This window comes from Lethenteron reissneri, chromosome 20, assembly GCF_015708825.2.
Source record: "Lethenteron reissneri isolate LAM-NWPU_2019-01 chromosome 20, ASM1570882v1, whole genome shotgun sequence".
Lineage (NCBI taxonomy): Eukaryota > Metazoa > Chordata > Hyperoartia > Petromyzontiformes > Petromyzontidae > Lethenteron > Lethenteron reissneri.
Genome location: NC_083798.1, coordinates 11480289 through 11552377, shown reverse-complemented (window position 1 = coordinate 11552377; position 72089 = coordinate 11480289). Strand labels below are relative to the sequence as shown.

Genomic DNA, 72089 nt, shown 5'->3' with positions numbered 1-72089 from the left:
TGCGTGGTGAAGTATGGGTCTAACAACTTCATAAGCAACGTGGCACAGGGTGGCAGTCATCCAGCAGAGTTCTAATGTACGGCACGACGTGGTGTGTGTGTGTGCAATGTAAGTGTGCTGGTGCTCTTGTAACGCAATGCGTAGCTGCCATTCACGGAACCGCCACATTATATATTTTGAGCGATGGCATTTCAATTACTGCGCTGAACTTTTGAATAGAGTCTAATCCCCTTCTACAGACGAGGCACTCCCTTGCCTTCCCATGACATCACCTGCTCAGAAAAGCTATGGCCCAAAATGTAATAACAGTCATTTAGCATTCGTAAAATGTGTAATGTTTTCCCAGAAGGATCAATACGTGTATTTTGTACGTTTTATTTTCGAATCGAAATTGTGTTTCGCAGTCCTGCTACGACTATGTTTACATTACCAGATAAGGCCCACTGAGCTCCTTTTTCAGAAGTGACTCGGCCTCAAATGATGGTTCAACAAAGTGGCTTATCACGTGGAAAGGTCTTGCAGCCAAATACTTTAAACGCATGTTTATAAAATCCACGCGACCGGGGCTGCTGTATGGACAGAACATACAACAGACGTCAGGGTCGGGATTGAAGGCACGACCTCCTGTAAGCCAGCCGAGTAGTTAACAAGTCGCCACCGCGGCGGCGAGATGTGTGTATATATATAGTATATGCAAACACCATGTTTTGTAGATTCCATCAAAACAAACACGAATGTTAAAGCTCACACAAAGGCGAGCCAAGATGCGAAGCCCTAATTGTCTGCTGCGCAGTAAAGATCGCTGACAAGGCATGGCGTTTACTACAGAGACATTAGCAGCATTCCTTATAGTTCAGGGGGGTCACCGGTCACCACTTAACAATGTCCCAGACGACCCACCCTATAGAAATACTGATGCCCTCACTGATAAGCAGCGGCTATGGTACGAGAGAGAAGGACGAGTGTGTGTGCGGAGGGAATGCCGGGGATGTACAATCGCTTAAATAGTTATTTTGTCAATATGTAAACCCACCAATAGCAAATCCGCGATGTTATCCCGGCAGCGTATTGCAGCGGGCGTGCGTTTTAAGCCTGCAGTGAAGGCACCTGAAGTGGAAAACAACTGGATAAGCCACCCAGAGAATGCTGGGCCACACTCTTGCTCGCTCTCAGACACACCTCTGCCAGATTGCTTATCTAAGCCCAGTGAGGAAAACACGTGGGGTCCTGCCCCTACACGAATGTTTCTGCAGCTGACGGACGGATGGCACTGGGTTTATTGTACCAGCATTCGCGTTGACATCTGAAGGGGGCGGCACAATATTTAAGATGTTAACGCCACTGGCGCTGTTCTCATACAGTTCGCGGCAAGAAGACGAACAAAACACGCGTGGGAAATCAGATAGGGCCCATGAAACTGTGTACGAATAACATCGTCCCCGGCCACCACGCTGGAAGATTCCAGACCTGCGTTAGTGACGCATCAAAAATTGGTAAATGTTGCGCGGCAGGTTAGCTCAGTGGTGCTACTCGCGGCCTGGGTTCGATACGTGTAGTTTGTATTTTCTCTCACCCCCTACTGCATCCAGTTTCCTCCCAAAGTTAAAACAAACCCTATAATGCAACTAACTTATAATGACAATTACTCAATTTGGGATTGCCCATAGCTTACATCACCCGGATTGCAAAAATCTGACAAGACCCCTCTGAAATTGAATTTTCGGACGCAGTGAGGTTTTCCTGGTTAAACAAGCACAACAACAACAATAACAACAATCATTCTAGATTTGAAGCTTTCGTGACTGCAAGGATTCATACTTTTAGTTCTTTCGGTAAAGTCACGTAGGTAAAAAATGAAATTGAAATTAATAAAAATAAAACAATAAAATCACGACGTTTCATTTTTTACCTACGTGACTTTACCGAAAGAACTAAGAGTAATAACAACAATAATATTAATAATAAATGCACATGCAACGATCCTCCTGGGACGGCTTGCAATCTGGATAGGCATCGCCAAATGGTGACGTATTGTTTAGAGTTTGTGTAACCCCACTGCGCAGGGACTTTCTAAAGAATTAGAAATGTGTTAAAGAAATACATTAACATCAGAGTATAGTGCACACACAAGATATTTCGTAAAACATATCATCACAGGTAAAAACCCTGACGGTTATAATAACGTATATATTTCATATGCATTGGGGATAGAAACACATGATTAAAAGCAATGGTTCCCTCATTGTACATCCACCAGGTGTCGTTTCCAAAGTCACATTTAACTCAAATTATTTGCCAATTATTCTCACAGCTTTACTCAACCGGGGTTGCTGTATGGAGTCTCTGATCCGCGTCACAGGAACGTGGAATTTTCGCCACAGGTTTGGTGGTGGTGGGGGGGATCATCAGTGAAGCCGAGTGCTCTGACCAAGTGCTCCATTGAGTTGCAGCCGTGGAGGTGGGCGCTATGCGGACCATCGTGGCCATAGCTCCATTGCAGCGCTGAGCTCCGCTGCTGCTGCTGCCGAAACCAATGGGAGCCCTGCAAAGATTTTGCAGATACAACAGCACAAACATCTCGTCCGTCCGGTTCGACGCGTCTGTCATTTACTGCACCCCCCTCTTACCTCTCTCTGGGCTATACGTCTGCACACTCTGTTGCTTACCAACTCAAACCACCAAAGGCACGACCGCCGTGTCCTCTTTCATTTCTCCACAATTATCTCGCAAACGGACGCGCAGAAATATCTGCCGGCGCTCGATGCGTGGCGCTGGTGCCGTGCACAGCTGCGCCACTTCGTCGAGTTATCATTTGTGATGGCCGGGTGGCGTCTGAAAAAAAAGTTATATAAGCTCAGTGGTGCCTTACCTGGTAAAAAAATATAGTTTCTAGTTTTATAGTTTCTAGACTTTATAGCGACCGTGGTTTTTTTTTCATCCGCGCGCATTCTATCAGCCAGGAGACCTCGCTGGGTTCAGAGCGGGGGTGGCCGTGACATTGATTGTCGGGCACGCACCTGGTTTTGCCGATTTTGAGAAAACTCCTCGCTCTGCGGGTGTATTGCTTGGCAGCCGAACAATGGGGGCTGACCAAACCGCTAATACAGCCAGCGTCTCATCTCCAGAGACCTTAAGCTGACGGCGTGAGCCGGCGTTTCACAACCTCGTCCATGAAAGAAAAAAACAAGTTTGGGACAATGGAATAGCGCTGCACAATATGTTTCGGCCGAGCTTATTTATATATTTAGTGGGAAACAATAACGTCTACGATTCTTTTTCTTTGCGTGTTTGCTTCCTTTTAAGTGTACGTGCAGTCTTTGACGAATAATTATATCGACACGCGTGACTCGTTCGTACGCGATTTAGCAACGCGAATTACAAAAGTGCGTTCTTCAAAATGAGCCGGCGATGAGTCGGAATGGTCCCACAAAGGTCAGCTACGCACTGCCATTAGTGCACACAGAGCGAATTTCGCAGCGCAAATCGCACGAATAACGTATTGGGTGCCCCGAAGGCACGACAAGTCCTGCGGTCAGGTCACGCGTGGTGGCGTCTCTGGCCGGTGTGGAGGCGTAGGCCAAAAACCCGAACAGTGAGGCTCTCAGATCTCATCCGAGGCCCTTCCAGCAGCCGCGGCATGGGCACGAAGTTGCAGGGTGGCGCCTTTTCACCCCTTTAACCCCGAAAGCAAAATCCTCCGATTGTGACCGACAAGTAATGTAATAAATGTAGACGAGCTCGACGTGTAGCTTACACCGCTGCGCTGCCAGTCGCTAACCCCGCGATTCGGAGGCCCCGAGGAGCTGGCTGGCCACGACGTTAATATCGATAGATTTATTGTTTCCAGCAAAAAATAAATCGCTTCAGCCACGTCGACGATCGTTCATCGCTTACCAATGCGAAACGCACGTGGGGCAGCAACAGCAGCCGCGATTCGTAGTCATCACCACCACCACAATTCATCCCGCTCACGTGGGTGAGCGCCAGTTGAGGGTATCACCGATCGGCTGTGCCCCCACACACACACAGGGTGGGCCTACACATGTCACCGTCGGCTGTGCCCACACACACACACAGGGTGGGCCTACGCATGTCACCGTCGGCTGTGCCCACACACACACACAGGGTGGGCCTACACATGTCACCGTCGGCTGTGCCCCCACACACACACACAGGGTGCGCCTACACATGTCACCGTCGGCTGTGCCCACACACACACACAGGGTGCCCCTACACATGTCACCGTCGGCTGTGCCCACACACACACACAGGGTGGGCCTACACATGTCACCGTCGGCTGTGCCCACACACACACACACAGGGTGCGTCTACACATGTCACCGTCGGCTGTGCCCACACACACACACAGGGTGCGCCTACACATGTCACCGTCGGCTGTGCCCACACACACACACACACAGGGTGGGCCTACACATGTCACCGTCGGCTGTGCCCACACACACACACAGGGTGGGCCTACACATGTCACCGTCGGCTGTGCCCACACACACACACAGGGTGGGCCTACACATGTCACCGTCGGCTGTGCCCACACACACACAGGGTGCCCCTACACATGTCACCGTCGGCTGTGCCCACACACACACACAGGGTGGGCCTACACATGTCACCGTCGGCTGTGCCCACACACACACAGGGTGCCCCTACACATGTCACCGTCGGCTGTGCCCACACACACACACAGGGTGCGCCACAAACAGCGATCGCACGCCGAGACACGCTCTCTGCGGTCGGACCTGTCTTGCAATCGGTGCCAGCTAATTGATTTGTTGAAAAACCCGTAATTAAATTGCAACTTGTGGCAATATTCCAACAGAAGCAGCTCCATATGTTACGTGTGGAGTAATCGCTATTGCGTCTGCCACCTTCATGTCTTGGTGTGTGTTCGTTTGTTGTCCTTCCCCCGCACCTCCGGTGCATAGCCAAGCGTTCATCATCATCATCAGCCGTGGCCAATTCATTGCTGGATAAAGGGCTTATCAAGCTGCCGCCATCTCTCACATTCCCCTGGTCTTACATAAGCAGGTGCGTACCTCTCACCAACGTCTGGATGCATCATAGTTTAGTCATATACGACTGCGCAATTAAAAACGGGTGGGTTGTTTTTTTTTCGTGCCGTATTTCGGGGTGGAGCTGCTGAGCAGTGGTTAGCACCGAGCGAGCAAATTCACGGCTAACATCAGAAGCGAGTGAAAGCTAAACCGGTCCTGATCCCCCGCCTCATCAACCCAGAATGACAAGTGCTGTGTGAGGTTCGCTCGAACAACCCCCCGTGACCGACGTGGCACAGAGGGGCCTTCATCCAGCAGTCGACTAACACAATTCTGTAAATTACTCTGCACACGATGTAGTAATAATGATGATTATACAAGCATCATGTACCACGTACGTTTATAAGATAGTACTCATTACACGCAAAGTTTTTTTTTTATCACAAATAAACCACAACACCTTACTGATCTCGTCAAGGATCCATCACCACGTGAACCCCGGTCATCCTCGCAGCGCTGTCAGATGCACTTCTGTGGCCGTCTGGAACGCTCTTCCTTACGATATGAGGAAGCCACTGGAGGTTTGCACTTTTAAATAATCTACATTGAAAACTCATTCCTTTAAAACTGCTTTTTGCGTTTCGTTTGTTGTCCTTTCCCCGCACCTCCGATTAGCACGCTTGGCTACGCACGGTGCGAAAGACGTTCAACATACATACATTTATGCCTATGAACGTAATTCTAAGAATTGATACGTTGTATGTACCCTCGCGTTGTAAGCGCCTGCGTGTGTCCAGAGTGCTTAGACTACCACCGTTCGGCGTGTCTGGACATCAACTGCACAGGTGACGTTACGCTGTTAAGCGTGCCGACAGCTGCCCGGCATGCCAGGTGATTAATGTCTGCCAAGAGGCTTCTCGAAGCTTGCCCTGCTACAACGAACAAATTCAATCTCCGCAAACAGCGCTGTTTTTTTCCACTGTAGCACACTGCAAACGTACACAAGGGTACACAGCCAACGCAAGCAACCATCATCAGGTACAAATGAATGAGAAATCAAACATCGTAAACTTGGAAATATAATGCAATACAACACAGAGAGTCGGCTTGTGTTGTATTGCATTATATTTCCAAGTTTACGATGTTTGATTTCTGATTCATTTGTACCCGATGATGGCTGCTTGTGTTGCAATCGAAACGTCGTCTTCTATTATTATTTAATTTAGTTTCTTTCTTCGTGACTTTGCCGAAAAAAACAAAGAATGCTTCCTGCAGTCTCGAAAGCTTCAAATCAAGTGTGGTCCACAGCCAATAACAATATCTACTTTTATTTATAACAATATCTACTTTTATTTACATCTTCTGTCATTGAGATCCCATCCTCAAAGCGTAAGACCCCCCCCCCCCTCCCCCCAGTCACGTGCACTGAAATGTAACTATGTTTGGGTATTTAAATAAAACAAAAAACATGTTTTAATGTTTGGGAAGGGGAGAGAGAGTGAGTGAGAGGTGGAGGCGTGGCGCAGTGGTCTTTGCACTGCGCTATGAAGCCAGTTACCTGCAACATGGTGACAAGCCACTCAGAACGTCGGTGGTGATTGATGTACGGACCGATCTTGGCACCCACCCCAACCCCCGCCGCATCACTGACCCATGCCGAGCAGCCTGCTGAAGTATGTTCTCAACAACACCGCACGGATGGTATTTTTTATTATCACTTTATTAAGTGCAAAGGCAAATGCGTCCTCTGTTATGTAGTGGCGTGTCACGGTTTAAAGTCAGTGCATTCTCGCCAATGGTAATAAAAGCACTCCCGATACATGAGATATACAGTGGGTACAGGCAGAAGGCACAGCTGAAGGCACAAGCGTGTTTGCAATCACAACAGAATTAAGATCGTGAAATGTCCCGTCTGTCTGGCCGCAGGGCAAATTGACTTCTCAATGGCAATCCACTGCTGGATGATGGCTTCCGCACGCCGTGCCGGTCGTGGGGGTCTCGTTTGAGCATCGCCTCGCTGCTCGCATTCATGAATGGGGATGAGGAGGCGTGGGGGAGGAGACACAGGACCGACATCAGTTGTCACTCGTCACTCATGTTAGCCGTGGACACGAATCAAACCGAGGTGATCGGGTTCATGAGCGCGGTGCACTGACGGCCGCTCCCCCCCCCCAACCCCCCTCCGGTGTGTACGGGGAGCAAAATAGAGCGGAACGGACATGGGGAGTGCAAGCAGAGAGGTACAAAAATATATCTCAGCCCGCACACCCAACGCGGAGCCAGGGTCTCGGGGCTCGGGGCCGATGCACCGAGGTCGCAACGAGAGCGGCCGTCACCTCGGACTCGCACGTGGTCGAGACGGGGAACCTCTGCGGCTCGGTGGGGGGGGGGGGGAGCAACAGAAACAGATCAGCGGCAATGGTGCTGGGGGGGGGGGGCGAGCCAACGGCTCGGCGAACATCACGCGGTAGCGAAATCGCAACAACGATTGGCACAAAATGCTCAATTGTTTGTTATGATTCTGACCCTTGGATCGCGTGCCAAAGCCATCCAGGCTGAACGTAAATATTGTGTCGCCTTTTCCAGAGGTACGTGTTTGGCGCAGCAGCGTGTTGGTAGGAATAGTTGAACCCCCGGTCTGTGTTCCTAGCACCTGGTAGAGATAACCTTGTAGAGCAAGTAACAGTGAGGCCCGCAGGTTAAAATGAGCACTGTGAAATTGTTCAGATCAAATTGAAACCTCCATACTGGTAGGATGTATTCGTAATAATGGGCAGCGAGTTTAATTGGCATACAGTATTACGGTAGAAATAAATTATGTGGCTATCTCCTACATCCACCTGCGGTCCATTGACCACCGATCCTTTGCGAGGCCGTGGGTACTGGTCCTTGCAACTGTTGCGGATACGATCAGTGTTTTTCTTTCCGTACTGCATTGTGGCGCACGTGAAAAGATATGTGAGGACTGAGTGTGGTGCTTGGGTCCAGAAAGGTAAAGAACCACTGACCTGCACCCAGAGCCGCCCCTAGGGGTCACGGCGAATCGGGGTCGGCAACAGCCCCGGGCCCCGTGCTTTGGGGGGAGCGAGGGCGGGGGGAGGCGCGTTTCGACGTCACGGTGTCAGCCGTAATACCACCGGTTTAGTTTGGAGGCGTCGAAGGGACCCCCGTACCCTCCACTATCGACGGCCGTTGCCCGCACCGATGGACAATGAAGAAGAGCCCACAGTGCAAACCGCTGCCACCATTCCCACACCGTGCGTCGCCACAGAGTTCACGTCGCCGCTGTCCACTCTTCCATCAAGTCACCGGCAGCATTCGCCAGGCTTGACCTCCTGCAGCTGCCTGTCCAGTGGCCCACCCACCAACATCCAACACCAACATCAACACATCAGTTTGCTGAACAACAACAACATCAGCACAACGAAGTAGAACAATTCATATCAATCTTGATTTTAAGCTTTTCGTGACTGCAGGAATCCATACTCTTCGGTTCTTTCGGTAAAGTCACGTGGGTAGAAAAATAATTGATCGCGACGTTTCGATCGCAGCACGAGCGGCCGTCATATTACATTGAAAACAACCAGGTAGGGAGGACGCGGGGGTGATGGATCTTGGTTTGTATACCTACTAATTATTCCAGTGAATGTTACGGCAAATCAAAGGAACTTGCGTTACATTCCTACTTAAGGACTATGCTTAAGTGCCTTCTTTGCCTGTCCACCTCAAAAGCAAATATTTGCTGAACGAATTCTTGACGGAGCGCGACTCCCCGAGTGTGCCCGCGTGTGAGCGAGCAGTGAAACTCCACCTAGCCCGGGCGGGCCCCTTTCAAGTGCGCTTCGGGACCCCCTCTCACACGGAGACGGTGTATCTCGCCATGGGCGATACTTTTGTTTAATTTCACCTTTATTCAAGCAGATTTAAAAGAAAAGCCTTGAGGTTAAACAGCTCCTTTGCGAGGGGGGACCTGGCAAGAAGTGAGCAAAAATAAATCACCAAAAAAAACAAAGATCCCCCGTATAGCCTTAACAGACTGTAGGGGCAAGTGACATTTTGTTCTATCCGAGCTTTGAAATCTTCTCCAGTTTTAAAATCTTTGGCCTCTTATGCATCCCCTGGTTTTTTTTATTTATTTCCTTTCTCTACATCTCCTCCCCCAACCCCTCCTCCATCCTGCCACCATGTGCACAGTTCGCTTTGTTGTTGTTGCAATATTACGTAAGGACTCCGCTGTTTGTAGTAATAAAATGGCGAGTCAGTGCTGTGACAAGATCGCGTAAATAGTGTTACCCTGCGCCTGAAGTACAGCGCCGCGGTTGTTGTGCCTTTAAATGCACGTGGAGGAGAGGGTCACCCACCACGATGGGGACTAGGACTGCGTTTGTGTGTCAGTGCGGTATTATCCCAGTAGCACAAGTAGCTGCACATGTAGCTGCACGTGCTACGGGCCCAGCACTTTCAAGGGCCCCGCGCTAAATGCTTTCAAGCTATCAATTCCGGTTCAGTGATTCTGCACTTGCTCTATTACTATAGTACTATACCGCCTTCAACTTTTACGAACGACTGGGTGTATAAGGTTAGCGATTTGTAGTATTATCTGGCTGTATAGCAAATGAAAAAATACAATTACTCTACTAATATTAAAGTTGTATTTATTTATTTAGGTCCACCATTATAACATATGCTACAGGCCCCGCACTAGCTTGATCCGGCACTGGTGTGTGTACGTAGTGTGGGGAGTGGTGGTGTAGCGGTTAGCGCGAACCTGGCCACCCGGGTTCGATTGCCCGCTCACAGCCAACACTGGTGACGATTATCTGAACCGGTCCCGGAATTCCCCTAGGTATTCTCAGCCTCAAATGAGTAGCTGGTGTGGTGTGTAAACATCGCCACTGGGGAGACAAAGGCGGTCGTGTGTGGTGCTAGCCACCCTCGTGTGCCGTGCCGGCCTTCATAGGTCCTCGCTAACAGCACTTGCCCCTACGCTCTGTTAAGGCTATATGGGGGATCTTTGTATCGAAGTACGAGTAAACTTTATTGTTCCGCTATATGAATCTCTGGTTCTTTCCAAACGATGTTCCCAGTAAGTAGAACACACATCAGCAGCAGCAGCAGCTATGATCACTCCGCTGGTGGATGAAAGGCTCCCCCCAAAAGCCGTCGTGATTTCTCGCGGCGTTGAGATTGCAACGCTTCCATCGGATACCATCCCACAGGAGCCGATTGTATCGCTTCGTCTCAACAGTGTGCGTGTCCTCTCAGGCCAATCCCCCCTCCTTCACTGTTAGCCTCGAACCCAGAGGCGGAGTTTGACTTCTATATTTGGGGCGGGGGGGGGCAGAGGTTCGCTTTGTCCCTCACATGAGGAATTGCGAGTGCATGTAATGAATTTAATCTTAATTGTAAACTACTGGAAAATAAATTAATAAAGGTGTCAAGTTTGGGAGGGTGATTCCCCCCCTCCCCCACAAAATCCGCCCATGCCTTGACCACTGCCCATCATCGAGTCTCACGATGTGCCCATCATGCCCACGTGCACCCATTCAGTTGATCAGTCAATAATATGTCGACGATTTGTATTGTGTTTGTTGAAATCGTGCGCGTTTCTCTTTCTTGTTTCTCAGTGCAATCAATGTCCAGTGCTCCCTTGTGCACGTGTCAACTTTGTTTCCATGTTCTCTCTCAGCGGGAATGTTCACGGTCCGTATCTTATGCAAGGTAAATGTGCACTGCATATACATACAACGTGTCGACACGACAGCATGCAGCATCTCCCCATTATTCTCTCTTGAAAACAAAGAAAGGGCCAGACGTTGTGTTGGTTCTAGATTTGAAGCGTTCGTGACTGCAATGATTCATACTCTTAGGTTTTTCGGTAAAGTCACGTAGGTAAAAAATAATAAATAATGTAATTGAAAAAATAATAGAAATTAAATATTATATATATTATTCTATTTTTATAATTTTTTCAATTATGCCATTTATTATTTATTTTTTACCTACGCGACTTTACCGAAAAACCTAAGAGTATGTTGTGTCGGTTGTTAATATTCGATGAGTGATTAGCGATGATGAGAAATTTGTCATAATCTGGGAACTCATCTTCGCGTCGGTTTGTGAACGTCAAGTTCATGGCTGGGAAGGCAGCAACCACGTGGGTTGATGAGGTCACAATACACGTGGTCGAGTTAGCGTGGGGGTTTTTAATTGCTAACGGGAGCGGGGTTAGGTTTGTATCACCCACATAGCAATTCTCACTGGCACCAATGCCCCCCCCCTCCACCTCCTATCCCTGGTCAATGTCGTGGCAACGCACCCTTTTGGACCGTACCGGCACGCAATGCGCGTTTCTCAAAAGTGGCAAACGGGTGGATGGCATAACCTGTGTGTGAGAGTCTGTTGATGAAGCTGAATGGAATGTGCCAGCGGTGCGTGGGCCGGTTGGGGAGAGTGGGTGAGCAATGCCACAGGACTGCATGCGTGGGTGTGCGGCCCCACTCATATGGACGTGTTTGCGTGTGTGCCCTACACACGCGTGCGTGTGTGCGGTAAGTGTAGCGGTTAGCGCGCCGCGCTACGAAGCTGGCGACCCCCCCTGTTCGATTCCCGCTCGTGGCCAACACCAGTGACGATCATCTGAATCGGTCCTGGGCCTCCGCGAGCGCGACTCAGCCTCAATGAAGTACCTGGTGCGATGTGTTAAACAGCGCCATTGGGGAGACAAAGGCGGCCGGGCGCGGTGCAGGCCACCCACCCCCTTCGTATGCCGCGCAGGCCTTCATAGGTGCTCGCTAACAGCACTTGCCTCGACAGCCTATACGGGGGACCTTTGTCTTTGTGTGCACGTGCCGGGGTTCCCTGTGGTTTCCTGGCCGCAGCGCCGGAAGGATGGAGGAAGGAAGGAAAGGAAACACGTGTTTAGGAGGGGTGGTGGCACCGCGAGACAATTTGTCGGAACAGTCCAGGAAAAGCAGAAAATAAAACACACTGGGACTGAAACGAGCAGCCTCACTTGGCCGCTCCACTCCGTGGTGATGCATCCATTCATCACTGGACGTGGAGTTCTTTCAGCGAGTTGTTGATGGCTTGAGATAACGTGCCTGCACATTCGATGCAGAGCTGGAATTTGGTGACTCGCGTAACGGTGCTGAGGTGCACGCCTGATGACTCTTAGGGGAGGTATCTGCTGCCGTCGATCACGGCATGAACTTTGGACATTATATGTTGCACGTATTTAACAGTCTGTACCTATACACGGTTCAACAAAGAACCGTGTGAACAAGAGACGCCGTGGATATCTTTTTACACCTATCAGGAGTGTACATCAATGTGTGCATGGGACACGTGCGGCCCTTGTTGTCAATCCATCGTGCATGAGAGGGTCTCCCCTCACGTTGTATGGCTCGCGGGGATTGTCCACCTCACGCCCCTTCACCATGATCACCAGTGCAAGTTGGCGAAGGCGTTAAAGCACTGATGTGCAAGCACAGCACAACAATTGATGTTTATAATAACGATGTTTATTATTCCAGGCAAGGCCCACTGAGCTAAAGCTTTTTCAGAAGCGACCTGGCCACAAACGAAAGCTCAACGAAGTGCTTTAATCACGTGGACATTTTTCGCAGCCAAATACTCTTCAACGCGTGATGTTTATTCTACATGTGGAGGGAAAACCCGGAGGACCCTGAGGAAAAAAAACGCGACCACAGGGAGAGTGGCACGCAAACTCCAAATATACAGCAGGCGTCATGGTCGGGATCGAATCCACGACCTCCTGTATACCAGGCGAGGTAGCTAACATCTCGCCACTGTATACGAAGCGAGGTAGCTACCATCTCGCCACTGTATACGAAGCGAGGTAGCTACCATCTCGCCACTGTGTACGAAGCGAGGTAGCTACCATCTCGCCACTGTATACGAAGCGAGGTAGCTACCATCTCGCCACTGTATACGAAGCGAGGTAGCTACCATCTCGCCACTGTATACGAAGCGAGGTAGCTAACATTTCGCTGTATCTCTCCTTGCTGAAAATCACGCGGTACAGTTCGACAACCGCCTTTTAACAACCTGGCATGCATGGCGGGCATCCCTCCAAGCAACACAGTCCCACAGCCACCGATGACAGCCGAGGATGGCATGCTGGTCACCTCCACAAGCACTGTCCGGCTTCGCTTCTGAGATCGGATGAAAAACGTGTCCACCGCATCGAGCAGAGGTTTAGATTCGGCAGTACCGGATGAAGCTAGTGTGGGGCCTGTAGCATATGTTATAAAGGGGCCCTAAATAAATAAAAACACGTAAATATTAAAACACAAATTTTTCACTTGCATAGTAAAGTAATTGCATTTTTTTCATTTGCTATACAGCCAAATAATAAGACAAATCGCTAACCTTAAACACCCAATCGTTCATAAAAGTTGAAGACAGTATAGTACTACAGTAATATAGCAAGTGCAGAATCACTGAACCGAAGTTGATAGCTTGAAAGCATTTAGCGCACTGCCCTTAATAGTGCGGGACCCGTAGCATATGTAGCTACTTTGCTACTAGGATAATCCGGCACTGAGATTTGGTTGTATGATGCATGGTAACATAGCTCAACGGTATGCCGAAGGGATGAGTGGAGATGTCAGGAACACGTGGAGGCACGAGCGTAGCCGTCACTGGTTTGCGAACACAAGAGCGGGGAGGAACAATAACGCAAAAAGGAGATACCTCATTTTCAGATGGGCGGGGGAGTGGGGCAATTTCGCCGGTAAAACATTATCAGTGTGAGGGCCGCCACGCATCTGAAACTATTGGGGTTTGACAGCAGCACGCCGATGGGGTGGAACAGTGGCCGCGCTAAAGGCCACCAGGGGCCACGGGCCTTGCAATGCAGGGCGCTGCTGTAGGGCGAAGTTTCTCGTCGTTTACAGAAAGCGTCAGAGTTCTTTAAAGCTGACGAGGGGGCGGTGGGGGGGGGTTGGGAATTTTTCAAAGCAATGGAAAAGTAACTTCCCACGTTTGACCACTGGATAAACCTCATGTGGGACATTTACATTTTGGAACTCCTGAGGGGGGTGGAGGGGGGGGGGCTCTGTTGCAAGGGTCGCTGTACGTGAGCGATCCCTCACCTCTCTCTTCGTTGTCCTACCCCCCACACCCCCATTGTCCGCAGCCCCCACCCCGTTCTCTTTATATCTGTTCACCGATTCCCTAACGCCTCTCTACCCTGGTTCTGCACTATTGTTTAAAAAGTACCCGTCAAATTATATGTAATATATACATGTAACTTCTGACCCTGCCCAGCTGGACGTCTGTGAAAAAAAAGCGCTTCATAGCTAATCGGATTTATCCAGGATGAAATAAAGATTCTGAATTCATATAAAGCGAGTCTGTGGAGGAGGATTGGGCAGTGTGCCTTTAGCGGCAATGTCCATGATGGGGGCGACGCTGCGCCCCATCTCTGACAGACGTAAGCAGGATCGTGCGTGCGCTTGTCATTCCCCATGGCACTCCCTCCCACTCATGCGGACGCATTCCAATGCGTTCCCATCAGCTGTGGATCGTGCTAACAGAAACAACGTTTTTTTATATTCATAATGCAAAGCGAGTACGGCAATGAAAGCTCAACGGTCTATGCACGAGTTGGAGTTTTAGGGTCAGAAGTCTCCCACCCCCCTCCTCCTCCTCCTGCTGCTGCTGAGTCTCTTCCACCCATTTAAACTGTGAACGTTGACGCGAATCGGAGCGGCGCTCGTTGAAACTGGGGCGCGTTGCCAAAACCGCTGCAGGTCTCCATTGTGAGCCGAGACGAGAGCTGCTGTCGAGACGCGGCAGCAGGGTCTGTGTTTGTAGCCACCAGCGCGTTCAGGAACGAGCCTCCTGCCAGCGGCCCTCTTAGTCCCCCCTGTCACTGTCACACACACTCTGAGCCGGTAAACAAATGTGGCGCTCACGCTCTCGTGTTTTCCGCTCAGTCGTGCACTGCGTTACGACATTGCGTGCCGTTTTGTGAATGAGGGCAATGCACGGCAAGTGGTGGTTGTGGTCGTGGTGTGTGTTAAATGTCTATTCGCATTCCTTTATGCGCGCCGTTGTTAACATACTGCGATGTAAACAACATGCTGAAGATTTCTGCTGATGACAAAATGCATAAATACTAAATGTTTGTTTTACCTGAATGTTCTCCCCAACCCACGACACCTGTCAAGCACGTCGATGTCACAGTGGAACACAAGTTACGCAACTAAACGCGTTAATATATTTGTTTAGGGCTTGGGGTCATACTAACCCTCGACGTTATCTTGTCTGATGTTTCCAAAATAACAGGAAGTGGTAAATTCCGCTGAAGTGGAATTGGCAAAACGGTGAGAAACACAAAACCGATTCCTAAAAAGGGAAGGAAAGAAAGCATCAGGTGTGCTGAGCGGTGTAGCAGTGGCAGTGACTGAACACTGACACATGGACACCGAGAGGCAGTTTGTCAATAATTTAAACTCATAAAGCGCCCTTGATCAGTCGTTTTCAGGGCGCTATTCATAAAAAGGCAAAAATAGTTAACATCAACCGAAAAATGAAGAAGTGAGAAAGACGTTGGAAAACAACTAAAGAGAGAAAGCCATTTTAAAGGGACATGTTTCAGTCGACATGTGGATATTTGTAGTGTCCTGGAAGTCGTGACCTCAAAGGGTCAAGGAGTTCCAGAGTTTAGGTGCCGCAATTGCAAAGGCACCCTCACCCCCGAGTGTGAAGCATCGACCCTGGGACGGTGAGCAATGCACAATCTGAGGATCTTAATGATCTTGATGGCTGAAGGAGGTCATGAATGTAGGGAGGAGCAAGTCCATGGATCATGGCCTAGCCAGGCCCATGGAGGTTATTGGGTTTTGGTGAAGGTGCGGGGGACATCGGAGGAGAAAACAAGAATGGGTTTTGCTGCACAGACCTCCGCTGGCCAGCAGGTGGCGGCAGTGATCGCAGGTTACACGTCGTGGAGACAGCGCCGAGCGTGGCGTCGTGGTGTGTCGCAGGAAGGATGCACAAGGCCACGCATGAATGTTTGGTTTCAGAAATTGAGATGGATTCCTCATTCCTAGTTCCTCAACACAAGAATGCATTCATCCTTTGCACATGAACAGGATATGTATGTTTCCGACGCACTTTCTACGTCTTACTGGTAAAGGTCTACAAATTCTAGAATTAAAGGTCTGCTCGTCCTGCTTTTAGGAGTATAATCATACACACATTTAGCAAATACCGAGAGCCAGAGGAGAGAACATGTTACATCGTGGCAATGTCGTAAGTTGGGTTTATGACAAGATTTATCGTAACTCCGAGAACATAAGTTACGAGATTGGGCGTTCTTAACGTCAAGCCAAATCTCATGGGGTTGTTTGCATTGAGCTAGAAATCGCTCTTTCAAGGTAGATATGGGGATTAAATTCACTCATTCGTAATGTTTAAAAACAGACTTCAGAAAGCGAATACATCCTGAACAAATGCATTTCCTGCTAGCCACCTTCCTAACCAATGAGCCATTCCGCATGGCTGGGTCTCATTAGAAACCCGTCTGGTTATCAGGTGGTTATGTACCCAACCTTTCCGCGGCCGAAATTAATGTGGGAACAGAACACGCGGGCAAAAAAAACAGTACGCTGTGTATTTATTGCCATGAGCGTGATATGCCCAGTTTGTGTGGGGCATCATGGCATAATTTTTTTCGAGTTTGCTGTAAACAGCCGCACTGGTATTGCCATAAACAGTTGGTAGGCAACACAGTCGCGCTTGTATTGTTGGTATTCCGAACTGCTCCCCCGACACAAACACCTAGTTTTTCTCGGCGAGAGGGATAGACCCCCTCTCACAAAAGTGTCTCCAACAACGGCCCCTTTGTTATTCCATGCCCGGAGCAAAATTCCAAACAAACCGCACCCTTTGAATAATAATAGTAATAGTCCGTGCACAGTGTTGAGCCATATGAGATTTACAGCGCTCAGGGAGGGATGGTGGGGTGTGGATTTCACTTGCAGTGGTCGTTCAACTGTCTAAACTCCCACTCGAAGGGAGGCCCCAGGGAAACACATTGCATAATTATTACCCTACAAGCTGCCAAAAGGTATTTAAGTGTGAACAGTGATATATGCCTGTTTTGGTCAAATCGGTGTTCAGGCAGTACTTAAATCCATCTCGATGTAATGTAAGACTATATGCGCATCTATACATGCGATGTGAAGTAAGCGATGAAGGAGAAATATAGTGCAGGACGTAGCAGGCTGCAACTGGGCGACTGACATGGAGAAAAAACTCGTTTTGAAAAAGGTGTAATAATGCAACAATGCTGACATATCGGCTACACCCGAGGAGAGAATACTCAAACATTGTGAAATATAATAAACACAAGTGGCATGTAAGTGGTCTGCGCACTGAGCTATCAAACCAGTCACCTGAGATTGGTTTTCCAGCCGCAGCTAATATAAGTGGTGAGTGATCTCTAACTCAGCCCTTTATCCCTTCCCACCCATTCCTTTCCCCCCACCCCTCCACACACTTGGCAGTGCTGAGAAGAATGGTCAACAACAAGAAACCAACCCCTTGACACGGTGGGGAGACCCTCATCCAATAGTGGAATGACAAAGAGCAGTGAATTATTATATTTTTTACAATTCATAATCTGCGTAATTATAACATGTGGAATGTGTCTGCCTGGTTAATCCTGAAATATACATTTGATCATGAAACGCAACGTACCAATACGCTCCAAGAAAAAAGCTTTCAATGAGTGAATATCACCTTACACACTACACGGATTGGAAACATAGTTCCGCATTCACCGTTTCATATTTTAAAAAGGGTGGCGTATCTGTGTTAATATTAAATTATTATATTTTCGCTAAAGCGTGCAGACGCGATTTGTAAGTGTTATCTTTGCCGCCACCTTGTGGGTGGAGGGGGTAGGGGTGCTAAGTGGCTGAAATATCGTGAAGGGGTCGGAGGGGCACAGCGTTCAGATAATCACCGTGGAGACAGCGCCGGCTGGTGGCCTTTCTCTGTATACATCGGAATGGTGGGAGGGAAGGTTTGGTGAGGTCCAAAGTCGTGTTTTTTTGGGGTTAGATCGCTAAATATGAATGCGTCGTCAAACCCACCACCAGGAGACACAGCCAACTAGTAAGGTTTGTCACGTTAACAGAACACGCCAATTCGTTTCTAGTACAGCGCACCGGCGTGTTGGAGAGTAAATCCACAACGTAGACAATCTGAGGATGATCTTGATGGCTGAATGAAGCCCTGAGTGTCGGGAGGTTCGTGGGTTGTAAATGTAAATTGTAAATGTTGTGGGTTTACTCTCTAACACACCGGTGTGCTGTACTGGTAACGAATTTGCATGTTCTGTTTACGTGAGAAACCTTACTGAATTGGCTGTGTCGGGTGGTGGCGGGTATAACGACACATTTATATTCATGCGATGTAATCCAAAAACCTCCATTATGGATAATATCGCTCGCGAAAGCCTACGGGCTAAACAGTCTGGTGAGGTGTTAAGAAACTCTAGAAGCTGTTGATAACGAGTCTGGCTTTAAGGATCCGATAACAGCTGTCACTACTGCATACAGCTGAGTGGTTTTAAAGTCCCTCAATTAACCGTTGTCCTTCCTTCTCAATGGCCATGGATGTCACGATACTCTAGCAAGATAGTGTTTCGTGGCATTAGCACCTCCGATTAGCTTGGTTGGATACGTACGGTGCGAAAGAAGTTCCACATACATACCAGCTACCGCCACAATTTAATTTTCATGGCAGGTTGTTTTACGATGATATAACAAAGTGAACTGACTGCCTCTTGTCCACACTATAACGAGGGAAATATTGGCAGTGTCTTTTTTCTGTGCTTTGGGGCCGTCCATAAATGACGTCACGCACCTAGGGGGGGTGGGGTCAGACATTTGTGACGATGTGTGACGAGGGGGGGGGGGTTGAGAAATTTGACGTCACATCAAAATGCGCAATTTTAGATAAATATAGACAACACGTTCCACTTAATTAAATAGACTTTTTAATAAATGTGTTCTCCTACAACACCAGAGTTCAGCGGCACATTAAATACGCACTACAATGACAATAGTTTAAAGGGATTTGAAGCATGTTTTATATTTTGGGGGGGGGGGGGGCAGAGCTTTGTGACGTCATATTTGAGGGGTGGTCTGGCTTTTGTGACGACGGGGGGGGGGGGGGGTCAAAAATCGTCCAAAATCGCGTGACGTCATTTATGGATGGCCCCTTATCCGAATACGTTCATCCTCTTAACTGTGAAAAGCGGCCAATTCACGAGTGGCTCGCGTGCAGGAAGAAACCGGAGCAGCCGCACAAAACCACCACTCTCGCCAGGGAGAAACCCTCCGATCAGCACGGTTGAGTACGTACGGTGCGAAAGAAATTCAACATACATCCACACAAAAAAAAACCCCACCGTCCTTTACAGACGGCGCGCGTGGAGTTCACATTTAGTTTTGCTCTACTGCCATCTCGCGGTGAGCACAGGGAGTCACGGCATCTTCTCAGCTCCCGCACGAAGCGGGTCTCGCAAACACGTTCCTGAGATCCGCCGACTGCCGCCTCCACAGGGCAGCATTGCAGGCCTCGCTCGGAGCCACGACGACGACAATAGGGGAAGGTGGATAGCTACGGGTAGTTACGCTTTAGGGGCCGTCCATAAATAACGTCACGCGATTTTGGACGATGTTTTACCCACCCCCCCCCCCGCGTCGTCACAAAAGCCAGACCCCCCTCTCAAATATGACGTCACAAAGATCTGCCCCCCCCCCCCCAAAAAAAAAACATGCTTCAAATCGCTTTAAACTATTGTCATTGTAGTGGGTATTTAATGTGGCGCTGCACTCTGATGTTGTAGGAGAAACATTTTTTTTAAAGTCTATTTAATTAAGTAGAACGTGTTGTCTATATTTATTTAAAGTTGCGCATTTTGATGTGACGTCACATTTCTTACCCCCCCCCCCCTCTCGTCACACATCGTCACAAATGTCTGCCCCCCCCCCCCCCCCTTAAAAAAAACGTGACCGTAAAACGTCGTTGTTGCAAGGCTTCGGTCATAATAAGCCGTGCACGCGAGCCGATGTACTTGCTCCAACTCCTCGTGGAATCGATTGGGGCACATTCTGTTCTCTGGTTGCCACTCGAATACATCGTAAGGTCGCGCCCATTACACACAAAGTGATTGCGACAAGTTCACCACCACCATGCCTTGCTGCCGATCTCGGCTAGGAGCAGAACCCATCACGCGAACTTCGGTCATCGTCGCAGCGAATTTTGGCTGGCCACCAAAGACGGCGGTCACCGCCTCGCGCGATTTCAGACGCGCGGCCGTCTGGAACGCTCTTGCTTCCGATATTTCTTGAGAAATGAGTTTTGTGTTTAGTTTGTTGTCTTTCCCCCCCGCACCTCCAATGCTCGCGGTTGGCTACGTATGTTGATCTCCAACCACTGCCCATCATCTGTTCTCGCCCAAGCCCGCTCACTCTGCTTAACAACAACTACTCACTACATGGTGTGTATTTAACGTGCACGTGTTGTTCTTTTGGGCACAGGTATAAAGCAACTTGGTATACTGTACACGGATCTTTGTTTACCTGCATCACGTTCCAGTGACGGCTCGAGGCTTTGTAAAAAACAAAAACACGACCCCTCGTTAGCCCAGGCGCGTTGGGCATTAAACCCGATGCCCCCCCCCCCCCCCAGGGTAACGAGGCACTGTATCGATCTTTATTATTGTTCTGTGCTGGCAGGGAGCCGGCCAGTTGGATGTCGTAATCAGTTGAAGCTATAGCTGGGGTTTCCAATTAGAAAGCAAGATACATTATTCCACTTAATTCAAAAGTCGCACGTCTGTGCAATATTGATCCACATTCGTTCAATCCTAAATGCATTCATTGGCGGGGAGGTGGGGGGGATTGGTAAATACCGCAGTCTTTGACCCGGCGTCAATGAGGAATACATACTGTGTGTATATCTCTTGTAATATCAATGCACCGTGTTGGTCGTGGGTGTTGTTTCACCACAATTCACCGCACTCATTAATGCGGGTTCAACAATGGGGTGGGAGGTCACACATCGCTCGCCGCTGATGTTCGCTGGATCAAGAATCGAACTCAGGTAGCCGGGTTCAAAACTGCGGTGGACTCACCACTGCGCCACCGCTCCCCACCCACAATGATATCATTCATGTTATACCCAAGAGCCCCACATCGAACGTTTATTACACTGGTCAACAACAAAAAACGTTTTTTTTCTGGCCTGGACTTTTGCAGCTGTTTTAGACTAATTTCAGGGTGCTGATTACAAATCTGATCTCAGATTTGCTCTATCACGTCTCATTTTATGCTTTCGGCATACCCCATTTTCATTGATTTTACCCGAAATTAACTCTGTCACTTATGATTGCAAGTTGTTGCGAGTCAGTGACTGCTTTAGTGTCAAAATATGGTGCTGTATTTTTAGGATAGTGTGTTTATAATATCATTTTATGTAGATATCCACATTTATTTAATATTTTACTTCTGCAGTTTTTATTGAAAATAAAATATTTGATATCTCAAAAACCTGATGTGATAGACAAAAACGGATGCCAGATTTGGAATTAGCACCCCAAAATTACCTTAAAACCGTTGGAATACCTTATGCCAGAAAAAGTGTGTTGACCAGTGTTAGCGTATCACGAAGTTCATACGGAATCGAGTAATGTACATTATAACAATACAAGCATCTCCTACACAAAACCTAATGAATGTAAAATAGTCGTATGCCTGGCTTTTATATGAGACAAGGGTTTGAAATCAGTGAACACTGATGCATTCATACAAGTTCTCAACAACAACAAAAACACACGTCCCTAAACACACATTCAGAATACATTTCACGTTGCAAAAATGGAACAGCTACAGTGAGATCTAAATAATCAATATATTAATATGCGAGTCAGACGAGCAGATATGCTCTCGAAAAGGCGAATTTAGTCACATTGGGTATTTCCAAAAAACTGGATTGCAGAAGAAAATGCGTTAACAGAAATGGTAAACACATTCCTCCTGCGGAGGGAGCTGGTAGGAACGTTGGGTTGCTCGGTCAATGGCCAGGGTCAACGGTGGCGTGGTGTATTCCGCAAATATGCCAGACTTTGAGGGCGAGCACAAGCCGGCGTGAGTAGGTTAAACGTTGAGTTTTATAAGGGGACCACGGGGTGACCAGCCCATTCCCACCCAGCCCCACCCCTCCCACTCCCCACCCAGCCCCTCCCCACCTTCCCCACCCAGCCCCCCCACCCAGCCCTCCCCTCCCCACCCAGCCCCTCCCTGCACGACGGACGGACGGACGGACACAATAATCCCCTGTGGGCTGGTGTAACCAGAGGTTCCTACCAGTAAAAAAACATCCCATGACTGACACAGTCGGGGTGAGTGGGGCCTGGAGCGGCATTCATCCATTGGTAGATTGAGAATCGCTGGGAAGAAAATGTACCCAAAAAAACAGCGTCTCAGCTTTCATTACAAGTCATAACAGCCAATGCAAATCAACTATAGGGCATCTTTGGAAGAACTAAACAAATATGGATCATGTTGATTATCCATGACACTTAATCAAGTGAAAAGCTAGCAGAGTATTGCAAACTGTGTCCAAGGGACGAGTGCAACTGATCTCACAATGGAGCTTCGTGTTGTACCAATGCGATTTTATCCAGTGCCATGGGCACGGGAAGACAGGCAAGTGAGGAGGCAAGAAAACGGAGAAGCAGGGAGGGCAGTGCGACAACACGACATGCAAAGAGACAGGCACTCAGAGAGACTGGTGGACGAGACAAAGGGACAGGAAAAAGGCGGATACGCAGACAGGGATGCATAGAAACTAACACGAAGACAGAGGCACATGGGGAGACGCAGAAGTATAGAGACAGACAGGAAGACAGAGACACAGAGAGACAGGGAAACACGTGGCGACACTGGGAGACACAGAGAGACACTGAGACACAGGGAGACACTGGGACACAGGGAGATACTGAGACACAGGGATACACTGAGACACAGGGAGACACTGGGACACAGGGAGACACTGAGACACAGAGAGACACTGATACACAGGGAGACACTGGGACACAGGGAGACACTGAGACACAGAGAGACACTGAGACACTGAGAGACACTGAGACACAGAGAGACACTGAGACACAGAGAGACACTGAGACACAGAGAGACACTGAGACACTGAAACACGGAGACACTGAGACACTGAGACACAGGGACACAGAGAGACACTGAGACACTGAGACACAGAGAGACACTGAGACACAGAGAGACACTGAGACACTGAGACACAGGGAGACACTGAGACACAGAGACACTGAGACACAGGGACACATAGAGACACTGAGACACAGAGACACTGAGACACAGGGACACAGAGAGACACTGAGACACTGAAACACAGAGACAAGGAGACACTGAGACACACGGACACTGAGACACAGTGAGACACTGAGACACAGGGACACAGAGAGACACTGAGACACAGGGAGACACTGAGACACAGAGAGACACTGAGACACTGAGACACAGAGAGACACTGAGACACTGAAACACAGAGACACGGAGACACTGAGACACAGGGACACAGAGAGACACTGAGACACAGGGACACAGAGACACTGAGACACAGAGACACTGAGACACAGAGATACTGAGACACAGTGAGACAGAGAGACACTGAGACACAGGGACACAGAGAGACACTGAGACACAGGGAGACACTGGGACACAGGGAGACACTGAGACACAGGGAGACACTGAGAGACACTGAGACACAGGGAGACACTGGGACACAGGGATACACTGAGACACTGAGACACAGAGAGACACTGAGACACAGGGAGACACTGGGACACAGGGAGACACTGAGACACAGAGACACAGGGACACAGAGAGACACTGAGACACTGAAACACAGAGACACGGAGACACTGAGACACAGGGACACAGAGAGAAACTGAGACACAGAGACACTGAGACACAGGGACACAGAGAGACACTGAGACACTGAAACACAGAGACACGGAGACACTGAGACACAGGGACACAGAGAGACACTGAGACACAGAGAGACACTGAGACACAGAGAGACACTGAGACACTGAGACACAGAGAGACACTGAGACACTGAAACACAGAGACACGGAGACACTGAGACACAGGGACACAGAGAGACACTGAGACACAGGGACACAGAGAGAGAAACACAGAGACACTGAGACACAGAGACACTGAGACACAGAGACACTGAGACACAGTGAGACAGAGAGACACAGGGACACAGAGAGACACTGAGACACAGGGAGACACTGGGACACAGGGAGATACTGAGACACAGGGAGACACTGAGACACAGGGAGACACTGGGACACAGGGAGACACTGGGACACAGAGAGACACTGAGACACAGAGAGACACTGAGACACAGGGAGACACTGGGACACAGGGAGACACTGAGACACAGAGAGACACTGAGACACTGAGACACAGAGAGACACTGAGACACAGAGACACTGAGACACAGCGAGACACTGGGACACAAGGAGACACTGAGACACAGAGAGACACTGAGACACAGAGAGACACTGGGACACAGGGAGACACTGAGACACAGAGAGACACTGAGAGACACTGAGACACAGAGAGACACTGAGACACAGAGATACACTGAGACACAGGGACACAGAGAGACACTGAGACACTGAAACACAGAGACACGGAGACACTGAGACACAGGGACACAGAGAGACACTGAGACACAGAGACACTGAGACACAGGGACACAGAGAGACACTGAGACACTGAAACACAGAGACAAGGAGACACTGAGACACAGGGACACTGAGACACAGTGAGACACTGAGACACAGAGACACAGGGACACAGAGAGACACTGAGACACTGAAACACAGAGACACGGAGACACTGAGACACAGACACACAGAGAGACACTGAGACACAGAGAGACACTGAGACACAGAGAGACACTGAGACACAGGGACACAGAGAGACACTGAGACACAGAGACACTGAGACACAGGGACACAGAGAGACACTGAGACACTGAAACACAGAGACAAGGAGACACTGAGACACAGGGACACTGAGACACAGTGAGACACTGAGACACAGAGACACAGGGACACAGAGAGACACTGAGACACTGAAACACAGAGACACGGAGACACTGAGACACAGACACACAGAGAGACACTGAGACACAGAGAGACACTGAGACACAGAGAGACACTGAGACACAGAGAGACAGTGAGACACTGAAACACAGAGACACGGAGACACTGAGACACAGGGACACAGAGAGACACTGAGACACTGAGACACAGAGAGACACTGAGACACAGAGAGACACTGAGACACTGAGACACAGGGAGACACTGAGACACAGAGACACTGAGACACAGGGACACATAGAGACACTGAGACACAGGGACACAGAGACACAGGGACACAGAGACACGGAGACACTGAGACACAGGGACACAGAGAGAAACTGAGACACAGAGACACTGAGACACAGGGACACAGAGAGACACTGAAACACAGAGACACTGAGACACAGGGACACAGAGAGACACTGAGACACAGAGAGACACTGAGACACAGAGAGACACTGAGACACTGAGACACAGAGAGACACAGAGACACGGAGACACAGGGACACAGAGAGACACTGAGACACAGGGACACAGAGAGAGAAACACAGAGACACTGAGACATTGAGACACAGAGACACTGAGACACAGAGACACTGCGACACAGTGAGACAGAGAGACACAGGGACACAGAGAGACACTGAGACACAGGGAGACACTGGGACACAGGGAGATACTGAAACACAGGGAGACACTGAGACACAGGGAGACACTGGGACACAGAGAGACACTGAGACACAGAGAGACACTGAGACACAGGGAGACACTGGGACACAGGGAGACACTGAGACACAGAGAGACACTGAGACACTGAGAGACACTGAGACACAGAGAGACACTGAGACACAGAGACACTGAGACACAGCGAGACACTGGGACACAGGGAGACACTGAGACACAGAGAGACACTGAGACACAGGGAGACACTGGGACACAGGGAGACACTGAGACACTGAGAGACACTGAGACACAGACACTGAGACACAGAGAGACACTGAGACACAGAGATACACTGAGACACAGGGACACAGAGAGACACTGAGACACTGAAACACAGAGACACGGAGACACTGAGACACAGGGACACTGAGAGACACTGAGACACAGAGACACTGAGACACAGGGACACAGAGAGACACTGAGACACTGAAACACAGAGACAAGGAGACACTGAGACACAGGGACACTGAGAGACACTGAGACACAGAGACACAGTGAGACACTGAGACACAGATACACAGGGACACAGAGAGACACTGAGACACTGAAACACAGAAACACAGAGACACTGAGACACAGAGACACTGAGACACTGAGACACACAGAGAGACACTGAGACACTGAAACACAGATACACTGAGACACAGAGACACTGAGACACACAGAGAGACACTGAAACACAGAAACACAGAGACACTGAGACACAGAGACACTGAGACACACAGAGAGACACGTGGAGACGTCGTTCCCAGTCTCTGGTCTCGTGACGTTGACGGGTGGCTGAGGCACGTGACGCACACAGAGGTCAGGGGTCGGGCACCGCTGTGAACACACACGCGGGGGGGGGGAGGGCAGCGTTGGCGAGATTTGATTCCCGTGAAACCAGTTGTGGAAATTCCACATTCCTATGGCGAGATATGGATAACAGAGAGACGGGGGGGGGGGGGGCACAGATAGAGAGGAGAGTAATGCTACCGAGAGCGTCACCTGTTAATACACTTAAAATATAAAAAATATTGACACTGGTCAGCTGGTGTTCGTGTCGGCTACACAGTAGTGGGTTTACAATTTCAAACACAATTTACGAACTAATTCTTCACATCCTACAAGGACATCTAATAGCACGCAGTACTGTAGAGGCACTAGCAAAACGCTGACACGAGATTCCATATTTAGCCTCGCCCCAGTAAAAGTCTAAACAAATAACAAGCAAGCAGACTAAGACGATCAACAGATTAACTACACAGACTCAACATACAAACTAATCACACACAGCGCGTCAAAGACGGGAAACTAAACACGTTTAAAGTGACATGACAGCGGCGCTGAATGTGATCTTCTCTCTAAACTAAAATCAAACCGTGGTGTCACTTTGAAAGTGTTTTTTTATGTTTTAACAAAGTCACTTGCTCTATGTATCTACTCTACGGCAGGAGTTTCTAAACTTGTTTTGGCTCGTGCTGTGTGGCACATTAGGAATGGACCACTCTTGTAACAAGTCCTCAAGTGCCGTGCACCACATCAATGCACGTGTGTGCACCAGCGTGCGGTGACTCAGTGCACCCCCTGCTGGGACATTGCCGCCTAGCCCCCCCCCCCCAGGGGGTCCGCCTAGCCCCCCCCCCCTAGCCCCCCCCCCCTAGCTCCCCCCCCTAGCCCCCCCCCCAGGGGGTCCGCCTAGCCCCCCCCCTAACCCCCCCCCCTAGCTCCCCCCCCTAGCCCCCCCCCAGGGGGTCCGCCTAGCCCCCCCCCTAGCCCCCCCCCTAGCCCCCCCCCAGAGTGTCCACCTAGCCCCCCCCCTAGCCCCCCCCCAGGGGGTCTGCCTAGCCCCCCCCCTAGCCCCCCCCCATAGTGTCCACCTAGCCCCCCCCCTAGCCCCCCCCCCCAGGGGGTCTGCCTAGCCCCCCCCCCCCAGACTGTCCCCCTAGCCCCCCCCCCAGAGTGTCCCCCTAGCCCCCCCCCCCCCAGGGGGTCTGCCTAGCCCCCCCCCCAGAGTGTCCCCCTAGCCCCCCCCCAGAGTGTCCCCCTAGCCCCCCCCCCCAGGGGGTCTGCCTAGCCCCCCCCCCCCCCCCCAGAGTGTCCCCCTAGCCCCCCCCCCCCCAGGGGGTCTGCCTAGCCCCCCCCCCCCCAGAGTGTCCGCCTAGCCCCCCCTAGCCCCCCCCCCCCCCCCAGGGGGTCCCCGGAGCCCCCACCCCCCTAAAGGGGGTCCGCGTATTCCCCCCACCCTCCACCCTCCCCACCAGGAGTCCGCGATGAAGTACTACCGCGAGTCGACGGCGACTCACAACAAGAACTGAACAGAGCAAAGTGGCCGCGGTCCCTTAGCGGCTCAGGGCTTGCCCGCGTCACCCGGCTTCACGTAGCAGGTCACCGACTTACACACACAGACACACAGCACGACTATCATCATCTACTTACTGCTTAAACACCACCACGACAACCACGACGACCACGACGACACTTCACCCGGCGTCATTTACAAGTGAGGACTTCGGCTTAATGATAAAAAAAATAAGGAAACGTCCAGTGACAGTGTGTGGGGGGGTCTCAATGCGGACGCACGCCGGTGCGGTGAAGACGAACAGCTGTGAATGTAGTTAGTGAGCTGTGTGTAGTTAGTGAGCTGTGTGTGTAGTTAGTGAGCTGTGTGTGTAGTTAGTGAGCTGTGTGTAGTTAAGAGTGAGTTGTGTGTAGTTAAGAGTGAGCTGTGTGTAGTTAAGAGTGAGCTGTGTGTAGTGAAGAGTGAGCTGTGTGTGTAGTTAAGAGTGAGCTGTGTGTGTAGGTAAGAGTGAGCTGTGTGTAGTTAAGAGTGAGCTGTGTGTAGTTAAGAGTGAGCTGTGTGTAGTTAAGAGTGAGTTGTGTGTAGTTAAGAGTGAGTTGTGTGTAGTTAAGAGTGAGCTGTGTGTAGTTAAGAGTGAGCTGTGTGTAGTGAAGAGTGAGCTGTGTGTGTAGTTAAGAGTGAGCTGTGTGTGTAGGTAAGAGTGAGCTGTGTGTAGTTAAGAGTGAGCTGTGTGTAGTTAAGAGTGAGCTGTGTGTAGTTAAGAGTGAGTTGTGTGTAGTTAAGAGTGAGTTGTGTGTGTAGTTAAGAGTGAGCTGTGTGTAGTTAAGAGTGAGCTGTGTGTAGTTAAGAGTGAGCTGTGTGTAGGTAAGAGTGAGCTGTGTGTAGTTAAGAGTGAGCTGTGTGTGTGGTTAAGAGTGAGCTGTGTGTGTAGTTAAGAGTGAGCTGTGTGTAGTTAAGAGTGAGCTGTGTGTAGTTAAGAGTGAGCTGTGTGTAGTTAAGAGTGAGCTGTGTGTAGTTAAGAGTGAGCTGTGTGTAGTTAAGAGTGAGCTGTGTGTAGTTAAGAGTGAGCTGTGTGTGTAGTTAAGAGTGAGCTGTGTGTAGTTAATGAGCTGTGTGTAGTTAAGAGTGAGCTGTGTGTGTAGTTAAGAGTGAGCTGTGTGTGTAGGTAAGAGTGAGCTGTGTGTAGTTAAGAGTGAGCTGTGTATGTAGTTAAGAGTGAGCTGTGTGTGTAGTTAAGAGTGAGCTGTGTGTGTAGTTAAGAGTGAGATGTGTGTGTAGTTAAGAGTGAGTTGTGTGTGTAGTTAAGAGTGAGCTGTGTGTGTAGTTAAGAGTGAGCTGTGTGTGTAGTTAAGAGTGAGCTGTGTGTGTAGTTAAGAGTGAGCTGTGTGTGTAGTTAAGAGTGAGATGTGTGTGTAGTTAAGAGTGAGTTGTGTGTGTAGTTAAGAGTGAGTTGTGTGTGTAGTTAAGAGTGAGCTGTGTGTAGGTAAGAGTGAGCTGTGTGTGTAGTTAAGAGTGAGCTGTGTGTGTAGTTAAGAGTGAGCTGTGTGTGTGGTTAAGAGTGAGCTGTGTGTGTAGTTAAGAGTGAGCTGTGTGTGTAGTTAAGAGTGAGCTGTGCGTGTAGTTAAGAGTGAGATGTGTGTGTAGTTAAGAGTGAGTTGTGTGTGTAGTTAAGAGTGAGCTGTGTGTGTAGGTAAGAGTGAGCTGTGTGTGTAGGTAAGAGTGAGCTGTGTGTGTAGTTAAGAGTGAACTGTGTGTAGTTAAGAGTGAGCTGTGTGTAGTTAAGAGTGAGTTGTGTGTGTAGTTAAGAGTGAGCTGTGTGTGTAGGTAAGAGTGAGCTGTGTGTGTAGTTAAGAGTGAGCTGTGTGTGGTTAAGAGTGAGTTGTGTGTGTAGTTAAGAGTGAGCTGTGTGTGTGGTTAAGAGTGAGTTGTGTGTGTAGTTAAGAGTGAGCTGTGTGGGGTTAAGAGTGAGTTGTGTGTGTAGTTAAGAGTGAGCTGTGTGTGTAGTTAAGAGTGAGCTGTGTGTAGTTAAGAGTGAGCTGTGTGTGTAGTTAAGAGTGAGCTGTGTGTAGTTAAGAGTGAGCTGTGTGTAGTTAAGAGTGAGCTGTGTGTGTAGTTAAGAGTGAGCTGTGTGTGTAGTTAAGAGTGAGCTGTGTGTGTAGTTAAGAGTGAGCTGTGTGTGTGGTTAAGAGTGAGCTGTGTGCAGGTAAGAGTGAGCTGTGTGTGTAGTTAAGAGTGAGCTGTGTGTGTGGTTAAGAGTGAGCTGTGTGTAGGTAAGAGTGAGCTGTGTGTGGTTTAAGAGTGAGCTGTGTGTGTGGTTAAGAGTGAGCTGTGTGTAGTTAAGAGTGAGCTGTGTGTGTAGTTAAGAGTGAGCTGTGCGTGGTTTAAGAGTGAGCTGGATTTGAAATATGAAGGGGGCCTGGTTTAAGGCTGCAAAGTGAGCTGGTTATGAATTAATAGTGCTCTGGGCCTGGTTTAAGAGTGAGTCGTATCTGGTTTAAGTGTGAGTGGTCTGGATTAAGAGTAAGCAGGGCCTGGTTTAAGGGGTTGCTGCGTCTAGTTTAAGAGTTAGCCGAGTTCTGTTTAAGATTGGGCTGGGTATAAATGTATTGTGAACTTCTTTCACGCCGTACGTAGCCAACCTTGGTAATTGGATATGCGGGGGAAGGACAGCATCCTAAACACAAAAAGCAGTTCTCAAGAAATTAGATTGGTTTAAGATTCGAGAGTGAGTTGGGTTTGGTTTAGGAGAACGCTTGGTCTGGTTTAAAGAGTATGCAGATTCTCGTTAAAGAGTGAGCGTGGCCTAATTGAAGAGTGAGCTTGGTCTGGTTTATATTCTTGGATCTTTCGGTAAAGTAACGTAGAAGGGAAATAATAATAAAATAATAATAAAATACAACGTAATAAAATTTTCACGACGTTTCGGCCACAACACATGCAGCCGTCCTCAGGTGAAGAACAGGTCTGTCGGAAAGCTCAGCTTATTGTTGAGTATTTTGAGTACATTGATTATATTGATGTAGTTTATACCTAGTTTTTTCACGTTGGTTTATTGTATGGTAGTAGGGTAGAAGCAGTTCTTTAGCGTCAATATGCTAAACTCCTCTGTTGATATGTAAACTCCTTTGTCAAGGCACTCTGCTCCTCCCACCCAGCTTAAAAATACGCTGCCAAGCTTAGCGGTGTTCATTAAGACGCTGTCTTTCCGACAGCTCTGTTCTTCACCTGCGGACGGCTGCTTGTGTTGTGGCCGAAACGTCGTGAGAATTTTATGTTTTATTTATATTATTTTATTATTTCCCTTCTACGTGACTTTACCGAAAGATCCAAGAATATGAATCCCTGCAGTCACGAAAGCTTTAAATCGAAAAATTGGTCTGGTTTTATTTTAAGAGTGAGCTTGGCGTACTTTAAGAGTGAGCTGTGTGTGATTTAACGATTAATCTTTGGTTATATTTCAAAGTAACATAGGTCTGGTTTTAAGAGTGAGCTGGATCTGGTACAACATTCGAGAATGAGTTCTGTCTGGTTTCAAATGTTAACCGGGTCTCGTCTGAGAGTGAGTTGGCAAGGTTAAGTGAACGAACTGGATGATGTCTAACATTGAAAAATAGGAAATAAGAAACAGTAAGAACCTGGACACATTGACAATCGACATCAAATGTGATGACTTTTTTGAAATACTAGAATTTTCAAAGGCCTATGGCCACCTTATTTTAGCTCCTGCGTAGGGATTCTTAGCGCTACGCACCTTGCCCATCGCCCCCACTGATGCCCCCCCCCCCGCCAATGCGTGTAGATACTACTGACTCTATTGTATGTAGGGTGTGTAGGTTTATATACCTACAAAATAAATGTAAAAATGTTGGTTGAGGGGGGGTCGACAATTGTTGTAAACCTGTTTGATCAACTTTTTACCCCCACATCTGGGTGGGGGGGGGAGTCCACTTTCTTTAACTTTTTGATTCAGGACTTCTGAAAGGCTCTCATAATTTAGTTGATGGACAATCGAACAAACGCAACGCCGGGCTTTTATAATAGGAGAGCCTTATGTGCATAATCTGTGGAGCGTGCACAGTACGCTTACACGCACATGTAATGCCCGTGTAACCGGCTCACACTCGCATCATGCGTTCCCTTTTCTGCTGCAGGCAATTCTGTTCGACCACGATGCTGTCCAGTCTTTTCGGAAAGAGAAACAAAGAACCGACCAGCATTGCTCCTGCAACCACAGAGAAGGAAGATGGAGGCTTCGTGCTCCTGGGTGAGACTCAATGGGACGACATCGTGTATGGAGTGAGCCTGATGCGGCCACTTGATGACTCGCGACGTTTTGTTCGCCGTGTTCTCTGCGCAGCAGCAGCATGCTGAAAGGGTTTTCTGCAAAATCCCAACTGACCTCCTCCTGATTGGGCATTACATTTAAATTGGACATTTCTGATCTTTCCCCGTCAGGCAAATTAGACAAAAAATACTTGCCGAGCACACTCTGTTAATACACACTCTGTTTTGGTGTGGTGTTGTTTCCGGCACCTGTGAATATGCAGCTTGGACTATGAGCGTTCATTCAATTTAATTACAGAAGTCAAAAACAGTCAATGTGTGTTTCTGACAATGTGGGGAGCGGTGGTGTAGCGGTTAGCACGCTGTACAACGAACCCGGCCACCCGAGTTCGATTCCCGCTCACGGCCAACACCAGTGACGATTATCTGAACCGGTTCTGGGCCTCCCCTAGGTCGACTCAGCCCTAAATGAGTACCTGGCGTGGTGTGTAGTAAACATCGCCACTGGGGAGACAAAAGCGGCCGGGCGTGGTGCTGGCCAACCACCCCCTCGTGTGCCGTGCCGGCCTTCATATGTGCTCACTAACAGCACTTGCCCCAACAGTCTGGTAAGGCTAAACGGGGGATCTTTGTTTGTAGTCTATTTCTTACTTTTACATGCAAGTAGGTTCGAGCAGTGGCCCAGCGGTTAGCACAATGCGCTGTGAACCTGCATGACCTCACTTCAACTCCCGCCATAGCTAACACGAGTGACGAATGATACCTAAACTGGTCCTGGGTCCTCCTGTACCAAGTCCCGTTGAGCGGCACGGTAAAGTGTGGTCAAATAGCCCCCCATGGCCCAAAGCTGTGCGGAGGCATTCATTCAAGAGTAGACTTATAAAGGGCTGTAATTAATTTAACTTTTACATTTATTATCTTAACGTCATTTATATAGCGCCTTGACAGGGAATTAAAAACGGTACAATGTATGAATGTAATGGTTGAGACGAGGTGAATCAATAGATGAGGGGGAGCAATGGGGGGGCGAATCTGTGATGCGTGAATTTGGTGAAAGCAAAATTGATGACGGTAAATGATGATGATGAATGACTTCAATGAATCCGGAATGAAAATGTGTGCTCTGATTTTGTAACAATGCATCGTATGTGGTTGTTATTCTTTTCGTATTAAATAAAGAGTAATACGAGATTGTTAGATCCGTGTAATTAATTAACGCTTCACCGCACGAGCAAGTGCTGGCCGTGTATTTATTCGTTTGTTTTGTTTGGTAGCACACATGTTATCAATTTGTCTCCTTATCAAGAAAGCCAATCGTTTAGATTGGTGTGTGGCCAAGTTACCACAGCACTTATCCCAAAACCCATCTTCCGAGAGACAAGCATCAGTCGGTGGAGAGCGGGACGGGGGGGGGGGGGGGGTGCCCACATCATTTTAATATTCTGGAAAACTGCACGCACCTCCAGCATTTTGCAACTCTGCCGCTTCGACTCCACGCTACATTTTGTGCGGCTGGGTGACAATTTTAATGCCCGTCCCCTTCACGCCGAAAGTTGAAATACCGCCGAGATCCACCCAACGTAACGGTTCCTGGAACGTCCTGGAAGGTCGTTGAATGAATGTCCTGCACCTTTGCGAGGGGCACAAAACATCGCCGACGTAACGGATCGACGGCACGTGTTTCCATGATTGGGCAGTACTGCAGTGTCACCGGTGGCATGCCCAAAATGTGTATGGCTAAATAAGTTGGTAATTACATTTGGTGCATTTGCACCCTTTATACTGTATTCTCGAGATTATAATACACCCCGGGAAATTAGACACTCCAAATTTGTGCCCAGTGTCAATAACTTTTACAAACCTGGTTTCACACATGCAAACCGAGCGGATTATAAAAAGACGGGCATCCAACTTTTATTTTAAATTACAGGGGGGGGGGGGGAATGTATGTCTTATAATGCAGATGATACGGTATTGTACATGGTAAACATACAGTGCCAAATGTGGTGTAAATGTACAAATATTCACTACCTTTTGGTGAAGTAGACCGACATCTTTATCAGCAAACAAAGATGTGCATTGCATGTACAAAAGCTCTTGGCCTTATCCAGACCACCACCTCAAAAGAACTGAATGCGCGGCCATTTTGTCCTTCGGACCACCAACTCAAACGGTTGAATAAACGTTGCCAACCAATAGGCAGCGGTGAAAACTGAAACAACTCCAGACCGGTTTCATCATTAATGGGGACCCATCGCTAAAGTTCAGTCGTCAACGTTGGCTGCTGTCATATTCCTCGGGGTGCCCCATGTGCGTAGAGAGGGGCCTCTACCTTTACACGCGGCAAACCCATTTGCACATTTCCCAAGGGCAACGGTTATTCACATGTGTAAAGCAGACCGAGCGCCTTGGCGTGAGCCCGAAAAGACACCAGAGGGCAGTGCCTTTAAGTGTCGCCCTGTGAAGCCACAAGACTTCTTTTGCGTTCTGACATCACCCTTTCCACCATGCTGGCGAGGTGACAGCCCATCTGCCTGCCACGCACTACAAGGCGATTATCGCTGTGCCTCTTCCATTTTGGAGAACTACACTTCTGTCCTTTTCAGCGTAAACCCGAGTGACCGATGACATGTCCCTGCAGTGCCATTTCATCCGCACATTCAGACTTTGCGGAGAATATTCAAACGGAATATATATGGGTTTTTTCATCCTTTACTTGAAGTTAGCGTTAAATCATTGGGTATTTGAAAATGCAATCTTTTGATTCATTGCTCAAAATTAATTCTTACACACACGATGCACCCGTTGAATTGTGCGTACTGATTACTGTTTAAGAAAGTTACGTGGAAATCGCTTCCGAATGTTACAGCTCGGGTAATGGCGTGAACAAAATTGCACAAATGAGAAAATATAATTCAACTTGTCCGGGCATTTTTTTGATTAAAAAAGGGGATTCTTCAATTGAACTGTTATTTTGTATCACGACAATCCACAGAATCGCTGCTGGGATGAATCATTGCTCGACATGACTGCTTTGGTACAAAACAGCCTTGACAGTTGTGTTTTGTTTTTGTTATAACCTAAAACTACTGGCAGTAAACAGACCCCTTTGATCACCCTTTATCATTTCTTAAAAATGCATACAATGTCGTGCCACCATTGCCCAACCCAGGGTGGAAATCTCCCCGCATGTAAGGAGCAGGTAGCAGTGGCAACCCAGAGGTCTTTGGAGGCCTGGGGGTCAGAGGCCTGGGGCAGAATGCCACGTGATGTCCCCCCTTCTTCATTCGTGTCAACAACAAAAACGAGTCCTGTTGTGAAGCTCTCTTTTTATGTGAGGCCCAGGGCAAAATGCCCTCTTTTTTGCGGCCCCCCTGCCTCCACCCACCCTCTGGATGGCTCTGGGAACTGCCAGAGCAGTGTTGTTCTGTAAACACCAGCCGCCCGAGGTGTGTTGCCCAGAGAGCGGTGGGTTTTCGTTGCTTAGATCTGATACATTGCCGAGGTAAGGATTTTCCGATAAACTCGATGCCAGCCGCCAGAGACTGGGTGAGTGTGGTTTGAATGCGGCCGCACCTGTGGTCACGCGATTTACATCAGCCTCTTCATTCACCTCTTCCTGCGAACAAGGTGGTGGTGCCATCCACCTCATCCAATAATTGATGATTTTAGTTTTCGTGTGGAATTTGTTAAATAATAATAATAATAATACATTGTTATTGCAAAAAAGTTAAAGGTATCACTTTTTTGTCGATGGAAATAATTTTATTTTGGTTCAGCTCAGGAATTACACTGGGAGGTTCAGCTTAAATATGTTTACATGTTTCTAAACACGTGTGTTTATTGCCAATTAGATTGTTTTTATGGCAGCACTTTGCTCTCTGTGGCATGGGTGTTTTAAACAAAAAAAATCCACGTTCCACATGTTACTGTGCGTCCTGGCTTTGCACAGATATTTTTTGTTAAGTTTATTGATGAGAGTCTTTGCTACTCCCCCATGTCTGTTCCTGGCACAGGCCCTGGAATATCTTAGCCTATAGTATTCCAACGTGCCATGCAAATAAATGAAACCAATGTTGATTAATTTCCATGACCACCTGCAACATTTTATTTTCCCATTCTGAAATCATAATTTAAATTTAAAGTACAAACTTTAGTCAAAAATAATAGCACTTTTGCTCCTGATCACTCATCTGTTGCTTCTACTACGAACTTCACTCGTTAAATCCTCCACCCATGTTGAGGACTTGATCATTTTGATCATTCCATCTTCTCCATGCTGTCTTCAAACACCGTACTGCAGGTCAAAACACATTCTGCCTTTTTCCTTCACTCTGCTTCACTTTGGAATCCCATCCCATGGTCGCTCTTCCTAACTTCTTACAACATTGGTCAGTTTAAGAAACATATACGTTCTCATCTATTGTGCCTTCAACAGTGCTGTTTGTTGCTTGTCACTTGGCATTGTGGGCCTTTTGGACTGCACTCGGCAACCGTGATAATTAAAAAAATGTTCCCCAATCTTGCAGAATTGTATTTAAACACATTCCTGCGGAGGGAGCTGGTAGGAACGTTGGGTTGCTCGGTCAATGGCCAGGGTCAACGGCGGCGTGGTGTATTCCGCAAATATGGCCGACTGTGAGGGCGGGCACAAGCCGGCGTGAGTAGGTTAAACGTTTAAGGGCACCACGGGGTGACCAGCCCCTCCCCACCCAGCCCCACCCCTCCCACCCCCCACCCAGCCCCACCCAACCCCTCCCCACCCTCCCCTCCCCACCCAGCCCCTCCCCACCCTCTCCACCCAGCCCCTCCCCACCCTCCCCTCTCCACCCAGCCCCACCCCTCCCATTTTTGGATGCAGGACGGACAGACAGAATAATCCCCTGTGGGCTGGTGTAACCAGGAGGTTCCTACCAGTATAAAATTGAGCTAATGTGCTCAGTGTTACATGTCATCTTCTTGTGGCTGCTATCGTTGGCTTTACAATGAACTACTGAACCTGATCAAAATATACGTTTCCCCTGCGCAGGAGATGCATCAGCTGCTGCGGTATCTGCAGGACAGGCAATGCCTGCACATTTGTACCCGCCTCCCTTGTATGCTGCTCAGGTGAGTCACAGTTAATCTTCTCAAATATGAAGGGACAACCTCCACAGGCTATAAACACTTGTTATCCCTCCTATCCTTATCACCTACAAAGACGGCTGGCATGATCTGTAAAGTACAAATGTTATTGGCCCACAAAGACAAAGTATATACCAAGAATTGCATTGTTCCAGAATAAGTATTTAACAATTGAAAATGATGACCACGTAAAAATGACCACGCATCTTTGTGCATTGTACTTGATCGCACGCACACACAAACGCACACGCATTCTCAGCATATGTAAGTCGCGCCCTGCACAGAAGCTATTCGTCAAACGGCCTCGTACGTGGTTAAATACTCAAATTGCCCTGAACTTAAAATGCGTTCCTGTCTGAACATGTGTTGCTTGCCAGCAGCACAAATGACAAACGGTGCACTCCTATACACGATGGATTGCATGGCGCAAAGAAGGATTGGGCTGTTATCGTGGGGCATTTAACTTTCCTAAGATACGGCATATGCCCCGTGCACACCATACTAACTGCAAAGCAAATGGGGACATTGATCTCAATGTTATCATTTGGGATAAGCAAGCATATTTCTTTTTTAACAGGAGCATTCTTATGCAAGAGAGCAGTGCCAACAACCAGTGCTCGTCTTCTCCGTGAAAACTCGCTTCAAGATGAATAACAACCATGGCGGCGTTTCATTTATAGCATTTTCCCTTTCCTTGTTCTTTTCTAGTAAACATCTAACCCAATGGAAAAGAACAAAATAAATACAAGGACTGTCTTGATTTGAAGCTTTCCACAGCAGTTCCACTGCTGGATTATTTTTTCCGCCTGAGGACGACCACTTGTGTTGCGATCGAAACGTCGTGATGTATTATTTTATTTTTCTACCTACGTGACTTTACCGAAAGAACCAAAGAGTATACAAGAATTGCGTTTAATCTTTGTGCCATTCCATTTGTACTGCCAGGCTTTAAACGCCGCTCGTTTACGGCGTACGGCTTCTGACTGGATAAATGAAAGCCGAGTGCGTGCGTGCGCATGTATGAAGGGGGAACGGTAGTGTAGTGGTTACCGCAGCTGCGCTACGAACCCGGCGTCCCGAGTTCCATTCCCGCTCGTGGCCAACACCAGTAACGATTATCTGAACCGGTCTTGGGCCTCCCCTAGGTCGACTCAGCCTCAAATGAGTACATAGTGTGTGGTAAGTAAACATCACAGCTGGGGAGACAAAGGCGGCCGGGCATGGTGTTGGCCACCCACTCCCCTCGTGTGCCGTGCCAGGCCTTCATAGGTGCCCGCTAACAGCCCTTCCCCCCCAACACTGTTACAGGCTATACGGGGGATCTTTGTCTTTGTTGTTTTTTGGAGGGGGGGTGGAGGGGTTGGAGGCGATGGCAGCGGCTGCTTGGCCCGTGTGCCCCGCGCCGCCCAGCTGGCTTGTGTGCTGCGTTGGCGGGGACAACCTGCATCGGCAGATGTCGGTGGGCAGAGCGAAGGCCCTGTGCAACCCGAGCTCGGGCACGCGCACTCGCAAACGTCTGGTCAGCATTCCACGAGTCATAAAATCAAAACCAGCAGTTCTTGAATGGCTCCCTTAAAAAAACACGCGGTCGTTATTTATAAAGGTTTTTTTTTCGTCTTAGAAAGTTATAGTGGTTAAAAATGTGCTTTTGCTTTTCTTGAGAAAAATTACCCAGTGCGGATTATTATTATTTTTGCTTTCAGCTGTTTGCTTATAGGTCACAATCATTATTGTTTCTTGGTCGTTTAACAACGGTTCATCTCAGTCACATGTCCGATGCGTGCCTCGACTGAATTTGGCGTTGTGCCATCGACCGCAATCAGCCGCTTTCACTTGGAACTTTCTTTGATTGAGGAATTAAGGATCAAAAATTCTTAACTGCTGCGCCAGTCACCTCCAAGCTACGGCCGTGGATTCAGGAAAAGGGCACAGCGTTGCATCGTTTTTCAAATTTATTGTCGCATCAGTACTCCTCTCAATGGGATGCACCCTTTTGCGTGAGCGGAGCATCGATGCCGGGTGATTGATTTGTAATTACGCAGCAAGTCGGGCCTCGCACAGGGGCCAGGCCATTCATTAGCCTGAGCAATCGCCCTGTCGGGGTTATATACTGGGGCCTGTCGGAGGCGAGGCACCTCCGGGGGGAGCCAAGAGAAAGAGTGCTAAGCGTTCTGTTTGGCAGCAGAGAAAATTACAGCATCCGTACCCCCACCGTACCACCGAACACCAATGCCCCTTAGTTTCTTGGGTTGCCTATTAGGACACATTCGGGAGAACGTCTGTAGAAACCGATGAACATTGGTAACGATGTGAAAAGAGTTGCAGAAAAAAGTGCTCGACGTAGCAAAATAGTTACTCTGCAAGCACTGCTGAACTTGGGAATTTATTAACGATAAGATTATAATTTATAGCTCTTTATCAATCAACTACTGGACGAAGCCTTCCCCATACTCCTTTGAGAACCCAGGTTGTTTGGTCAGACTTTAAGATGCCTGCTTGAGGGTTGGGTGTAGTGGTTGTTAGGGGAGCAGAACCAGTTCAGATATCACGATTGATGTTCGCCGTAGTTGGGAGTCACACTCAGGGTGCCAGCTTTCGTAGTGCAGTTCAACATTGTAAATTATGAGCGATCATTTCAATGTCCAACCTGTTTTAGGTCTGCACCTAACAGTATAAAGTATTACCATTCATATATTTGAAAAGGTATTAAATACATTTATTAACACATTCCTGCGGAGGGAGCTGGTAGGAACGTTGGGTTGCTCGGTCTATGGCCAGGGTCAACGGCGGCGTGGTGTATTCCACAAATATGTCCGACTGTGAGGGTGGGCACAAGCCGGCGTGAGTAGGTTAAATGTTGAGTTTTATAAGGGCACCACGGGGTGACCACCCCCTCCCCACTCAGCCCCACCCCTCCCATCCCCCACCCAGCCGCTCCCCACCCAGCCCCTCCCTGCACGACGGACGGACGGACACAATAATCCCCTGTGGGCTGGTGTAACCAGGAGGTTCCTACCAGTAATATTTGTTCAACATATTTGGTCTCATAAAAGATGAAATAATTGAACAATGAATGTACTCGTACACAATATGCAATGTAAAGGTGACTGGTTGATGTTTTTAAGTTGAATTGTAATCTTACAAAAGCCATCTGCGGAGGGCACAGAAGTAGTGGTTCTTGGAATTCGAACGATGCCACAAAACTATCTGCGGGAATCAATTATTTTCATACTCCGCCTCAGCTTCATCTTAGCGGACTAAGGACTTCAGCAACAAAAAGCAACTGTTCCCCCTCTTTGTAGATATCACGTGTTTCATAATAGGGTCAAAATTTGCGTATGATTTAGTTAGGCAATTCCTTTTAAATGAAAGGCAACATCAAAGCTCCGAGCTGGGAGAGAGTCACGCAGTGCACTCAGCCCTGCGAGCCTCATGTGATTTTTGTTTGGCTACGTGGAACTTTCAGTGGGCCAACGCCCAGGTTTCAAACAGACCCCAGTGCCAAGCAGGACGGGTCATGTGCTCACGATACCCAAGGGTGGAATAATGCATCAATTAATTAAATACGTACATATTGTCAAGCTCACATGATATGTGCCGCGGTGGCGAGATGTTAACTACTTCGCCTGGTTTGCAGGAGTTCGTAGGTTCGATCCCGAGCCTTGACGCCTGTTGTATATTTGGAGTTTGCGTGTCACTCTCCCCATGGTCGCGTGGATTTTTGTCCGGGTTCTCTGTTTTTTTTCCCCTCCACATTTAGAAACGTGCGTTTAGATTCATTTGGCTGCTCTAAATTTCCGCGTGATAAGCCACTTCGTTGAGCTATCATTTGTGGCCAGGTCACTTCTGAAAAATAGCTTAATAGCTCAGTGGGCCTTACCTGGTAAATTATAAAATAGTTTTATAGTCCAACAATCGAGGTATTTGATGTGTATAGCGTTCATCCAACAGTGGCTCGATCTTGGTCGATGATGATATTTTACGAAATGGAATAAACGTCACCTCTGCGGCCATTGGAGGTGCTACTATTAATCACAATATAAAAACAATTATTCTTGAATCGTAGAGTAACGATTAATCGATATAATTAATTGAATCTCCTGGAAATCGTGAGGGTGTGACCCATGCCAAACGCGAGGTTCGTACCCCAGCCCATTAGCTGGTCCCACCATTATCCCGCGTGCCCTCCATCCTTTTATCGCCAGTTATACGGCACGGCCCTTTGTCAATGCACTGCTGGATGAAGGCCTCGCCATTCAGTGTCGACCGTGGTGGGCCGTTTGACGATACTTCTTCACCCTGGCTAGTTTGGGTTCATGAATGGGAGGCCCCGGACTGGTTTTTAGATATCGCTCGCCTGTGACATAAACCATGGCTGGGAGTTAAAGCGAAGTTGCCGGCTTCATAGCGAGGTTGCCGGCTTCATAGCGCAGTGCGCTATCCACTCGCACTTGCCTCGACTCCACCCGTCGCCAGTCAGCTGTTTTTGTGCCCTGGCCAGTAAAACGCCACGTGTCTCGTTGCTTCCGATGTATTTTTTTCTTACCGGACGGCCAAATGAAGAGCAACTATTCTTGCTTCCGGCTACGTTTCACGTTAACGTGCCATGGGAATGACCGATGGCTCCGCCTGCCTAGGAAGGAGAGAATAAAACCGACCCACCTTGGTGGAATTCTACGGTAAACAATGTACAGGTGTCAGTTGATTCACATTCTTAGTGCCCGGAGGCTGGCGGGGGGGTGGGGGGCGTCTGTGATTAATTCGGCACACACGCACACAACACGAGCAGTGCAGAGTCTGTCCATGCAGCAGTGCCCTGCTATAAATATATCCTCATGTTACTGATTAAGGAGGCAGTATATGCCATAGGGTCAATCCACACACTAGCGGCATTGTGCTCTTATTTTGTTGGGGTTTCTCCCCGGCCGCCCCCCCCCCCCCCCTACTTTTTACAACTTGCATGTGCTGTGCATACGGCAAGAATTTGACGGGATTACCTGCCACCAATTACCGCCGTGCCACAGGAGGAGTGCATTACCGCTCTCTCGTAGGTTTTTCTCATCACTGCCTTTTTTTTTCAAGCATTTCATCTGTCCGCTTTCTACACCTCGGCGCATCTTTGCCCATAAACCGCAAATTCAGGCCCATAAAGCGGCCAGAATCAACGCAGATTCATAGCCGCCAGGGGTCCGTGGCATGTATGGCGCCTGGATAAAACTGGAGCACTGGTCCATTTCATCACTTCAGGCCTGAGTAGGCCATGTGTATTCATATTATGTGTACACATGCATGCACGCGTACTATGTCCGGTACTGTAATGCACATATAGTGTGTATAATCTTTGCAATATGTACCCTGATTATAACATTTGTAATAAAAACAAATTAAAGGTCATAATTATTATTTACTGCCCTTTGGTCAATCCACTGCTGGATGAAGGCATCTCCGCAACATTGTCGGCCATGAAAGACATCTGACCATACTTCACCACGCTGGTCAGTGCGGGTTGGTGAAGTTACAGTGCGTAGATTTTAATCAACTCATTTCCTACTTGGGAGACTTCACGCACTCTTGAGTAAAAATAAGTTACAGCTGAAAAGTCAATTGCTTTGCATTTTTTCTCTCACAATTTCTGATTAATATCTTGAAAGTTATAATGAACAGGCTTTTTACATATAGACGTAAACGATCTGCAATAACATAACCGCGGGGACCCTTAAGTCCTGCTGACATTTGAGAAGCTGCTCGGGCATTGAAATATTTCCAGCAGAGCCATCGAGCCTAGCCGGGGCAACGTCTCCTCCAGCTGCTGACCCGCGGCCGGGCCTGGCTCCCACGTGGGAGAGAGAGCGCGCAACAGAGCCAGAGAGGTGATTTCCGAAGATGACCAAACTGTAGAGCGTGATCCCCGCAGATGCTACGCATGTGCCTTGAAGTATGGGGAAGAGGTGGAGGAGGGGGGATGGGGGGGCAGGTGTGCTCCCAGGGCAATTGTCACAAAACATTAGCATTGATGGGGGCTGGGGAGTGGCAGGAGGTTCTCAGAATCCGATTATTTATACTGGAGGAATCCGATGAGCAATAAAGCTCTTTTTCACAGATGTCCCAGTAGGTTCTGCAACCCGACCGCCTTCGGCGGTCACCGATCCGTGTCGCCGCTCGTCCTCACTGGGGCTCGTGCAGGTTTGAGCATTGTTTATAACCGCGAGTCAATTCGCGGACGTTGCTTAGCATTACAAACCCCGTGCTGTGGCAGACACGACGGCCCATCAGACGCTTGTGCTAGCACGGTGGCGGACCGGTCCAGCTGCCTTGTGTGCGGCTCCGACTCTGCATTCCAGTCACGGGCGCGCGTGATCTCTATGTTTGTCCTGACACTTGCTCTAAACCCTAGAAGCCTGATAAACAGGCCTGATGGGGGCTATGGCCCTTGAGGTCTTGCTCTGTCGCTTGCTCTTCCTGCTCGGGAGAATGAGAGAGGCAGAAGGGTTGGGTTTTTTTCAAGAGCTTTGTTGCAGTGGTATATAATAGTAGTCAGCTCTCTGTCAACCCACCGCTCGATGAAAGCCTCCCCATCCCTTGTCAGCCATGTGGGATTTTGACCGTACTTTACCGTGCATGTCAATGCAGGTTGGTTAAGGGGTGGAGGTCCCGGGACCGGTTCGAATATCACTTGCCGCTGATGTTAACCGTGACTGGGCGTTGAGCTCAGGTTCCCGGGTTCATAGGGCAGTGCGCACACACAATCTGTGCCGCCACCACTCCCTTGCACGGTGTTTATAAATAAGGAATCCAGAGTTGGTTTTAAGATCTACTTTTATATACACAAAAACAGCGCTTGTGGTGCTTGAAATACTGAAGCAGCAATAGCATTCCTTTGACATTAGCAGGCTCTAATGCCATTCATCAACTTAGAAACCTAGTTTAAAAACACACTTTAATCCACCTTTAAAAAAATTGCAGCTTGTTTTCACCTCTTATGTGAAGGGAGTTAATAATTATTTAAAGTCAATCAATTCGAATGTTGGCCATATGCCCACAATGTCACCAAGCTCAACCAAAACAAAGCATAATTCAGTGCCATGTTATACATAACTGCATGTGGCTGAAGCTTTAATCGTAAAAAAATGTTTTTTTTTGCAAACAACATTTCTGTGTTATTATCCTTACCTCAAAGCAGAATGCAAAGACGATTACTGCTCATGCTTCCATCCAGCCATGAGCAAAGCACTTGCAGTGCAATGCACTGCATGAAAATACTGTATCGTGACCTGGCCTGCCTAAGCAAGCACGCATGACCCTGTACTCATATGGCTGCTGGGGGATTGCTTAGACAAGGAGTGACTGTTTTCTTTGTGTGGGTGGTACTCCGTAAAGAAGCGCTGGCTAACACCAAAACAACAAACCACAACTTTGCCAGACGTGTAGCACCCCCCACCACCACCCCCTCCCACGTGAACAAAATGTCGGTGGGGGTGTCGGGTCACTTGGAGACCGTGAGCTCCCGGAGTCCTGGACCAGGCCACTTAACGAGGCCCTGCGCCCACTGGGCGGAACTGCCCCGACGGGCCGGCGTTATCCGTCATGCTGCTCACGTGGGCCCAACAGGTTGGAGGCGAGGTCAGGTAACGCCTCGCTCACTTGACCCCACATTGCCCAACGGCAGCCGCTTTTGAGCCTGTAAGTGTTGTCGACCACGGGTTTCGTTTTCCAGACATTAATCGTGAGTTGATGCATTCCCCCTCTCCCCCCCCATGTCCTTCTCCTTGTAAAGGAGAAACCTTTGCACACATTCTTGAAGTCTTGCCTCCCAAGCCCACAGACCAATTCTGTTTCATTAGGGAAGATGGAGGGGGGAGGTTTTACCCTCACTTTTTTTTTCCTCCGCCTACACCCCGACCCTTGTGGAGTCTAAGGGAACTGGACTTTGCCATTCATTTGTCAAGTGTTATCACTGTTACAGAGCACAGGCAGGCAGAACGGGCTCCCTGAATGGAGCTATTGATCTCCCACGTGTTCAAAGGCTCGAAGACGTGAACAAACAGTGCGGCATGTGAAAACATAAAACAGAAAAATATTTTCTCCCCTCTGAGCGGTCTCCTCTGTTTATTCCATTTTTATAAACAGTTCCGTGCACCACGTGATGAGAAAATGTAGCGTGCCGATAATGTTGATACGTTGATTTATTCCACGGCGTATAGTTTACCTCTGCAATAGTCCTCATGAAGTAACATGAATCGTGAAAAAGTGTAACGTGTCAGCCGAGCAATTCACTATGTCGCACTGGGGATATAATTTAAGGGGGCCCGAAAATAAATCTTGTAAATGATTTATAGCAAGCAAGTACATGGTCGACTTTATGCACTTACCGCCTGGACTTCAACCCCCGACATATTTCAATAACCCACAACGGTCAGCCTATACCCACGAAAAGTAATTCTACTTCTATGCATGCATGTCTTTGCAATAGTATTCCAAACGTTACCATTAATTGCAACGTACACTATAGATTTCCATTACGCTGTTTTGTTCATTTGTAGTCAGCTCCCCTCACGGTCCAGGTTCTGCTGGAATGATTACTTTTTAGTGGCAATTATCAGTGCAAGCAACCTTGCTTTGATGATACATTTGAACCTAATGAGATCGGCTGAATCAGAACCGGAAAAAGCAGCTCTCTGCAGCCTGTACTCAGCTCAAACCGGAGTTTGCTACATAGATAACTTCGACAGGTGTGGCCATTGAGTGCGAGTTTTTGTGTTGTGGGATTGGCATGGAATGACATTGGCCACACCTGACTCGGGCACTCAGAAAACCTGGTAAGCCTGGATCACAGCATGGATGGGACCACATTTACAAGTTGCTATCATCATAATCATCAGCAGCAGCAGGAAAATTACCCTGATGGATGAAAGCCTCCCCATTCCACCTAACGCCTATGTACGAGCTTATTTCATCACTGCATCTCCTCGACAGGACGTACATTTAAATTCGTTCCGGCCGCTTGTGCCAAATGAGAAATGAATCGTGGAAAACTGAAATGGAATGCCGCATGCACGAGAGTGTGGTTAGAGGGATGCTGCTATCGTCCATAAGAGTTTAAGCATTTATTTTGTTAAAGACTTTGTGATGCGTGCCCCGATTCCCACAGTTATGTAAGTTTAGTCATTGCAATATTGTCTCAGGAGCTGTCACGCAGGTCAGGTTCCTACAGAGTGGCAGATGATGCACATCTCACATTTATAATGTTGCAAAATGGTGACTCACTTTTTAGGTTTAGACTATAAAAAGTATTGCTGACCCCACAACGTTGATGTAAACGTGTTTTTTGTAGTCGGTTTGAATCCAAAGAACCAATGAGTCGATCCTTTTTTTCCTCCAGTGTATTAACTGCCCTGGTAATAAGTGGGGAGCAGAAGGAAGTGTTCAAAGCTGGTATTATTGCTCATGTTACCATTGACTGGCAGTGGGGAGGTGAAGTTGCTGTTCATTCTTTGACCTGGGTCATATGATCATACTTGTAGCTGAGTCTAGACCATTCTATCCACCACCCTGCCCAGGTAGACGTTTAATGCTCAGTTGCATGTCGATCTCTCTTGGTTGGTTGCTGTCTTCAAGTGGCATCTTCATTGTCTTCCTCTCGCCCCTGCAGCCTTTTAGGCCTTTGGGGCCTGACCGTTTCCTTTCACCGACATCTCTGTCCACTTTTCTCTCTCCGTCACTGCGTTTTTCAACCAAGGCAGCTTCTTTGATCCCATGCAGCGGTTGACGTTTGACATCCCAATCAAATTCGTGGTCTAGTGTTCCCCTGCATCACCGTCTTTGCAGCCGGTCACCATTCATCAGGATCACACGTCAAAATTATTGCAGTGTCCCGTGCTTGACCTGACTTAATATATGACCTCACTTGACCCTTCCGTATTCCAACGTTATTATATTTTTCAGCCGGGGCAGGCGGCAACGGGAGGCTCAACGGCCGCCGCCGGCGGCGGCCCTGCCCAACAGAGCGGCGAGGCCGCCCACCCGCTGAGCTGGCTGCACGGAGTTCCCTTCTCGCTGGCGCCACGCTACCAGCTGGGCCGGCAGGGGCAGCAGGACCCGCCGTCCTCCGTCTTCGTGCAGCTGAGCCAAGCCGACGAGAGCCTCAAGAGCTACGCGTACGACTTCGCTCTGGAGCGCTCGGTGCTGTGCTCCTCGTAGTGCCCGCCTGCGCCGCTCCTGCTCGTGCTGGTTGTTGCCGGCGTTGTTGTCGTGGTGGTGGGTCACCTCGCCCTCCCCCCCAACCTCCTCCCCCCCCCTCAGTGTGCCCTTACACTTACACAAACTCTGTTGCCCGCATGTACTGTACTAAGCAACGTCGTTTCATTCATTTATTTGGAAATGCCACACCGAGTCTCAAGACTTGTCAGTAGAAAGGTATTGGGCTTATGCATGTGTAAGTAACAACCTGCCATTCAGTAGAGGTTGAAGTAACAGTCGGAGATCTGCACGGCCACGTTCGCAAACGCATCTGCTGTACTGCCTTGCCACTTCGTGGTCCGGTGGGTTTTAGATTTTCACAAATCTGCCCGAGTCACAAACTAAATAAGCATAGCTGAGTGTGCTATACTTCATCAAGGAGCATAAACCATCATGCAAACTCCGGTCATCCTCACAGCAGCGGCTTTTGGATAACGGTCAAACAAAAGGCGGTCGCTACATCGCGCGCTTTCGGATGCGCTTCTGCGGCCGTCTGGAACGCTCTTCCTTTCCGATATTAGGAAGCCACTGTAGCTGTGCACTTTAAAATCGTCTAAATTGAAAACGAATTTTTGTAGAGCTGCTTTTTGTGTTAGGTTTGTTGTGCTTCCCCTGCACCTCCGATGAGCACGATCGGCAATGTACGGTGTGAAAGAAATTCTACGTACACGCATGCATACGACTATACTCCATTCTGTGTCCATCCCCAGGCGCCCCTGTGCCTCCACACGAGTCTGACATCCCCTGGATTAGAGTTGAAGCAATTAGTCGTATTGACCGTTGGATCGATCTTGTAGCTACACTTTCCAACCTGCAGTTGTTTGGTCATGTCGACGGCAGTACCTTTGTGCCGCCGTATAATTTGTGACCGTTTTTTTTTGTGAACACCTAATTAAGGCGTTGCAGAGCCATCAATTACGTGGTTTATTTCGTTTAGATTGGCGGCTAAATCCTTGGAAGAGGAAATCACACACGCTGTCACAGAGGTCTTTATTCAAATGTTTATATGCTGTTTACTCTCTCTGAACATGACACTTGCTGATCTGTGTTTTGGTAATGTGGCTTGTTCTCTTTCTCTAACCGTTGAAATGTATTCTGGTACATGCGCGCCTATGGGCCAACGTGTACGCAGGAAGTGCACAGTACTTTATTTACCTCAGCTCAGAATTGGTTTGTGAACTCTTTCGCAACCCGCTAAGCAAAGACGCGGACAATCGTGGGTCTTGCCTCACCGTGCCGACAGCATCTTCCACAAAGCACGCAGCTCCGAGTGATCGCCGGTGAACTTGAGCCGCCGCTATTGTTGGCACGAGCCTGTGGCCTCGGCCAGCCGCAGTCGGACGGACGATGGGTCGCCTTCAAATCGTGAGTCACAGGATGCAGCATCCAGACCCTGTGCTAAGTTCTAACGAGACAGCAAGTGGTACCGACTCTTCGACAATCACCCAACCGCCAACAGCTACACAATGGGGCACCATCATTGGCTGGTTAATAGTGGGTAAGTGAGGCATTGTGAGGTTAGGCTGACCTATAACCCACAGTGAGTCTTAACTCCCTTCTCTGCTTTTGGCCATCACACGGCAGATGACAGTGAGGGTGGATGCACTGCTTCCACTCCTATGGTCATGGCAATCGCTTCCTGTAGCCCGCTGTAGGTGGTTCAACTTTCAAGTTTATTTTGTTTAACCAGGTGAGAACTCACCGAGGCCAGGATATCCTCTCATGCGCAAGAGTGACCGGGGAGGGGAGATGGGGGGGGGGGTCACCAAAATGATAAAAGCAAACCAAATAAAATCAATTACAGCAATGGAGCCTATAGAAATGGGAGCAAAAAAAGCTGTGCCACGTGAGAAATCGATAATATTGCACAAACACAAATCGACATCAATACAATCACTGTAGCTTACGTCAGTTTGGGCAGATTATTTTTCGACTGATCGTAATACTGTACAATTATAATTGAGTTGCATATATATAGTGACTTGTATAATGTGTAAACGGACAAGGTTGCCCGTGTACAATGGAGGTCTTTTTTTTTTTGGCCCGAGGTGGCTTATTCAAGGAATTTGTTAAGTTCACGGTGCCGTTCCCCTGCGAGGCACGTCGCTATGTGTCCGGTATTCCTTAGCCATAGAGCGGTGCTTGGCAATTGAATACAGTTGTAGTAACTAGGTCAAGCATTTGCAATACTTTGCACTAAAGATACTGGTGGGGTTTTCTTTTTAATGGCCATTGTTTGCAACGTAGAAAGTGAGCTGCGATGCACATTAGACGTGGCCTCTGTCTGCCAACAATAGCACGTTTGTTTGTTACGTAGGCTAGAAAATGAAAACGACTTTTCCGTGAACCTTTAATTGAAAACAAAGGAATAAAAAATGTTAATCTGTTTATTGGTGTGGTGGAACTGCTCGGTAGCACTAAGTTGTTGTTGTTTTTTTTGTAACGGAAGGGCACGTGTGGATAATTTCAAGGCCCATTACGCTGCGCAGCGAAAACGTAGCGTCCCAGCGTCGGCAGGCAGGCAGGCAGGAGCTCGGCCAATTCGTGGTGCGTGCAGCGACTTGGCGAGAGACTGGGTGGTGGGTAGTGGCGGGCGTCAGTCAAGGGATGCGGAGTCCCTTAATTTGAGCACTGGTTTAATTTGATGGGAAGTAATGGGAGCTCGCGGTGCTGGCTCCGGCTGCGGGGATGTTCGTCCGTCATTATCGGCTTGGTTAGAGACTTGGCGTTTTCATTCAGGCGTGAAACGGTGCACGGGCAATTCTGTGATTGGATGAGGTGTGCGATGATTTGATTCGGTAATCGAATCGCTTTTAGTTTGTTCTCAACGCGCCGTCTCATTTGTATGGGCTCCCACTGTCTCTCATGTGCACCGTCGGTTTTTCCGGTACTTTTGAATGTTGTGTTGTCTCGTCGGGGCTGTCTGAATCATTCCATTAAAGAAATTATAAAAAATGTATAATTTGAAAATATTCTATGCTTATTCGTATGATTCAAAGAATGTATTGAGTGTAAGCATTAGTATTCAATGATTAACCATTGCAGGCCCACTGAAAATGAGCTTGCGTACATTTCCAAATGGAATGATCTGGACAATTGGTTATCGAGTAGTTGTATAATAATGTTTTGCCTGGGTCATTATTTAAAAGTCAGCATAGTGGTGCTTACTGTTAATGTCATGGTTACGCTATTGCCAATTATGCACATAATTAGATTCTATTTTTGACCTGCGGGTAAGGGCCGATTCAGGGTAGAAGTTTAAATAAATGTGGAAATAACGAAAAATGAGAACACATTTAAGAATATTATGTTTTATCTTCTTGGTTCTTTTGGTAAAGTCACGTAGTTGGGAAGTAATAAAATAATAAAAATAAAACATAAAATAATATAATATTATATAAAAATAAAACATAATAAAATAATATAATATTATTTTATTATGTTTTATTTTTATTATTTTATTACTTATTTACTACGTGACTTTACCGAAAGAACCAAGAAGATGAATCCCTGCAGTCACGAAAGCTTTAAATCGAAATATTACGTTTAACGTGAAAACATTAATCACGTAGAATATGCTGTCATAATGGACAAGACTTTACCAACATTTTTGTTTATGTTTGTAAAATAAAATGACAGCATTCTTAATAACTCAAATGGAATGCAGTATGTTGCATATCGAGTGTGCTACCGTGGGTAATTCAATATGAGATGTATACATTATTACAACACTCGCGATCGCTCCAAGGCGTTATGATTCACTTTTGAAGAGCAATCGCAGGGTGGCAGCCACTTATGATTCTCGTGTTTTTTTCCCAAGCATGGTTATCAATGTTGGTAACCTGAGCAAGACCTTGCACAAACAGACGCACAACGTTGGGGATTTTTGTTGTTAATGTTTAAAACATACTTTATACTTTCTTCCAGGGTCAGGAAGTAAAATGCTTTTTTCTCATGCCAGTTTTTGCTCGAGTTACCAACACACCAAAAAAAACACATTTTGTCCAAACCAAACACGACCCTCTGTTGAGGTCGTAAATTACCGTTAAGACCGGAAACAGTTTGGATCTCTTCACAATTCTGACAAAAATCGTCTGATGATGCTGGATGTAATTACAAAACGTCGCAGTACCCGGAATTGTAAATGTTGTGGGTTTACTCTCCAAACACACCGGTGGGCTGAAGTAGTCACCAATTGGCACGTTGTTTACGTGACAACCTTTACTAGTTGGCTGTGTCGGGTGGTGGCGTGTTAACGACACATTTATATATTTACGCGATCTAACAACAAACCTCTATTATGGATGATATTGGTCGCGAAAGCTTTCGTGTCAGACAGCTGCAAGCCCGTTGACTTTTAAGACAATCTGTGTTTGGCATGGTAAATGACATTATGGCTATTCTTTGGGTTTTTCGGTAAAGTCACGTAGATAAATTCAAAGAAAATAACAAAATATAAAACTATGACGTTTCGATCGCAACACAAGCAGTCATCGAAACGTCGTAGTTTTTTGTTATTTTCTTTGAACCTATCTACGTGACTTTACCGAAAGACCCAAAGAATGTGAATTCCTGCAGTCACGAAAGCTGGGAGTGTAATAATATGCGCAACGCTGTTGATAATCCTGAGCCTGTGTAATTCATACATAGTGTTGGTGTGTAGTTTAATATACACATGCTGTATATCTAAGGGTGCAATGCTCGTGTGTGCGTGTAAACATCTGCGACGGGGGTACGGATACACCATCACCTTTTTCATCCGCCGTGCCAGACTTCATAGGCGCGCTTGATGGAAATTTACAAACGCCCCGTTTTTTTGTTTTTACAAATGCTGACCAAGGTGGCTTTCATGATGATGGTTACAGCCACTGATTTTAAAGGCAATGGGCCAGCACATCACGATGGTGGGTTAACTGTGTGCGCTTGTATTTATGCAATATATTAAAGTCGTGGATGTAACGGCGCTTGGTTATTCCTTATTACGTGCATCGAGTGGTTTAAATAAATGCATTCCCCAAGCAAGCTCAGTTCTGCTTCTTTACAAATAACGTTTGACCCCCCCCCACCACCACCACTTACGTGGAGCAGAGGTCACTTAAAGGCATCTCAGAAGTCGTTCTGCAATATCCGTTTCCACAGGACCACTCTCAAACAACGGGTTGCACCGCTCTGCGAGAAATGCGAATGGATCCCTCATCTCGTGGCATGACGCGAGAAAGCACAATCTGCGTAAAAAATGTGTGAAAATGTTTTTTGAACCCCAGGTATTCTCAAAGCGCACGGCCAATTGCCGAGCGAGATGTGGGGGGGGGGGGGTCACGCAACACTTCAAAGCGCTTACGCAGAGTAGGCCTACTTGAAAACCCTTTTCGGAAAGTGCCCAGAAAAGCTGGGCGATGCCGCATGCAGGACGTGTATTGAAAGAACGCGAGTGTGTACGCGTAGAAGTGTGTACATGTAGAAGTGTGTACACGTAGAAGTGTGTACACGTGGAAGTGTGCAAACGCGAATAACGACGCACCTCCTGCATGTAGCACCGCAGTGAAATCCGAGATGGAAGAACAGGGTTGACGTTTTGGCGAGATGACCTTGACTATGATGTGCCTTACAGCTAAAGCAGGCCAGCCAAGCGGAACGTTTTAATAATGTATCCTTTGTTTATAACCAGATGGAGATCCCCATTTCAAATGGGTTTTTTTTTAATAGAGACTTATCTAAACAAGTGTAATATATTACAGTAAAATTAAAACGGCAAATGAAAGCACTGGCTTTTCTATTGAATAAATATATAACGGCTTTCATTTATTTTAAAGAATCTTTCTCATCATCCAGTAAAGTATAAATTACCTGTGCAGACATAGGTCAGTTATGCGTGATAGATTCTACATAGCCTTTACAATTACACTCTACAGTTCATGTACAGTTTGTTGTTTTAATCCACTGCTGGATGAAACAGCCTCCGCACGGGCCGTGTTGATCGTGGCTGCCGGTTGTTCTAACCCACACTTCGCGGCGCGTGGTGCGTACGGCGTGCGCGTGTGAATCTCGTGCCTCGGGACTGCACATGCACACACACACTCGCTGCTGCTGCTGCCTCGTACCACGGTACCAAGCTGTTTGGCGGAGGTTGACTCGTTGAAATGACGCCGATGTTAATGTTATGCGCAATAACAGCCGCCGCGCTCGGCTGTCCGTACGCTGTCTGTATCCACGGTGATCATCATCGTCAGCTATGATCTACCCGCTGTTGGATGATGCTCCCCCCCCCCCCCCTCTCATTAATCCTCGTTGTCTCCGTCTCTCACTGTCTCGCTACGCGGTCAATCTTCACCAGTTCGTGCACGCGAATCGAGCCCATCGTCAATGGCTGCTGACATTGTGAACACTCGAATATTTTAAGCACTCAAAAATAACTCATTTCGGCAGAAGCGCGCATATTCCACAAGCGTGCCTTACTCATTTTGTTTTCGTGATACAGTGCTGCGTTACATTATATTATGTTACAATATATCCCGCTATATTGTAGCAATACATTACAATATAGCGGGTTATGGGTTGAATGTTGACTATTTAGGTGCGAGTTTGCGTGCTTCGGCTGTGCGTGGGGTGATGATGATGGTCGTGGTGGTGGTGGCGGCGACGGCGGTGCGCGCGCCCGATACGTGCAAAGACAAAGATCCCCCGTGTAGCCTTTACAGATTGTTGGGGCAAGTGCTGTTAGCGAGCACCTATGGAAGGCCGGTACGGCACAAGAGGGGGTGGGGTGGCCAGCACCACGCCCGGCCGCCTTTGCGTCCAAAGTGGCGATGTTTTACACACCGCACCAGGTTACTCATTTGAGGCCGAGTCGACCTCGGGGAGACGCAGGACCGGTCCAGACAAATCGTCATTGGCGTCGGCCGTGTGCGGGAATCGAAGACGCACGCACACGTGGCATTAAAGAAGCATTCGGAGGAGAGGATGGCGAGAAGAGGAGCCGAGGGATGAGGCGACGTCCCCTGTGCAGCACCACCAGCATGCCCGCCCGCCCGCCTTGTTCCCCCACACATCGGCAAGGGGGGGCATGGTCACGTTATCCGGAGCGAAGCCCCGGACAGTTCCAGTTTATATGGCTGGCGGCTATTCGGCGGAGGCGATGTGGGGGGGGGGGGGGTCACAGTCAAGTGTATGTTTGTTGTGAGTAGTATGAGTACTATCGATAGCCCAGCGAGGGATATGGTCTCAGTATTCAAGACGGTGACCTGGGTGGTGGACCTGGCTGAAAACGATCGCGGGTGTTGATACGAGACGTGCCGTGCAACGTTGCCCTTGGAAATGTTGAATGGGACGCCACGTCAAATGCCTTGTGTTGGTGGCGTGTGCTCTGGGGTTGGTTGGTAGTGGTGGGTTGTTGTGTGGTGGGGGGGGAAGGGCCGGGGCGCTGTGCCGCATATGGAGCGACACACGAGGCGCTGAGAGCAGCAGGCGATCCGCCGCGTCCCCTCCTACTACAAAGACAAAGATCCCCCGTATGCCCTTAACAGACTGCGGGGGCAAGTGCTGTTAGCGAGTAGCGCTTATGAAGGCCGGCACTGCACATGAGGGCGTGGGTAGCCAGCACCACGCACGGCTGCCTTTGTCTCCCTAGTGGCGATGTTTACTACACACCGCATCGGGTACTCATTTGAGGCTGAGTCGACCTAGGTGAGGCCCAGGACCGGTTCAGATAATCGTCACTGGGTGTTGGCCGTGAGCAGGAATCGAACCCGGGTTGCCAGGTTCGTAGCGCAGCGCGCTTAACCTCTACACCACCGCTCCCCTACACACAGAGACTCACACGCACAGACACACACACAGAGACTCACACGCACAGACACACAGAGACTCACAGAGACTCACACGCACAGACACACACACAGAGACTCACACGCACAGACACACACACAGAGACTCATACGCACAGACACACGCACACAGACACACACGCACAAACACACACAGACACACACAGAGACACGCAGAGACACACACGCACAGACACACGCACAGACACACGCACAGACACACACAGAGACTCACCCGCACAGACACACACACAGAGACTCACACACACAGACACACGCACAGACACACACAGACACACACAGAGACACGCAGAGACACACACGCACAGACACACACAGAGACTCACCCGCACAGACACACACACAGAGACTCACACACACAGACACACACAGAGACTCACACGCACAGACACACACAGAGACTCACACGCACAGACACACACACACAGACACACACAGAGACTCACACGCACAGACACACACAGAGACTCACACGCACAGACTCACACGCACAGACTCACACACACAGACACACACACAGAGACTCACACAGACAAACACACAGACACACACACAGAGACTCACACACACAGAGACTCACACGCACAGACACACACAGAGACTCACACGCACAGACTCACACACACAGACACACACACAGAGACTCACACAGACACACGCAGACACACACACACAGAGACTCACACACACAGAGACTCACACGCACAGACACACACAGAGACTCACACGCACAGACTCACACACACAGACACACACACAGACACACACACAGACACACACAGACACACACACAGACACACACACACAGAGACTCACACAAAGGCGCCACCCACGTGCTATGTGGGTAGCTCGTGCACCCCTGCTCCAGACAAAGATCCCCTCTCTCTCTCTCTGCAGTACAACAACCTCAACAGACTGTTGGGGCAAGTGGCGAGGACCCACGCCCGGCCGCATTTGTCTCCCCCGGTTGGCGACGTTTTAAAAATACCGAACTGGCTGGGATGGTAGCCGCTCGAGGCTGAGTTCGAGATACGATTTCGGTGTACAGCGCTGCCGATCCACAGAGGTTGGCCACGTACGGTGCGAAGGAAGTTCTCTCCACGCGTACAGCGCTCGCCATCAAACACGCGCCACCGCCACTTCTTCGACAGCCTCTCACCATCAACAACAAGCAACAACAGCAACAACAACAGCAGCAACAACAGCAGCAACATTTCCACTAAGTGACTGCGACGTCACCACGGCGCTTGTGCCAGCCTAGGTGCACATTGAGGCCGCGTGACGTGACCAACACACTCAGCGTCACACGTTCACAATCAACATACCCACCGACTATCGCGAACACCACCACCACCACACACCCCCCTCGCCCCACAAGTCCACAACCGCAGATACCCCCACCGAAATAAAAGACAAAGATCCCCCGTGTAGCCGGACCAGACTGTAGGGGAAAGTGCTGTTAGCGAGCACCTATGCAGGCCGGGACGGCACACGAAGGGATAATGGGTGGCCATTACCACGCCCGGCCCCCTTTGTCTTCCTCGTGGCGATGTTTACACACCGCACCAGGGACTCATTTGAGGCTGAGTCGACCTAGGGGAGGCCGAGAACCGGTTCAGATAAATCGTCACCGGTGTTGGCCGTGAGCGGGAATCTTGGACCCGGCTCACCGGCTTCGTAGCGCGCTAACCGCTTCACCACCGCTCCCCGCGACCGCCTTTGTCTCCCCCGCGGCGATGTTTGCACATCGCGCCGGGCACTCACCACGCAAGACAAACACTCACCACCATCGCGCAAGGCGAACCCTCCACCCCACCCCAAGCAACTCCGCCCCGCACTCGACCGCACACATAAACCACTCGTACACCCCCCCCCCCGCGCTCCGCCTGCAATCCCTTACAGAGCAAGTGAAGCGTGTCGCGTGGACGGGAGGGAGTGGGAACGGGAGAGAGAGCGAGGAGTTCCTTTCGTCGAGAGCCGCCCGCCCGCCCGCCCGCCCGCCCGCCCGCCTCCATCCCTCCCCTGCTTCTCTATCCCCTCCTCCTCCCTCTCTCCTCCCCCTGCATTGTGGTGGAGCGAGCATGTAGAGCGCACGGCAGCAGCATCGCGTGCGCGTCTTTGTTGACTCCCGGATAACCATCATCATCATCAGTATCGCCATCATCCTCATCATCATCGTCACCGATATATCAACCCACCACCACCAACCACCACGCCAGCTCACACAATAGCCAGCATGTGCATCCACGCCTCCTGACATCGCATCATACATACATCATACGCGTGCATGTATTATACATGCGTAGGTCACACACATGCACGTACGCACGTATGTAGTATCACTGCACGCGGGTCGAGGAGGAGGAGGAGTGCGAGTGAGTGAGTGAGCGCGCGCGCAGCACGGAACGCGCAATGGCATCGTCGCACGTCTCGCAGCGAGTGCGGCGCTCCGCGGTGTCGCCGACTCCGACGCGACCCCAGCCCCTGCGAGCGACCGTGCCCTACCAGCTGCGAGCCGGCTCGGCTAGCCCGTCCGGACAGGGGCTCCCTGCCGTCGGGAAAGCAGCCACCGCCACGACCGCCACCGCCAACGCCGCGGCAACATCATCACCCGCGGCCGCGACCCCGGCACCGAGTCCGTGCGCCCAGCCCGTGGCCCCGTGCGCCCAGCCCGTGGCCCCGTGCGCCCAGCCCGTGGCCCCGTGCGCCCAGCCCGTGGCCCCGTGCGCTCCGGCCGCGCAGAATTGCGGGAAGAGACCGGCGGCCGCGGCTGTTGTCGTCACCACCTCGACCAGCACGAGCACCGGCGGCGACACGAGCAGCACCGGCGGTGGCAGCGACGGCCGCGCGTCCGAATTGTCTCCGTTCAGCGCCGTGGACTTAGAAGAGCGCAGCAGCAGCAGCAGCGTCAGGCTGGCGGTGCCGTCTGCTGACCATCAACCACATCAGCAGCAGCAGCATCATCATCAGCAGCAGCAGAGGGTGTCCCCCGAGAGACGCAGCCCCAGTTCTCCAGTCCCTAAAGGTCAGCGCACGGATCAGGCCGTGCTTGGCAATATCGGCTGCCCTTGTGCGTGAGCGTGTGTGCAAGCACACGTGTGTTCAAGCACACGTGTGTTCAAGCATGCGCGTTTGTACGTATGCGTGAACGTATGTATGCACGTACGCACATATGTGTACACGCGTGTGCATGTGTCTGTGTTTTCGAGCGTGTGTACACGCGTGTGCATATGTGTACATGTGTGTGTGTTCACGTGACTGGTCACACGAGCGTGTGTGTATATCCACACACACGTGTGTGTGGATCTACACACACACGCGTGTGTGTGTGTGTGCATCCACACGCGTGTGTGTGTCATGAATTACGCGTCTACCCGGGCACACGTTGTCTTGGTACGTGTGCGTGCGTGGATCTATGCGCACGTGTGCGCGTATACGTGTGTGTGCGCACACGTGCTTGTCCTGCATGTGCACGTGCGCACACCAGTAAATGCGTGTGCGGGTACACGTGTGTGTACGTGTAGGTCGACTCAGCTTCAAACGATTATTTGGTGTGGTGTGTAAACATCGTAATTTGGGGAGACAAAGGCGGCCGGGCGTGGTGTTTCCCACCCACCGTCTCGTTTCGCCGTGTCGGACTTCATAGGTGCTCGCTAACAGCACTTGCCCCAACAGTCTGTGAAGGCTACACGGGGGATCTTTGTTCTGTGCGCGCGCGTACCCATGTTGATCTTGTTGAGTCCGTGTGCTTCATCAATACATGTGCCGTGTGCATGGTGCGGGGAGCGGTGGGTTAGTGGTGAGCGCAGTGCGCTACGAACCCGGCGACCCCGCGATTCCCATTCACAGCTCACACCAGTCAAGAATATTTAAACCGGTCGGCCCGCCGGCATCTCATAGGTCGACTCAGCCTTAAATGAGCGCCGAGCGTGGCGTGACACCGGGCAATGGGGAGACAAAGGCGGCCGGATGTGGTTTTGGCCACCCACCCCCTCGTGTACCGTTCCGGCCTTGACAGGTGCTCGCTAACAGCGCTTGCCCCCAACAGCGTGCCAAGGCTGTGCGTTGTCTTCACGCTTGCTCTCTCTCTGCGCGAACCAAATGTAACGTCGTCTTGATCAACACGAGACACGAACGTGCGACTTACAGCGCCTCTCATTTGCTACGAAGCGCTTCAACCGCACGCACACTGCGTGAGAAAACACCCCACGTTTGATGTCGACCCAGTGCTGGGACGATGGCCTTCCTCGTGGGGGTTATTTGAGCAGACCTCACCACGCGCGTTGCTGATCGCGGCGAGCACAGACCTGCAAGCACGCGAATGCGTACAGCGGCACCAACGGATCTGTCCGCACTGCCCCGTCAACGCTGAAGCAACCAACACGTTTGCGCGCGCGTTGGTTCGCCCATTGCGAGCACTATCCAGGCTCAACAACGCCTGCTTAGCTTCCGGAGGAGCTGATGAGGATTTGCTCGTCGGCAAATGAATAGGTAATGGGTGAAACCGGGAATAAAACGTCTCGGTACAGACACACGGACAAACACGCGTTGGGGGTGCGGGGAGGGTAGCTTGTGCAGTGGGGGGGGGGGGAGGACGAGGTCCCTATCGGGAAGAGCGACGCGTGGCGACAGGAGACGCGTCAAGTCCGTCTTCATTTGCATTTGGATTCCATTGAATTGGAACAATGAAATTGTTGTTGTATTCTAAATGACTTTAGTGTAACCCAGATCGCCCTTGCAACAAATACAAAGAGGCGATGGGGCTGTATTTTCACCTGCCGGTTAAGTAATGATGGATGTCAATGAAGAATATCTTCCTTGCCTGCATCAAGAGACGTGGGTCTTAGCAGACAGACCCTGCCCCTTCTCCACTCCAAGCTCTCTTAACAACATTGCGCAGAGGATCGCCGATTAAGCCCTCGCTCAGGTCCACAGAGTCGCAGATACACTGGGGAATATTTCACATAGGACCCGTGTATTAGGAGGTAGATCCTTGTACAGTATATAAACACGTGCACGCACACACGTGATATGGATGCTAGCAATGTGCTTGATACCCAATCGTTTCAGATTTTCCATGTTGATTATGCTGCAGTAATAATAATGATATTTTTCAGCGCATTTGTCAATCCCCTGCTAGATTAAAGTCATCGGGTTTTTTTTTACCATACTTCACCGAGCTGGTCGGCACGGGTTTGGTGAAAGGCGTTGAGATATCGCTTCAGATACGGATGTTGGTGTGGCCAGGAATCGTCCTCGGGGTCACCGGGTATCATAGCGCAGCGCGCCAACCGCTGCACCACCGCTCAACGTCCCTGTAATCTAATTCTCAAATCTCAACATAAAACTTTGACAGTGCAATTAAAACGCGTTCATGGTAAGGTTATAGAGCAGTGCATTTGCAATCGTGTTACATACACGACTGCGTTAATGTAGTTTGCATTGAACATTCATCTGTTTAACGGCAGCACAACATAAATAACACGGCTATTGTTGATTTGAACCGGTGCAGATTTCAAAGTTAATAACACAAACGCAGATTTCAATCCGTCATACACGACGCAACCTGTTTTGTTGCTGTCTCCGAGCAGGGTATGACAGCCCATGAATACAGACACCGCATTAATTCTAAAGTGTTAGACAGTACCATATGTATTTCACACTGTGTAGGGTTTTTTTTATTTTTTTTTACAAATATTGATATTTTAATATTTTCAAATTATGTTTGGATGATTTTTTTGTTGCAAATTATCTCCGTGTGATCCATCATCGTCATGGCCACATCATTATCATTTTATTCATTTATACTAATTGTATTCTGACAGCCAATGATATTTAAAAATGGCCAAATTATTTACGTGTATTGTTATTACAGACCATTTGTGTGTGTTCTGTATATCAAACAAAAAACGCACTTATGTGTATGTGCACATTGAAACGTCGATTTAGGCACCATATAATTACATTTTAATTACTCCTGCATTGAATATGCAAATGAGCATTTACAATGGGATTGTTATTTTAACACTTACACAGATTGCTATGCAACGGAGAGTAAAAAAAAACACAACACGTGGATGTGTGTCTCTCTGTGCAAACATTTGCCATGATGGAACTGAAGGTTTGCACCTCATACGACAGCAGTGGTGGTATTTGTTTCGAGCTCTACGTCAGTATCAGCATCATAACGCCAACCCACGAAAGAGCTAGCCTGCTCCATATAGAAGCCAGAACACTAACACCGACACTCCTGCTCTTAGAAGCCAGAAGCCCTCTTAGTGCACGGAGAGAAGGGGGTTGAGTGTCTGGATTTCTTTCTCCACGAGCCCATACTCTGTGTCTCTTCTCTCGTCACATTCATTCTCCCCGTATCTCGTTCCACCGCATCCTCCCATCTCACCCCGGACTCTCCCTCAACTCATTGAAGCCGTGCCGCAGTGGTGTGTTCCGTGGTCCTTGTAATTGCATTGTCTTCGTCGCTTTCTCAACGCCTGCCCGAATCAAATAAGTCCTCTCTACCCGCATTAGTCCAGAGAATATCAGTAACCACAGCCAAGGCTCTAAGATCTTGATGCCACCTCCGTTCCATTCAGAGATGTTCCCAACATCCATCTCAGCAGTCTCGTCAGTCATTTCCAAGCACTGAAATCAGCGATGATTCTTTAAATTATTGCCTGCCTCTGTAGCTAAGCAGGGACGAGCCTGGTCAGTGCTTGGGAGTATACCCTTGGGAATTACGGGTTCGTGAGGCGGTCAGGAGAGGGCAAGGAGAGAGAAGTACATTCCTGAATCGATCTTTGTTGGAGATTCGAGGGCTATCTTGTCGTATGCATGGGATGTCGCCAGGCATTACAGTATTATCCCACATGTCAAGCGCCAATCAATGGAATTGGCAAAACACAGGAATGCAGGACCCTTCTGACAAGGAGCCTTGAGACTCATTGAGGCATTTATCGGCAAAAGAGAAGGGTTTTTTTCATCATCATTTTATTTATTTTATACAACTCCTGCACAATCATAATTACGTTCATATGTAATAAGAAATAAACTCGTTTTATTTCTATCCATGTCAGCCTATGACCAAATCAAATCAGATAATGGAAGCTAAGCACGGTTAATCCTGGATAGTGCTTGGAAGGGCGACCAAACGTGCATAATAAGGCAGGTGTTATAGGCTACGGGGGCTACGATGCATGCAGCAGAGGGCAGCACCGCGAAATCCAGTGCTGCGTGGAACCTCTCTGCTCCCAATGATATTCGACTTGCCTTCACCAACGCGCACTGGACAAGCTTGGTGATTCTAGATTTGAAGTTTTCGTGACTGTAAGGATCCATACTCTTTGTCTTTTATCGGTAAAGTCACGTGGGTTAAAAAAGAAAACAAGCTTGGTGATGTACGGCAAAATGCCCCTCACGGCCCGTGCATTGTGGGGAGGCCCTCATCCAGCAGTGGAGAGACAAAGGGGGCTGTGCACGTGCTGCAACAAACGTCGGGTGTCCACGGCCGTCTCGGTCACGCGAAAAAAAGGGGTCGCGCCAATTCAATAGTGGCGGCACTTCACCGGCTCGAGTTGTGTGAAAGGATTTGACCCTCCTGGCCACCGATGAACACGTTTTTGTTGCCCCTGCGATTTGTTTTTTGAGCTACATTTTTGTTTGTCACGAGGCGTTTGAGCAGAGATGCCAAAGGTTTTCCTGTGATATGAGAGCCGGTGGCAACAGCCATTTGCTTTGTTTTACTAAACGTTTCCTAACTCTTAAAATGCTAAAACTGCGAAATATATACAGATGCACAGGAGCAACGTGCTAACGATACGTGTCCGGTGGTTTCGATTATCAAGACAACGTTGGGTTGCGTGAAATTAAAAACATAAAAAAAATATTTATTTGTTCATTTTGTTTACTTCACTGCCACTTTGTCATTTAGGATTTGCAATTCTCCCTGTGGCTCTCGCCGAGTTATCCAGACATCGAACCTATCAGCCCACATTGTTGAGGAACACTCTTTCATTGGTCAGGAACGTGACCGTGGTTTAACCGTGTCCAGTATCGTTTTGCGCAGAAGTGTTTTTGAACAAACAATAAAAAAACCCAAACGCACCTCGAGATTTTGATCTGATCAACATGCTCCCTTACTCACAGTCCTTCCATCACCTTCACCAATGATCAATCCACTGCTGCATGAGCCTTCGTTATCCCTCGCGGTCTCATGATGTAACAATCCAACTCGCTCATTGCACGCGGTCCGATTGTATCACTCCAACTCCTTTTGAGAATGTTTGTCCCTTTGGCTGCCACTCCATTGCTAGTCCCGACCACGAGTCCACACAGTCCTTTCTAAGCGACATGTCCTGCACAAGCCCATTGGCCGTCAGTGTGATGGTGTCTCGAGTTTGCTCTCTAATCCCACGTGTTACCCCCCCCCGCCCTTCCCGTCTCTCAGTGCAATTCCGAGCGTGCATCTCATTACTCGTAAAAAAAAAACCGTGCACCTTGCACCCCAGCACGGCAGGGAGATTGAACCAGGTGCACATTTACTGTGACAGGTTGCGAAGGCGATACGGGAAAAACAGAGAATTGGCAATCACCGAGCAAACGGGTGGGGGCGGTGCGTGACCGATTGCGTGCACGATTTCAGCGCGATCAGATGACACGTCTCTCTTTGATTGTGCCAACTCGCACAGTGCGCTCGGAACTTCGCCATTCCACGAAGGGCACGGAGCCCGCAAAGCTGTCGCTCTGTCACTTTTACCAACTCCAGCCTCTTCTTCTGCGTCTTCAGCCTCTTCCGCTTCTTCTCACCCAGGAAGGCCCAATTATTGCACGGGATGGGCCGCTCAGATCGCCTCTCGTCGTAAAGCTTCTGCTCCGTGCCTCTTGATCTCGTCTAAGCCCGCTGTCCTCATCCTCCCATCTCCGCACCTCTGATAAGCACGGTTGGCTACGTACGGTGCCAAAGAAGTTCAACATACATATATCGCACCCTCTCGGTCTCTCTCTCTCCTCCCTCGTATCCTGCACTGATGTCATCTCTATAGCCCTTCTCATTGCATCTTCCGTGCGACTCTCATCCTGTCACCTTATGAAACGAATTGTAGAGACGCTCAACGCGACGGTCATACAACAACCGTCGCTTCAGTTATCTTGACAAAGAGAGTGCATCTGGTGCGCAACGAGTGAATGGCCTTCACCGCAATACAACAGAATACGATAGACAACGTCACGAGGGTGGAGTGGTGGTGCAGCGGTTCGCGCACACCTCGCTATGTTCCCAGCTGCCTGGTTTCAATTCCTGGCCATGGCTAACACAAGTGGCGATAGCCGTTCTGACCCTAGAACCCACAATGAACAAACAGCAGTCATCTCCGACACGATGTAGAGACCTTCATCCACGGTTGGATTGAACGGCTATAAATAATAATAATAATAGTTCGGTTTTACAAAATATCACAACACGTGGGAAATCCATGCGAACACGGGGAGAACATACAATCTCCAAATATACAGGCGTCAGGGTCTGAATAAAACTCACGATCTCCTGCATAACAGGCGAGGAGGGAGTTAACATCTCGCTAAGATCAGTAAGATCACGTAATAAGATGCAAAACGTGGGTAGGCATGTCCTTGAATCATCATCATCATCATCATTAGTTATGATCGACCCACTGCTGGATGAAGGCCTCTAACCCAAAGCCATCACCATCTATTTACAGTATGACCTAAATTAACCTTCACAAAACGCCGTACGAGATATAAATGACGAATAGGAAAATGCATTGCTTGATTTTTTTTTGATTGAGATAAATTGGGACACATTGCAATTTCAACCGTATTTGGCCCTAATTATACGTGGGGAATTAAGGTGTCACTCACGTTGAACTATATCTAAATAAAGCTCCTCACGTGTTTTTTGTGTGTGTGTCACTTCCCTGAGAGCAGTTCCCCCTCAAGACGGCGTCTGTTTTGCCGAGAGATTTGTTGGGTCTCATTGCCGGCGGCCTCTCTAAACAATTTGTTTTTGTTGGCTGCACCGCACGGCGCGTGCGGCATCGAAGTCCACAGCGCTGAATGTCTTTATTGAATAAATTCAGAGCCAACGTATATATTTTTTTTTGCTGCTGATGATGATGATTTCCTCTGGGTTTCCAAAAAGGTCTGCGCCTCCGTTTTTTTTGTTTTTAGCTGCCGGTTTCAGAACCGGCACAGTCACATATAAAAAAAACAGGCTCAGGACCTCCACACGGTAATTAAATTTTGCTCGCCAGTATTTAAGGGATCGTCGGGCGGAAAGGGCTTCAAGCCGAGAACCCTGTTTCTTGCCGAGTATGCCCCCGAGCGCGTGTTTTCATTGTGTGTGTGTGCGCAAAAAAGGTCAAAAAGTGCCCTCCCTCGCTAGAGCTTTAGGGCGTCCCCGGACGAAGCTGTTCCCTCTAATTTATGAAACAAACGTCCGTCCGTCCGTCGTCGGTCCATCTGTGCGTCTCGTCTGTGGCGTGGCTTCTCAGCGAGGACCGCGCCACACGGATAGTTTACTGGCGGCCCGTGTGCTCTCTTGTCGATGTCGTGTGGGGGGCGGCTTGGGCGGGAGGTAGGGGGTGGGGGGCACGGCTCGATGCAGCTGCCCCGCGAATGAAATGGCTGATGACCGACTGGGACACCCCCCCCCCCCACACACCCTTAGCCCGCTGTGCTCGGCACCTGCCTCACCTATTATTACATTGATGATAATGATCTGTGCGCGCACGTTGTTGTTGTGGTGAAGTGCGGCGTCTTGTTTTGTTTATCGCGTTCGCGAGACGGTGCAGCGCGCGATTGTTGTTACCTGCGTCGCAAGCGGTTTTTTCGTTCAGCTCAGAAATATTACATTTTTTTAAGCCAATTGCCAAATTGCATTACAGCAATATTCATATCAAACGGTATTCACAAGTCGAGATAAAAATAAGAACATTGCTGATTGCTGATTACACTATGTTATCACGTATTAAGTGTGCAATGCAATGTTTGAGTGTCTCGTGTTAACGGTACTAATTCACAGCCGTTTGTCAATCCACTGCTGGATGCATGCCTTCCCCACACCGTGTTAATCACACATGCCTCACCACGCGAGCCAGTGTGCATTGGTGAAGGGAGAGGCTCAGGACCGGTTCAGATATCACTCGGCACTGACGATGATTTGCCCTGGCCAGGAATAAAACTCAGCTGGCTGGTTTCATAGCGAAGTGTGCTACCTATGTGCGTATGTTGAACCTCTTTCGCGCCGTACGTAGCCAACCGTGCTACTGTGCGTGCTATGAACCCAGTGACCCTTTCACCGCAAGATAAAATATAATTTTAGTGACAGTCAATGTAAAAGCTGACGCCTTTTTAGAATCCCACAGCTAAATAATTGTCCTCTGAAGCTCTGTCCACCTGGCCGCCTCGTTTCTTTTTGAGTGAAGGGCCAAGGTGGGCCCCACCTCCGTAGACACAGGCCCTCGTCACCGTGAGCCAGGCCAATGTCACCGTGAGCCAGGCCCTCGTCACCGTGAGCCAGGCCCTCATCACCGTGAGCCAGGCCCTCGTCACCGTGAGCCAGGCCCTCGTCACCGTGAGCCAGGCCCTCGTCACCGTGGGCCAGGCCAATGTCACCGTGAGCCAGGCCCTTGTCACCGTGAGCCAGGCCAATGTCACCGTGAGCCAGGCCCTCGTCACCGTGAGCCAGGCCCTTGTCACCGTGAGCCAGGCCCTCGTCACCGTGGGCCAGGCCAATGTCACCGTGAGCCAGGCCCTCGTCACCGTGAGCCAGGCCCTTGTCACCGTGAGCCAGGCCCTTGTCACCGTGAGCCAGGCCCTCGTCGCCGTGAGCCAGGCCCTTGTCACCGTGAGCCAGGCCCTCGTCACCGTGAGCCAGGCCCTCGTCGCCGTGAGCCAGGCCCTTGTCACCGTGAGCCAGGCCCTCGTCACCGTGGGCCAGGCCAATGTCACCGTGAGCCAGGCCCTCGTCACCGTGAGCCAGGCCCTCGTCACCGTGAGCCAGGCCCTCGTCACCGTGAGCCAGGCCCTCGTCACCGTGAGCCAGGCCCTCGTCACCGTGAGCCAGGCCCTCGTCACCGTGAGCCAGGCCCTCGTCACCGTGAGCCAGGCCCTCGTCACCGTGAGCCAGGCCCTCGTCACCGTGAGCCAGGCCCTCGTCACCGTGAGCCAGGCCCTCGTCACCGTGGGCCAGGCCAATGTCACCGTGAGCCAGGCCCTTGTCACCATGAGCCAGGCCCTTGTCACCGTGAGCCAGGCCCTCGTCACCGTGAGCCAGGCCAATGTCACCGTGAGCCAGGCCCTCGTCACCGTGAGCCAGGCCATCGTCACCGTGAGCCAGGCCCTCGTCGCCGTGAGCCAGGCCCTCGTCACCGTGGGCCAGGCCAATATCACCGTGAGCCAGGCCCTTGTCACCGTGAGCCAGGCCCTTGTCACCGTGAGCCAGGCCCTCGTCGCCGTGAGCCAGGCCCTTGTCACCGTGAGCCAGGCCCTCGTCGCCGTGAGCCAGGCCCTCGTCACCGTGAGCCTCGGCTGCTCCCATACCACGGTTACTATTCATGTCATCTTCACTCGTTGATTCCTCCGCCCTTGTTGAACACTCGCTCTACCAGACGCCGACTGTCTCGTCTCATCCATGCCGTGTCCAACCCACTACCAACACCACAGGTCGCAACGATTCCCGGTCTGCCTCTTCCCGCGCGCTGCTCCAATTTGGAATGCCCCCCCTCCACCCGCCGTCATCTATGTTCTCAAAGCTGTTGTGAATAACCGTGCTCAATTCAAGAGTCATCTCTTATCTATTCAGATATACAACTTTGATCGTGCTGTGTGTTACTGGCCGTTGGATGGGGTGCCGCCGGTGGCGAGATGTTATCTCCCTCGTCTGGTATGCAGGAGGTCATGGATTCGATCCCGACCCTGATGCCTGCTGTACATTTGGAGTTTGCACGGTTTCCCCGTGGTCATGTAGATTCGTCTCCTGGTTTTGCGCTTATAGCACGTGATAAGCCACTTTGTTGAGCCATCATGTGTGGCCAGGTCGCTTCTGGAAAAGAGCTACATAGTTCAGTGGGCTTTACCTGGTAAATACAAGTGTTTAGTTTATAGTTGTTATGCCTTTAGCTCAGTGACTGCGTAAATAAAACAATCACAAATAGTAAATGTGTTTGATGTGCATACAGAACCCTTTGTGTCAATCCACTGCTGGATGAGGGCATCTCCCACGAACTGTGGTCGGTCGTGGGGGTTATTTGTCTGTGCTGGTCAGTGCGTGTTGGTGACGGCGAGGAGAACCATAGCGGTACAGTACAACAAACGGATATTGATGCAGCCCCCCCGATTACTGCCCACCATGCAGCCCCACAGCAGCCAACTATGATAACGTGTTCGTGGACAGTGGTGGTCACCCATCCAAGCACTACCCAGGCTCAAGCCTGCTTAGCCTCGAGATATCTAACGGCACGCTCAGGGCGAGTTGGCCCCAGGCTTTATATTGATGATGAAGATGATGCTGCTGTTGTTGTTGTTCCCGTCATAGAGGCTTCGAAGGGTCCTTTGTGCTCTGTGATGCCAGCGCTATCGCCTGGCAACCGAACACGGAGACATAATGAAACCCGCCGGGACTGCACAATGTAAAGAACAAGGCCATCAGTGCACACGCAATCTGTTAATGTGGCCGCGCTGTGCTTTGCGTGTTGGCCACTGTGGGTTGGCGGTGGGGTGGTGTGGGGGTGGAGGCGTGCGGGCGGGGGGTAGCACGTCACTGGTGACTTAAGCGGCCGAAGAGGCTGTGAGTCCTATTCACAAAAAAAGCTTTTTGGGTGAGATCCCGTAACATATAAATTAGGCCCTCTAAAGGGCCGTCCATAAATGACGTCACGCACCTGGGGTGGGTGGGGTCAGACATTTGTGACGATGTGTGACGAGGGGGGGGGGGTTTGAGAATGTGACGTCACATCAAAATGCGCAACTTTAAATAAATATAGACAAAACGTTCTACTTAATTAAATAGACTTTTTAATTTAAAAAATGCCTACAACATCAGAGTGCAGCGCCACATTAAATACGCGATTTGACGTCATATTTGAGGGGGGGTCTGACTTTTTGTGACGCCGTGTGACGAAGGGGGGGGGGGGTAAAAAATCGTCTAAAAAAGTCATTTATGGACGGCCCCTAACCCTGAAACCTTTATTATGAATAATGTTGGTCGCGGCCAAAGTCTCCGTGCTGAATGGGCTACGCGACATCCCCTTGACGGGTTCCGCACGAAGGGTGGACACTTGGCTGGGTGCGGTGGCACCGCGTGGGGTTGGCACGTGCACCGGTGCGTACAATGCAATTGAGTTCCATATCCAACTCACCCACCCCACCTGCACTTCTCTTCACAGCCTGGGCCCCTCCAGGCCGTGGGTCCCTTTGCAGCTGCACCATTCTGCACTCGGGATAATTATCCCAATGGTAGTAGGGGTGGGGGGGGGGGGTCTCTCATTTATTCGATCGGGGTTGGCAGCGACCCGATGGGTGCGTCCAGAAGTGAGCGAGCTGCCAGGTGGCACGGCCTCCAGGCGGCGCGTTCGCCGCTCGCTGTTGCAGAGGTTTCGCGGTTCGACTCCAGCGGCCACCCTGGTTAATTACCGCGGCGTGAACGCGGCTCGCCGTCCGCTTCTTAGCCGCCGTTAGAGTTCCTGTGCCGACATTCGCAAGAGCAGGCCATTGCGTGACGGGACTCACGGTCCAAACATGTCCACTTTGATTTCGAAAACAAAATGACCCGGCCATAATAGAGTTTTTTTGGGTTAGAGCGCGTAAATATATAAATGTTGTTGTTAAACCCACCACCACCCGACACAGCCAACTAGTAAGGGTCGTCACGTGAACAGAACGTGCCAATTCGTCACTAGTGTAATGCGGGCGCGGGCGACCTCCCGGATGTGACGTCACGGAGAGGTGGAGTTAGGTGACGTGGGAGGAAAGGTTAAGGTTCTTAAGGGAGGAGACCGGAAGAGGAAGGCAGAACGAGTGGGACTGGACCAGAGTAAGGCCACGTGGGCAAAGCCAAGGGGTGGCAGCGGCGGCCAGCGGTGGCCAGCTAAGGGGGCAGCCAGCGGAGCTGCGAGAGAAGACAGCGGTGGGGCGGCTGGAGAGAAGGCGGACGAGGAGCTGCGGGGAACACAGCCGGCGAGGCTGTGTGTGAGGAAGAGGCTACGAGAGCGACGAGAGGAGAGAGAGGCTGAGAGAACGACGAGGGGAGAAACTGCAGGAGAGCAGTATCAGTGTCAGTATAGAGTCTTATAGAAGGACAGCCGTGCGGGTTAAGAGAGAAGAACCGAATAAAGGACACCAAGCCAGACATCGTGGTCGAGTCCTTTATTACATTGGTGTCGGAAGTGCAACGGCATGTCGAAACAAGTGAGAAAGAAAAATGTTCCAGCGCCGGCATCGGCTTCTTCGTCCGAAGACGAAGACTTCCCTCCAAACATGGATCCTGCCAGGGTGGTGGAGGAGAGCCCTGCTGAAACGAGTGCGGGGACGGGAGTGGAAGATGTAGCCACAGTGTCAGGGCCGCCGACACCATCAGACGCTGATCGGCGATGGCTGCAGGTGGCTGAGCAACTGGAGACTCTCAAGGACGCCCTGGGCCAATTGTGTCATCTCGTCACCCCAAGCACGGCGACGGAGAGAGCGGAGAGTGCTCCACAGGCCGCCACGGGTTCTTCACTCCCGGCGCCATGGGCCACGCGGCAGGAGGCCGCCATCTTGCGCGTGCCGCGGCGGGAATCCGCCATCTTGACCACGCCGCGATTCGACGCCATTTTGAATTTGCCTCCGGAGGAACCATCGGCGGAGGGCGGAGTGAAGCGAAGTCGGAGTCGCCATCTCACCACGGTCAAGGAATTCGCCATTGGGGGCGACTGGAGCGCTTTCGCCTGCAGATTTTTAGCGGCGGTCCGTTCTGCGAGATGGACCGATGCTGAGGCCTTGGAAGTGTTGCCGACTCTTCTGGACGACGAATCTGTTCGTTTTTTTCGCTCCATTAAGGCCGAGAAGAAGAGGACATTATATGGAGTTTTTCAAGAAATGGCCGACGCCTACGAGCCACCTGACGACGCGCATCGGCGATTCGCTCAACGACAACGAGCGCCCGAGGAGTCGCCTGTGGCGTACAGGGGTGCAGTGCTTGATTTGGCTATGGCCGCGTATCCAGATACAACACCTGACCTGCTCGAGCCTCTCATCTTGGGCAAGATGCTCGAGCTGTCGCGGGATCTTGGGATTCCCATGCCGGTGTGCGGGCATGAGAAGCTCACCTCCCGGGCGGCGGCGAA

General features: G+C 49.6%; 1 protein-coding gene and 1 long non-coding RNA gene across 2 annotated transcripts; one reads left to right on the top strand and one right to left on the bottom strand.

Annotated features, from left to right (window-relative positions):
* Positions 1-1044: 1044 nt before the first annotated feature.
* On the bottom strand, positions 1045-2766 carry LOC133344489 (uncharacterized). The gene is made up of 3 exons (XR_009755352.1): positions 2667-2766; positions 2323-2542; positions 1045-1107 (listed from the first exon to the last, which is right to left on the bottom strand). It is a non-coding gene; the product is annotated as an uncharacterized LOC133344489 (long non-coding RNA).
* A 25532-nt stretch (positions 2767-28298) lies between these two features.
* On the top strand, positions 28299-51121 carry UMAD1 (UBAP1-MVB12-associated (UMA) domain containing 1). Its single transcript, XM_061554892.1, has 4 exons — positions 28299-28465; positions 32416-32528; positions 37578-37657; positions 47615-51121. Exons 2-4 carry the CDS (start codon positions 32435-32437, stop codon positions 47867-47869), a joined length of 429 nt encoding a protein of 142 aa, XP_061410876.1. The 5' UTR covers positions 28299-28465; positions 32416-32434; the 3' UTR covers positions 47870-51121.
* Positions 51122-72089: the final 20968 nt, after the last annotated feature.

What these genes read in the sequence shown, in the direction of transcription:
- UMAD1 (XM_061554892.1), top strand. Translation starts at nt 32,435, where the DNA reads ATGCTGTCCAGTCTTTTCGGAAAGAGAAACAAAGAACCGACCAGCATT. An exon ending in TGGAGGCTTCGTGCTCCTGG is followed by an intron (nt 32,529 to 37,577) that starts GTGAGACTCAAT and finishes TCCCCTGCGCAG; the next exon opens with GAGATGCATCAGCTGCTGCG. An exon ending in CTCCCTTGTATGCTGCTCAG is followed by an intron (nt 37,658 to 47,614) that starts GTGAGTCACAGT and finishes TATATTTTTCAG; the next exon opens with CCGGGGCAGGCGGCAACGGG.